General features: G+C 34.5%; 1 protein-coding gene across 1 annotated transcript; it reads right to left on the reverse strand.

The window, feature by feature from the left end:
• Window positions 1–1,861: 1,861 nt before the first annotated feature.
• Window positions 1,862–52,089, reverse strand: LOC121356700 (sodium channel protein type 2 subunit alpha-like). The gene is made up of 26 exons (XM_041473395.1): window positions 51,823–52,089; window positions 48,211–48,329; window positions 47,249–47,338; window positions 45,524–45,652; window positions 44,737–44,828; window positions 43,611–43,883; window positions 43,245–43,308; window positions 42,230–42,371; window positions 41,893–42,099; window positions 38,278–38,577; window positions 34,424–34,771; window positions 33,348–33,480; window positions 32,441–32,679; window positions 31,171–31,344; window positions 29,594–29,950; window positions 28,214–28,699; window positions 18,278–18,398; window positions 17,526–17,680; window positions 16,371–16,544; window positions 12,017–12,139; window positions 9,799–10,080; window positions 7,395–7,448; window positions 6,130–6,267; window positions 4,336–4,440; window positions 2,994–3,260; window positions 1,862–2,158 (listed from the first exon to the last, which is right to left on the reverse strand). The coding sequence occupies exons 1-26, from the start codon at window positions 52,087–52,089 to the stop codon at window positions 1,862–1,864; spliced, it is 5,136 nt and encodes a 1,711-aa protein (XP_041329329.1).
• Between the last annotated feature and the right edge of the window lie 20,000 nt (window positions 52,090–72,089).

The following is a 72,089-nucleotide window of genomic DNA, read 5'->3' on the forward strand; positions in this document are numbered from 1 at the left end:
ATATTTTATTTGTACAAGCCTAGTGAACTGTGATTCAAAAAAGAATAAGAGTAGACTATGTAAACAGACACTGCAAGATAGCAAGGATTTAAGCAGCTATGAGATTATCTTGGAACTTCTGATGCAAATACTGCTAGAAATTCGCACATTCCCCTAATGCTTTCCTTGCTATGTCCTGTAACTATTTGGAAACAAGCTGGGTTCCAGATTTACACAATTTACTTCACATTGGAATATATGCAAATATATTATTAAAACAAGATAGTCTACAAATACTCACTTTTTTTTCCCATAGTGTGATGATGCCAGTTTGGAATTAGTGTGGTTAGAAAATAAGCCAAGTGAATAAGGAAAGAAATATAAGAAACAGTGATCTAAACTTGAAGACACTTTTCTTATATACAGAACTGTTGCCAAGTGGTATTTCTTTACATTATTTATATATGCTAACCACATTGTCAACAGGTTTAACAGTTTGCAATATGGCCTGTACAGTCTGATTCTACATGACATAGCAGCCACTTCAAATTTAAAATGCAAAACTAAAAAAGCTCATAAATAGCTGCAAACTATTGCTTAATGATTTGAAAGAATGAGGTCTGGTTGGACAACTTGATTCACTTCATCACTGACACATGGCTTCCTATAGTGGAGACAGTGGACAGTGAAGGAGCAAGGTACAGCAGCAACAGCATTGACTTGCATCAGTGATACTCTCCTATCTATGACACAGAATACAACATATCCTGTTGAGCTCTTGCAAATTAACCATACTGTGGTACACATCTGATGCAATTCAATGCGGTAAAGCCATTTAATTCTCAAATATGCACAACAGTATACTGTTAATATTTACATGGAAAAGGGTATTTTATGGATTCACTGGATGTTGGAGATAATGAAAGACAGTAACCAAAGAATAGCCCAGGGGAAAAAAAAACTGAAAAAAAAACAAAACAAAAGAACTCCCAGATATATTTTGGTGAAGCTATTTTTCCAGTGCAGAAACTGCACAATATTTTTTGAACTGTAAATATTTTAACATAAACAATACCTTATTAATGTTTAGTCATTCACATAAAAATAAGTCATTGCAGATTCCTGTAAATTAGAGGAGACTCTCCAGGCACATTAATCTGGATGCACATAGTCTAGATGCAGCCATACAAGTAGTTAGAATACTTCAAATTTAAGAGCAACCCTGAAACATGGAAGTTCTTAAAATCTTCAGCTTTGTGCAACGTCATATTTTTATTTATGCATGATTGACAAGTGCAGCATGTCTATGCAAATCACTCCTATCTGTACATTATAGAGAATCTGAGAGTAGAATTCCTGGTCCTCATACCTCTTTCCCCAACATAAAACCTATTACAAAAATAGTCACATGTAATAGTAAACAACCTGTGAATTAAAAAATGATAAATACACTAATACAGTTTTTGTAAAAATATGACAAATGTGGCAGTTGCATTACAAACAGTGAAGAGAATTACTGTTCTACATGTTGTGGAAATAAAGTATATTTTTGCACTCATTTCATGCTCCCTCTTCTCTATGGAGCCACCTTTTACCTTGTTCTTAGCAGTGTCAGCTGTAGTGAAAACAGTAACCTCTTGTCAAGTTTTTTACCCTGATTAACAGAGTCACAGTCTCATGATGGAGGTTCACTGTTTTGTTATAGGCACTGACCTTAAGTATATATATAATGTATATATATGCACACACGCGCGCGCACACGCACACACACACATATGTGTAAAAACTGTCAGTTTGGCATAAATCTCCTGTAGGAGTCCAGTTGATGATTCATTCTCAAAGACTGTAAACAAGTTGTCCCATTAACAAAATTCTTAGATCATTATTTTTTATTTTCCCTGATGTCTTTACCTTTGTAGTTCTTTTCTGCTTTATCTCTTTCATATTTTTCTTTGTCTGGCTTTGTTACACTGTCATAAGAGGGTGGGGAAGTTGTAGAAGAACTCTCATCTGTTTTTTCTGGGGTGGAGTTTCCTTTTAGTTTATCAATAATTATCTCTTTCATAATGTGTCCATCTCCTTCTTTGTTTTTATTTCTACTATACATACTAGACACCTGTTTAACTTTTAGCCTTAAGAGGTGACGTCTGTAAGCACGCTGAATGATGACAGCAGACACCTCCAGTGAATAATTAAAATAAAATTTAAAATTAATTAATTACCTATAGAAAGATCGAGTTATTGCTATTTCAAATATAATCAGTGTAGGAATTCTATGCTACAGCAAAAAATTATACAAGTGATTACATTTTATTGAAAGCTGTTAATAAGGTGAAAGCATCTGTCCTTATGTTGAAATGCTATCCTAGAGAAGGTAAATAAGTAAAATAAAGACTGATTATAGCAAGTAGGTAGTCCCTGTCTAAGCTTTCAGTAGTTCTTAAAATGGTTGGGAAAGGGATGTTTATGTCTTAGATACAGCCAATTCTTGAAGCTGAGCCTATACGCACTTTCTTTATGAAGGATGATATTGGCTTAATTTCTACAAATCAGACATTTCTTTAACAGATCTAGGTTTTAGCAGCACAGTCTTTCTCAGATGTGTCACTCATTTGCACCTTGGACAGCCACTAGATTTTAATCGACAAATCTTAGCAAAAGTAAAAAAAATCTCACCCATTTCACATAATTTTCAGTTTTAGTACTGAAAGTAAATCTGTGGTTAGTTTGCATATATCACTAAACATTCCTCTTTATATTTGTACACATTAATCTAATGTGTCAAATAATTTCATTATGTCTTTTGATGTGGAAAATGACAATGAATTTAATGGGAGAGATAAAAATCTTATATACAACATTACATATATTGCATGCTAGATAATATGAAGATCTGAATCAGCATGTAATTCATACGAAAAAGGAAATTCTGTAATCAGTATTGACATACTTGAAACAAATGTTTCCTATTTCTTCCACTAGTTCTTTCTGGAAAGCGAGTTGCTCTTACCTACTATGGAAAGAATCACAACCACAAAATCAAAAATATTCCAGCCTATAGTGAAGTAGTAATGGCGAAGTGAAATTAATTTCAGGACAAATTCTCCAGTGAAAAGGACAATGAATACCAGGTTAATCCGGGATAAAATTGTTTCCATTTCTTTACTCTGATCATCTGTTTCTACCATCATTGTGACCATGTTAAGGCAGATGAGTATCATGATGCTGATGTCAAATACTTGTTTGGTTACAAAATCAAAGATCATGCCTTGGAATTTGTTCTGCAAACACAAAGATGGAATACAGTTTATACAGTGTAAATAATTTTATTTTAAAATGAGAAAACAACTCTCTTCAAGGCTTAGGAGTGCAAAGCAAGACTCATTCACAAGAGAGGCATTAAGCCCAACACATGCTGGTTTATATCTCATCTTGCTAGAGTGAATCAAGAAGTTCACCAGTATTGGCTGAAGAGACAAGAAGAGAAAGACTGCAATAATAAGAGTAATAACAATGACAGTTAATATTATTGGGGTAAATGGGTGGTGTAAATTGATAGCCAGCAAGAGTACCAGCTAAATAAAAGCTAATTTTCTTATCTTTATTCTCAGATGGTTTTAAAATGATAACCCTCTTTCTTCCTTAAACTAATTGTGCTTGGTGAGATCATTGGGCTGCTGAAGACACATGTCTCAAACACACCATGACTGTAATATCCTAGTTTTTCTTTAGTACTTAGCTCAGTGTTTTTTGCCATATGTCTCTGCTTAGAAAGTCTATTTTTAACCACTTGGTGCATAAGGTGCAACAAGTATTTTATTTTTTAAACAGTGTAGGAGTTCAGTAAATAACAAGAGTAGTGTCTTATCTTAGTGACAAATTTATCCTAGTCTATGCTTTACTCCCTAGGACATTATTTTATTCTGTAAGATTTTCTGCATCTGTCCTTCCCAATAGGTTACCAGTGCCCCTTTCTGTCTTCAGCAGCAAGGGCCAGTGCATCCCCATTTCCTACAAATTCTCTGTGAGGAGAAAAAACAGAAAATGAAGTTTATCCCTGGTAACAAGAACCAATAAATGATTCAAACAATTGTGGTTTTCCAGGACTTAGGCAGGGAATTTTGAAATTTATCATTATTAAATTTAACATTATTAAATAATTTTGTTCATACTTCAGTGTGTTGCTTTAAACAAAATATTAATGATCTAATCTGATGGATTCAAAAAGGGACAATTTACAAGAAAATAAATGGAAAAAATATTTTCTTTCCAGACCTATAATCTTATCCTGTGGACAAGACTATATTCCCAAATGAGTATTTAATATTCGGGGTGTAAAAATCAAATCACTCATACCACTGGCCTCGGTATAGGTTTCTGTGGCTTTTTGGATCCCAATTTTTTCATTGCATTGTAATATTTCTTCTGTTCTTCTGTCATAAATATATCCTGACCTCCAAAGTAAAGAAATAATATCAAAATTAATTAGTATCATGTCCGCATATAAAACATGTATCTACATTATGTCTCCCTGTAATATAATATTAAAATTATATTTAATTCATATAAAAAAGGAAGAGTTTTTTTTCAGGTGTTTACAGGGTGGATGCTCATATACATTCCTAACACACAGGAAAAACCCATTGCGGGTTGAGTAATGCGTTGAGTTTTTCCAATGTCTTCACGTTCACTTTTGCTGAAATGGCTAAAAGCATTCTTGCTATACTGATTCTGTTCAATAACTTGCTGATTAGGATATGTTTAGTGAATAGGAGCATGACTAGTGCCTTACATGGCCTATCTTCTGCAGAGATTTTTAGGATTACAGCTAGACAGATTTAAAAGAGGCATAACTTTGAGGCGAATGTTGTGTTAGGAGAGTGTATTAGTATCTATTCTGTGGGTTTTAACAGCAAAAAACCCCCTACCTTTGACGTAAAATTAAGAAAAGTAATTCATTTCATGGCATAGCAAATTAAAACACCACTGGAAGGAACCCTGAAAAACTCAAATCAGCCTTTGTTTGCAGATCCAAATGCTGCCAGTCAGATGTGCAACTGACTGACTGACTTCCAGTATAGGTAAATTGTGCTTATTGATGAATCTGCACTGAGTCAGATGGAAGCACAATGTCAATGTCACCGTCTGCTAAATTGGCTGCCACAGCCTGAAGCATCACAAAATTGATAGTAACCCCAGACATGTTTAGGAAGCTAAAGAATATTTGCACAAGGAAAAATTTCTGTAGTTCACAGTTTTCTTTTACCAGAGATTCTGTCTGGTATTGCTGTTTTTTAATTGGTAACTGAAAAAAACCAAATCATATGAAACTGCTTTTTCACAGCACACAAAAATTTAGAATGACCCTGGCATTTGAAAACTAAAAACTGTGAGGCTTCAAAATATTTTGAATGTGATTATTTGTATTTTTATATTTTTAAGTTCTTTAAAACTGACTGTATGCAATATCAATACAATTATTTTAAACATACTTGTATGACAAAAGCATACAAAAAGAAACCACTATTCCCTGTATATCTTTGCTTTACTACTGATAAGAAATTATAGATTGTATTTGTGTCTAATGAATTAATCTCATTCTCATGGAAGTGTTAGGGAAAAAAAAGCCCTTATGTACCCATTTTTACTTATATATAGAAGCCTATTCATACAAGGTCTATTTTACTTACTCTTAACTTATTGTTTAATCAGTTTGCAGATCCGTTATTCATTATACCAACACAATGCCATATTGTGTCTTCATTAAGTGTCGAGAGTTTGTAATAATAATTATAATGAATGAACCTTAATTTATCTTGATTCTTTAGAGTAAATTGAAAAAGAAATTATTTCATGCCAGATAATATTGCATCTAATCAACCAATAATTCATGTTCACTTTTCATGTCTTCATTGTAACTGTTTACTCAATTTGCAAATTATTATGGACTAACTTTTCACTTATCAGAATGCTAAAAATGCAAAGTTCAGAACCATATCCACAGATTTTAGTGCAGATTATTATTTAAAAAGAGACACTTTATTTAAGGTCTTGAAATTACTTTTGATTTTTATTAGCCTTACAGAAATAACTTTAAAATTCTTTATAGCTAGTAATTCATACCAATATGGAAATATTTTAAATACTTATCTTCTTTTTTTGTTGGTTGAAGTTGTCTATAATAACACCAATGAAAAGGTTCAAGGTAAAAAATGATCCAAATATGATAAAGATGACAAAATAGAGATACATATACAAGTTGTCCTCATACTTAGGTTGATCTTTTACCTACAAAATATAAAAAATATTACCTATGAGAATATTAGATGTAAAAATTTATAATTAGGTATATGCCATCTCAGACTGAAAAGCTATGAACAACACTAATTTATTAAAAAGAAAGATTGAACTTGTCCATTCCAATCAATATTTGGAGAACCGGAAGCTGACAGAATTATTTCTGATACAAAATTTTTAAGTAAATGTGTCCACAGATGTTTGTGTATGTACATATATAAAAAGTTCCTCATACAGAAGAAAGAAGCAATGTGGGATGCAGAGCAGTCATTAATATTTAAAATTTTATTAGCAGAAATCTAAATATTTTATATTGTGTTCAGTATATTATCATGCAACAGAAACAATAAATTTTACTATTACCTAAATCTCTTTGTAACTCTTTTGGTCTTGCATGAGTGATCTTACATCCAGCTAGGAACAGATGCTATCAACAAATATTTAGTGAATATATGTTTTGTGAAACCCATTAAATTGAGGAAGTTGTGAAGGAAGACTTTGTTATTGTCTCAGTTTTTCTGGATGCCACATCCCAGCATCTGCACCTCTACAGCACAATAAGCTTGAGTGTAGAAATGCTAAAGATAATGAAACAGGGTGTTTTACTCTGGGAGACAATATCATTAACATGACTATTTGTGTAAGTTAAACAGAGTATTAGTTTTGTAGCCAAAATAAAATTCTAATCCCCAGAAAGCTTAACAGGTGATCTTCAGCCTTAAAATTTAATTGCACTAAAATATCTAGGTAACATAGGTACTCAACCTAAGGAAAACAACAAAACGCACAGTTACAAATTATAAAACCTGATTAATATATTCCATATTTAATAACTGCATCATATAATCTTAAATTAATTAATACTTATGATTATCAAAAGAATTTGTCAAAAATCTCTTTGTTCTATTACACTAACTGTATCCTTTTAAAAAAATCCACTTAATTTAGCTTTTTTGGCTAGACAGAAGGAAGTGAAATTCTTTCCAGTAACAATTCTGAGATTCAAAAAATATGTATTGATGCTGATTATAATTCTTTTTTGTGTTTGTAGCTGTTTAAATTTTATACTCTTGATCAGAAAACAATCAACAGATGACCTCTGAAAGATTTACACTTACATCTCTTGAATCAACAGCAGCATACATAATATCCATCCATCCTTTGAAAGTAGCCTAGAAGTAAAACAAAGTTGTTTATCTTCCCCATAAAAATTAGTAAAACATACAAGAACTAAATTATTTATTTATCTGGACCTCCACTTTAAATAAAATCACTTCTAAATTTTTGAACCATACTTGACAACACAAGCATCATAAATGTTTTTTCTAGTACTTAGTAATTAACTAGTTTTTTTGACACTTTTCTTTTTAGTTATTCAAATAATATTAAAAACCAGCTCTGAAGATCTCAAGTTGACAGTATGTTTGGAGCTGCAGATGTTTACTTTGCAGATGAAGATTGATAGATTTAGACAGACATTAATGCTGGAGATACGTAGGTAAGATCTACTAGAACCACTCATGACCACAGCCAATTTTTAAGTTTACAACATGAATTGATGGAATCAGTAATATAACTTCTGGACAGAAACCAAAATGTGTCTGAATGGGGTTTTTTCTGTGTCTAAACTGACCTGGTATTTTTAGAAATGTTTTAATCCCACATAGCTAAAAGGAATAGACTGTTTGAAGTAAAAATACACTTTATTGCTTATATTTGTTGCTTTGTTGCTTATATTTGTTTTACAGAAGACCAAAAAGTGAACTGTGAAAGAGATGTAATTGACATCTTTAAAAATTTGGCTGAGCTTTGGCTCCTATAGAGACTTTTTTCAAGTAAAGAGTAAAAAGATCTGCCATCATTACTCTAAGAAGTTTATTTTAATGCATGCAGGATGTCCATTTTCTAAGGAACACCAAAGTTGATGAGACATGTTAGTTGAAAGTGTGAGTGTGCAACCATTAGCCAGGGTTTCCAAGCTTATTCACAATAAAGGAAAAAGAATTAAAAAGCCTGTGAAATGAACAAAGAGCATCACTTCTGAGGAGGTTCAGGAGAGGAACCATTCCAAGGAGTGTATTTCCATCTGTGCTTGGCAGAAGTGGCTTTGGTACTCTGGTACAGCTGCCAGTTTCCACAGCAGAAAACTTGCACTCTGAAAGCGTTCGTATCCTCCTGAATCTTGCAGTGCAATACCAGTTACTAAGAAGGTGTGCTTGAAGCCAGGCTTCACACTTCTTTCTGCCTCTGTTGGCAATTGCCAGCCATTTGGTGCACATTGCATAGCAATATTAGGAGAGGTTCAGAGTTAGGTAAGAGCAATATATACAGAAGAGTGGAAGAAAAATGTTAATGGAGGCAATCAAATGAAGATGTGACACAAAACATGCTCAAAGATCCCTTAATCTCTGTGGGGCAAGTAAAGGTCAGAAGGAATATTTAAAAAGGAAAATTATGAAAAATCAGGAAAAAAAATTTAAAAAAAGAGCGAGAAGAAGAAAGAAAGGTTCACAGTAGTGAAGTAGTTACTGAAGACCTAGACTGTCTGGATGTGTGACACAGATGACATTTATACACAGCTTCAAGAGAAGCAGCTTTCCTTACACATCTTCAGAGGCAATAGTGGCAATGAGATCTGAAGCCAGAGAATCAGTCATCATTCAGTACTACTTCTCAGCACATAAGAGTCGCATTGCCTTTACAGGCAAAACATTTTAATCTAGGTAGTTAATTTTGGAATTAAGGTCAGCTAGAAAGACTGACCTGCTCTGAGATAGAAGGGACAAGCATAGAATTCTTAGATAACTTTGAATATCAGAGCTGTAAAAATCTTTTCATTCAGTGAAGATGTATGTTGAGTTATAGACAAGTGATTCTACAGAGTTCAATCATCTAAATGTAATTACATGCTTTCTTGCTTGTGTTTTGAATCAGATCCTAGCTTTAGAAGCCTCATTCTCAGCAAGGAACCTGTAAAGAACTAAGGTCTTTATTTCCTTGACACAAATAAAATACGCTCAGTACCTAGAATAAAGGCAGTACTGAAGAGAGTGCATAAGATAAGGAATTGAAGGAGAAATGCAATTTACAGATTTTGTATAAGTAGTAGTAATTAATGGAATGAATATGCTATGCAGTAGCATCCAGTACTTCACAAGGATAATACTTATTTAAATTCATAAGTAATATAATACTTATTTAGTATACTATAATGGCTCTTTAATAAGCATTAAGGAACATGATAGTTCTATACTGTGCACCACTACAGAGTTTCTTTTATTTTCTACACTTTCTATTTTCACATTATTATTATCATCATCCTGAGACTGTATTCCCTAGTCTTGGAAAGGAAAATTACTCTACTATCATTAAAAAAAAATTACAAGAAACAATGTAATAGGGTTGCGTGAGCTGTACGTTATTGCTATGAAGAAATTATTCCTCTTCTTAACAGTCTTAACTTGCCCATTTTTCCTAGATATCTTTAAAAAGAGCAAAAAGAAAATATATACATTTACTTACTACTTGAAGCAGAGCAAGATATCCAGCTCCTACATTATCAAAGTTTACTTTCACATTCTTCCATCGAGCACTTTGATTGCTTTTTATGAGTTCCACACACTGAGTATAATTGTTGACATCACTGATATCAAACATCTCACCAGTTGTGGTGTTGACACAATGATAGAATTTTCCAGCAAAAAGATTTACTCCCATGATGCTGAAGATTAGCCAAAATATAAGACATACCAGCAATACATTCATGATAGATGGGATTGCTCCTACAAGGGCATTTACAACCACCTAGAGTACAAATCAGACAAAATAGCCACTTAGCTTATGGAAAGAAAATGAAAAATACTTGAAAATACTTTAAAAATGTGAAAACAGTATTATTATGGGATGGACAGTTAAAATATTGCAATAAAATTTGTGGGGGAAATTTTAATGAAGATTTAATAAAATGCTAATGAGATTGGAAAAGCAAGAAATAAAATGAGATGGAAACAAAGACAATGCAAAAGTCTGAAAAAAAAATCAAAAAGCAAAAGAAAACCTGTTAGTAGCAAGATGAATTCTTAGAATTTGTGTGCTCTAGAGAAAAAGAGAGAAATAAATGTTAAATTCCAGCAATATAAATTAAAATCTATAAATAGAAAATAAACCAGAAAAAGCTCAAAGAATGATGACGTGGAAGACTGAATAAAAATGTCTGCATGTAAAACTATCATTACTAATGATTTTATTCTTAGAAAAGTTATGTATATATTGACATCAGTGTATTTTATTATCCACACAGAATGCAACAAAATTAAGGATATCTTATTTAATCATTATTAACAGCATTTGCTGTAAGTCTTGGTTTTAAACTGCCTAGGTCACTATAGTTGCTCTTACATGTATCCTTCTTTTTCTTTTTAATTGGTTGCATTTAATTCCCTTGAGCTACTGTGTATGGGCAAGGGGCAATAAAAGACCAGATGAAATCCTTGGACGAAAGTTTTCTCTTAGGTATTGTAATTCAACTAAAAGAAAGTTGCAGATACTCAAACAATAATTTTCTAGCAAATCAGTAGAGACTGCAGTAGTCTTTTGTGTGTGGGTTTGAAAAAGGTAGTATTTTTCATTTCACTGAGTTGACCAAAAGTAATCTAGCATCAACAGAAGTTTTGCTTATTTATTAGATAGACACTTGACATGTTGCTTGTATTGCCAGTCATGTAAAACATAGTGGTGATGGTGATGTGCAAAGGACACACTTCCCTACACTGGCAGCTGTGGCCACCGCTAGGATATCGGCAGCCTTGCCCAGCCAGGAACCACATTATTCATTTGGCAAATGAAGACCTATGACTGAACTATAAATATGCATTGCAGCATGAGGGTATTTTGAGGTGAAAGATTAAAAGAAATAACATTTCTTTTCAAATTATTTATGTATAAATTTTTTCAATAAGTAGCATGGTCTGCTACAGTTCATAGTATGGTTTTTCCAGGAGGGTTTTTTTTTTTGGTTGGTTGGTTTGTTTTTGTCAGATTGGCAGAATATTAAAATGACAATCTCCTTAACAGGAGGGTTTTAGCTCTCTTTATGTTCATATGAAGGAAAAAGTCTCTAGCTGAGGAAATTATTTCCCATCTCTCTCCTTCTAAAACCTATCCTTATTTCAGGTCTTTTCAAAAAACCTTTCCCTAATACTACAGCATTTACTGTGGGATTTTTTTCCCCCAGGCATGTAGATAGGGAGACACAGTGAAGCTTTCATTTCTGGTGTGTCACTGTTGTCAGCTTTTCCACCTTTTGTTGGTTTGTTTTGTTTTCTGGCTAATTGTGTTCTATCCTGAACCACTGACAAACTAGCACAAAATTGAAGTTAGCTACAGAAATTGAGTCAAAAAAATTCCCAGATAAAATGCAGGAAAAAAACATCCAGCCCTCTACTATAAAATTTGTCATGTCCTTTTATTTTTCTAGGTCCACAAATCAATGGAAATTTTAAGTCAGGAGGCTGGGAAAACACAACTATGCAGCAGTGACCAGGCAAATTTAATGAGCTCAAGGTCTAATTCACAAATGTGAGTTGTACATTGGTCTTGTTTGTCAGGACATGTTGAAAGGCCTTTTTCCACACATTTTTGCATGCCTTGCCGTGTTGGAGTTCTTTGAAGAAAGGTGTAACCATTAACACATTAATTTTTGTATGCATACATTTGTTCAGACTCATTCATTTTATCTCACCCTCATTCCTTCAAATCGTGACAAGGCTCTTAAAGGTCTTAAAGCTCTTAATGTCCGTAGCGATTTAATGGCACCAAGTTCAGAATAGCCCAGAGCATTGGCTATTAAACTAACCAATGAGACCTATCAAATACAGAAAAAAAAAATTTAAAAATAGTTCTACACTGTTTATTTAAAAAGAATAGAAATTCAAGCAACAAATCAACAGCAACAAGTTATAGAATGCCAACATTTTCATACTTGCTGGAAAGGCAAGAGGTCTTATAAATGCGTGGTTGACAAAGGAATATATGCTGTTAAATGTCTATCTATTATGGTTGGATAGAGTTTAACAGTCATATGGAAGCATACTGTTGGTGAAAGATAAAATTTTCAGGAATCTTTAAGGACAAAATAGTCATACTTTCTGTAATTCATTAAGGTTCAACCTTTCAAACAATTTAAAATTCTGAATACACTAAATTATTTTATTAACACCTGTCAATATTGTGAATATCTGTAAACACTAATAATAACATATAAGCACTAATATAAATAATAACATCTACACATTAATAATATCTATAAACACTAATAATATACTAAATATTGTAGTAGCTAATTACAAATATTTGTTATAAATATTTCATCACTTCTAACTGAAACAGATCATAAAAACAATAACCAGGATATCTCAGAAATATATATTGAAAGCAGTGGTACTATCTCACTTGCCTGGCAAGTCTCTGGTGTTTTTGAAATCTTCTAAGTATAGAAAAATATTATGGGATAGATATTAACAGCTGCTCACCTTATAGCAGGAAGAGCTTTATTATCTACAACAGTGTTAAGCTCCTGATGCATGTTATTGGGATTTTGTTAAAAGACAATCCACTTAAGTAAGGAGCAATTAATTTGCTTCTGAAATGGAACTGAGCTTTAGACAGTGTTCATATGAAAGGAATTAATTTTCTTCAAGCAGTTTTGGAGACAGAAGTGGGGAAAAATCATGCCTTATTCATATTTTATTCATTTCTACCACCAAAAGCATAGATGACATGTAAATGAAATTAGGCATATTTTGGTCCTTAAGAAAATCCCTCAAATGTTAATTTCTGTACCTCAGCTTAAAGAACTCTTCAAAGACTCTACAGAAATAGGAATTCACTGATAATGGTGGTAAGATTTTGACCATTATATGAAAAGTTGGTTTCCTTTGTTACTTATATCCATAAAGAACAATTAGGTGACTCACAAACACAAGAGTTACAAGTTCATGTCTAAGAAGGCCAGTCCAAGAGCAAATACAAATAAATTATTCATTGCTATGTTTCTATGTATATTATCTAACAGAAAACAGTGTTTTAATGAATTCATATTGCTGGACATTTCAACTGGATTTCATGTCAGAATGTAATTCTTTTTAACAAAGGAAAGAATAATTTTATTGCTCTAATGGATAAATGGAACTTGCTGTGATTTATAAGCATATTAAGAAGAAAATCTTACTGATTTTCTTAGTCTGTAACTGAAGCCTTTTCACTTACTAGAGATAACATTATTTTTCAGCCATTATATTAACTATTGACATTAATTATTATTAATAATTATCATTAATACAATTTATTTTTCCTGTGATGCTACAGTGAGAGAAATCTTTTTATCCTTAGTCACCCATATGTTCCAGAGATAACAAGACATGGATTTTTTTGTATTTTTAATAGAATATTTGTTTATTCACTCAAATCAACAAGATACCCAGGCATAACAATAAACCTTAGTGTAAAGACAGCACATTTTATGAATTAAAAATAAACACTGAAACAAATATTTTAAAAATATCTCTTTCACTGGGAGAGGGAGGTGTCCTATGAAATTGAACTCATATTAATGGCTCCTTCATTTTATAATTTTGTCCCCAAATTTGCACTGTGCCTCACCTATCTTTCACAAACAAGACCCCTTCCAGACTGTTAGGTAGCATCAGCTGCTGAAAGCCTTCAGTGGCACTGTGTGTATAGGCAGTTCTTAGGTCCTGACTGTAAAATTCTTCAATCTTGTTTGTGCTGCCTATTTCAGATTATTGGCAGCTTTCTTACCATGGTGATAGTGCTCTTACACCATAAACATGAAGTTTTTTCCTCAAAAAAATACTTTATCTATTGGAAACAATGTGTTTTCCTCTGGGCAATTCATATGGGATGCAAAGTTTTGCTTGGAATTCTATTGGATATACAGCTGTTCTGTACTTCTCTGGTGATCTGAGTCCTGTAAACTTGGTCTTCTCTCATCTTTTCCACCTGTTTTGTTGCCAGTACTTGAGAAAGTAAATGTCTCGGTACACTGATAAATAGATTAGTGCATGCAGATGCAGTACTTTTAAGAAATGAAAATGAACTCAAAATGGTAGAAAGATATGTCTTCTAAAATAGAAGGATTGTATGTCCTCATTTGTGTTTTTCTTCTAATATAGACTAATTGTTGCAAAAAAAAAATTTACAAGCTTAGCAGTGACAGTCTTGCTCAAGATCTTTGGTCAGGCTGTACAGTAGGATGGCATGATAGAGTCTTAAACTGAAGTAGGCAGATGTACAAGAGTCATCTGTCACAGCTGTAAAGTGACAGAGCTGGAAATTACCATTCTTAGTGTAATTTTTAAAATCTAATTTAGTCACAACCAGTGAGAGCAACTGTGGCTACTTGTCACAGTGAGAGACTCAGGTATGTGAGATATTAAAGGTCAAAGCCCTAAAGGACTATCTGTGCTTAATCTTGAATTATTTTAGAGAATGAATTAAACAATCTGATTAACTTTAGTCACTTCTAATGAAGAAGGAGACATTGGTGTCCTCACTGGCAGAATGCTGCTGAATCACACCTCTTTAAACTGCCAGTTAAAGCAGTGCACAGCCTGCTTTTCTATAGGAAGATAACATGAGCTCATGTGTTTCTTTCACGCGCTGGTGGTGCTAAAGAAATTGCTGAGTTAGCCTTAAACACAGTAAGGCATTTTTTACATCTTGCTAGAAGATTGAAAATAATTCTTCAACAGTAGAAATTTCCAATCTTATTTATTCATGTTTTTGTTTATAAAATTACAAACTATGGTAAAAAGTTAGCAACATAAGCTGCTTTACTTATAATGATGTATTTTTAAGTTTGAAAGCCTGCTCAGATAACAGCATCTCTGAGGCTAAGCTAGGAAATCATGGAGTATGGATTAGAACAATCTGGTTAGGTTTAAGACACAAAAATTAAAACATGAGTTGTAGTTTATCTAAAAATTTTTAACACAATCCTGTAAGAGTGCATCTCTCTACTTCATTAACATGCTCTTAGGAAAACCATTCACACTGCTTCATTCTATTGCAGATTTTCAGGACAGAGCTAGAGATTAACTGTATAACAGAACTAACTCAGGCTGGTAAGAAAAAAGAGGTCATCCATTTTGAATTATGGGCCACTCCAGCTAGGGAAGTTTTTCCTGTGGGAGTTACAAATTAATACATTTTTATATACATATGAAATAAATATTGATGAGACCAGAATTTATGCAAATATCTCAAGAAATATGGTAACATGGGCAGAAATTACTGTAAGTGCACAATTGCCCTCAGATGCCATCTCTCAGTTCCACACTGAGGACAGGTATAGGCAATGAACTGGGTCAAATAATGTGTGAGGCAAGAGACCAAATATTCTGGGAGCAAAACCAGCTTTGATCCCTTCTGACAACATAAGCAAGGCCTTTGCACAGAAGTGTATCACAGCTGGGAAGGCAGCCAAGAAGACTTGTATTCTCCTCCATCATAAACCCTGCCAAGTCATAGCTGATTTAGCTATTGCAGATTGTCAATCCATTAAAACAAATTATTTTTTAGGTCAAATAGCCACTGTCTTTCTGGTTTTACTAGAAATGATTAAAGGATAGTTTTCAGTGAGAGAGTCCTGAGAACTTTGATAAAATCTGGACCAAATGAATTGTTTCACTTGAAAAGCTGAAGTGTTCAAAGAAGAAACTTGAACAAAGAACTGTCTTATTTTCTAAGGAATAAGGTAGCATGGTCAGAGTCCATTCATGATAGCATGCTTAAAAACCAGGCTTTTTCCTCATAAAATCTCAAGTTTGATACATCATTTGTATGAAAATGTTAACCATAAAGAATGGACAAACTGATAGGCAGCCATGCTTTTCCTTATGGCATATGAATGGACTATAAATAACCCCTCCAAATCAGTGCAGACCATTACTAATGCAGTGTAACTATAAAATGGGAATTATTTTTGCACATTTATAATATTAATCTAGTACTAAGGAATTTTACAAAACAGAAACTTTACTATAGGGAATTTTATAATATTAATTTGTACTTACATCAACAATCAGGAAGTCCAGCCAGCACCAGGCATTAGTAAAATATATTTGAAAACCATATGCTACCCATTTTAAAAGCATTTCCAAAATGAAAATATATGTAAAAACTTTGTCAGCATATTCCAGCATGGTCTTGATAGTTTTGCGTTGTTCAATATATATATCTTCAAAAGCCTATAAAAATATATTGAGGTATTACTACTATTTCACAGAATATACATGATAAAATTAAGGAATAAAGAATGAAAAATAATTAGAGAATAACTAATATTTCCCCTTCATTCCCTTATTTTATATGTTTTCCATCATTAACTATACTACTAATTGGAACAACAGGAGACCTGTCTGGAGTTGAAAAAAAATTTTTAAAAATTCTATTTTACCAATGAATGAAGAAAGAAACTCACAGCATGTTTTTTTTATCCTCTGTAGTATTTAAGAAACTTTCACATAGACACAAACCCCCCCTATTCTTATATATCTGATACAGATATTTATATTGCTTTCTAGAAAGCAGTTAGATAAAACTTATGTCTAAAAAAATCAAATTAAAAAGCAATGTATTTGCTAGAATATACAACTATGCACATTGATATTGTAGTAAATGTTCAGCTTGAGTGAAGCTGGAAAGTTGTGTAATGCAAATCTTTTTGGATAGTGGTTGTTATGTTTAATTTGCTGCTGCACTTTTCCATATCTCCTGCCTTCAAAACAGGAACAGAATATTCCTAAAAAATATTCAATTTTTTAGTATGGACTTTCACAAGCAAAATTCAAAAAGTAGATCAGACTAGGAGGAATTAAAGACTTAAACCCATATATTTAGCTATATATTCACAGTTAACAATAGCCCTTTGTACTCAAATCTCTTGACAAACATGCTGAAAATTAGCAGGGAATTTAAACTTTGAGGAGCTATGCTGTCTTAAAGGAAATGGCACCATTTCATAGTGGCAAGACAAAAATTATTAAAAAAATGCATATGAAATGTATCAAACTTTCCAGGTTTGGGTCAAGTTTCATTCCATTCTGCAATGATGAAATGTAGGGGGTTTTATACAGTTACATGCAAATCAAGTCTTTCTGAAGCAAATTTAAGTTTTGCTCCTAAGAGATTTCAAAATACTTCAGCATCTGCAATTTTGTTGTACTTACTAGTGCTCCACTGCTGAGGAGAATCATGAATACAATGAAAGTCTCAAACCAGTTGTGCTCAACTATGCTGTAGCAGGTTTTTCTAAGATTCCACCAAGTTTTTCCTTTGCCATCTTCTATACTTACTTGACAACATGGAAATTTCTGTACACAACCTGCATTAGATTAAGAGATGTTAGTATCTAAAAGCCAATTACTTCAAAGTCAGTATTTACTGTAGTATATATTGTTAGCGGCCTTTAGTAATTTTACATGATTTTTAAAAAGTAATCACTGGAATGCTGAATAGGCTATCACATCACACAGGATGGTGAATATCTGAATTAAGAAAGCTAATCTGAAGAGAAACTAGACAGTGGTATACTTAATTATGAAATAAGTCAATTAAAAAAATCAATATTTTTGATTGTTGGCATGTAACTGTTCTATTTGTTGATGGAGTCACACAAAATTTTATTTCTTCCAAATTTCAAAGGCCCATTCAAATAGCTGAAAAGCATTTTACCAATAGAAAAGTTAAGGAAGTTTCTTAGTTACAAGTTGTATGCAGTGGCCAGATACATGAAGTTACTCAAAGCCTAGGGAAACCTTGTTTTTTCACCTGATTTCCAGCATTCTGGGCTAAAAATATTTTCTTTTGATTTTTGAGGACATGAAGGTAACACCATATTTGAAACCCTCAAGAACATAAATGTGCATAGTAACAATGTCATTTTAGTAATACATCTCCAAGTCAATAGTTATTGTACAACCTTCAGTAAAACAGGCTTCTGGTTCAAGAGCTTCTTCACTTTCAATTTCTGCTTGCTCGCCCTCTCCAGGAGGAGCAATATCAACAGTGCTGCCTTCTGATGAGCTTGATGCATTTAGTTTCTGTAAGTAAAGTTCCACAGAACAATTTTTTCTCATTAGATACATATTCTGTAAAAAATGGTACTGAATCAAATCATGCCAGTCTAACTTTTAAAGAATGACAGATTTATAAATATGCATTATTAAAAGAAAAACCACAGTAATGACATGTAAATGTTAGAATTCTGTTTCCCTATCTTCTCATAGGGAACAATTAAATATAATTTGGCTACTAACCTGATCCATAAATATAACTGGTGAAGTATTTTGAGTAGTATTAATACTGGAGAGCTTGCATGCATCACACTCTGAGGTTATTTCATTTTCTTTACTATAATGCTGGATTACATTGGAAATGTGTCTTAGTTTTCCTAGCAAAATGAACTAACACAAATCTGCACATATACCTTCTTGTCCACTCTGTATGGTACTTTCACAAAAATACATGTTATCTGGATTAAAAAGTTGTAAATTTAATGACATTTAATGGCAAATTTCTGCACCATTTAATTTTTGCAGAAAACACAAATTACCAGAGCTGAAACATCTTCTTTGCATTCCGGTCTCCTGTGCTTTTTGAGAGGCCTCCTGATGTACTTTCCATCCCAAATTTTTCTATCATTCTACTGCTTTTTTGTACATTGGAATACTATAGTCCTTACTACAGTAAAAACACTTCTAGATCTGAAAACTGCAAGAACTGGAGAGTGATAAAAATAACTCAAATGAAGAAAATTTTACCAACTACATTAAAAATCTGATCAGGTCATACAGTTTATCAGTCACACAAGACTGCCCATAATTTTGCCCTTTTAAGATAGCATACTTTGAAAGGAATATACTGCTAAAGATGCAAACAACAAATGCAATTATCAGACATAGTGCTTGTAAATTGTTTTCAGTTGGCAGTACTGTTGTACTGTTGTAATTTTTTCATCCAAAATACACTCTTTGACTGTGAAATAAGACTTGTAATCAGAAAGCAACATTAAAGAAATTGTGGCAGTGAAATCTGTCTGATTTATCACATGTAGCAGTTGTAAACTGAAATTTCACAAGGTATGTGGAATGCACCTCTCACTTAATACTTTAAATTGTGCAGGTACAGACGTAACAAAAGGGCACTCCAGCACTGAGTAGATTTGTGCTTTTAGCTGAGCAGAATTGATCATGTTCTTTGACCTTTGGAGGAAGGTCATGGTTTGAAAGTATGGTGACCTTTCCATTCAATTTTGTTGAGAGTGCTTAATATCAACTACTTTTCATTTAGTTTTCAAGACAGTGGTATTTTTAGAATAGAAAAATCCCCTACTGTTTAAATTTTGCAACAAATAATAAACAGTAACTTGTTTCTTGAAAGAGGCACTTCCATGTATTCTCTTCTTCTTCAGAGACACTGCTGCAAATTAAAACTAGTTATTTAATTCTTCAATTGAAACCCAGTCTCTTCAGGAAAATGTATTGGCAGCTAAGGGCTTTTTCTACCAGAAATTAAGTGGCACATATATCTTAATACAGCTTTGTAAGGAATTATTTCCACATATTTAACTTTTACATTATGTGAATGAAGTTTTAAACAAAAAACCTGTTGAATGATGGATAATTTCAGGGACAAATTTCAAGAAGCTGCCTTTTGTACACACAATATGTAGTCAATGTAGGGTCTCTCAGACCTCAGGTCCCATGGTTGTTACTGCATTGTGACCAAAAATATTGTGTTTCACTTCTCATACTGCACTTCCTCTATGATTTCCGAAATTTATATATGTAAAATAGTTCCAGCCATGTTGCCTCTAAATGGAATAATTTTATTACTGGTCACATAAATCTGTGAGTCTGAATTAAAATACTGTGTATCTCATTGTGAGAATATTTTAAATTTCACTTTCTCTGTTACATTTACAACAAAAATACCCAGTAATGTACACTATATTAAACATTATTAGCACACCAACTTATTATCCACACATAAAGCTGTCTCTCTTTTAGAAATAATACTTGTGAATTAACTCTCTTATTGTATATTATGGAAATACCAAGAAATAAGAAACCTTCCATTGAAATGATAGGCAGTTTCTTCATTAAATAAAACTGAAACATTGTAAAAATAATTTTCTGTCACATTCAACTTAATAAAAGTAAAATTCATGTCCTGATCCATCATCATTAAATAAATTGCTGACTTAATAATAGCAAGATAAAGGTTCATAGTAAGCATCCATTATAAATCTAGGAGTGCAAATTAAAAGGCAGTCAAATTTTTAACTGCATCTTCCCATGTAAACTCTGCTGCAGATAGTTCTGTCAGCATTGTTGCTAAACCAAATGACAGAAGTGCAATTTATAACTAGTACAAACAAAAACTACTATAATTCTTTTCAGTAATTTTCACATAAAGCATTCTCCATTATTTTTCATATAATCTCAAACAACTGCATTTTTAAGAGAAAAACCTCATTACTTAAAAAAACTCCTCTTCTTTGCTTCAAGACCCTAAATTAGGAAAGAACCAATACATTTTAAATAAGGTGACGTTAATGATATTCTTTCTAGCAATAAAGCTAATAAAACTAATAGGAAGCTCAAGATACATGATGGATTAGCACAATCTTCTTATCAGCTCATAAATGTGATTATCAGCCTCCAGAACACACCATGCCCTGTAAATATTTATTTGCATCTTCAATGATATCACATTTTCCTTTATAAGGAAACATTTGAAAGCAATTGCTTATGATGCAGCATTCTCAAGGCCTGAATCAGCAAAACAACATGCTTGACTAGAGCAGAAGCCTGAGCAATACTGTGGAAATCACACACAAAAATAAAAGAAACAATCAGACTACCTCAGTGGGATTATATTTTTCTGAAAACAGTATTACAAATATTATTGTGTAGGATATAAAAGAAAAAAATACTTCATCACCCACCCAAATACTTGGTTAATGTATGTATAATCAGCCTCCATAATGTTCTTTCAGAGCAGTGCATCTCTTATCAACAGCTTCGATCATTAAAACAAGCTTTGACCAACAGCGTGTTAATGTGCCCATTTACGAGGAAATGCATTCACTTAAGACCCAGTCTTGCTCTCATTTAATTCTAGTCTAAATTTCAATAAGAGCAAGAGCAGGCTACTGAAGTTTTAAGCTTTACAAACGGCTTCATGATTCAAGTGACAATAAGATAAAAGGATTCAGCCATTACAAATTGCCTTTGATAATTCAGCCATGTGGTTTTATCCTTTCAGTCTTGAAAGCTGCACTGTAATTGAGTGAAAAAATATAAAATAATGGAGATTGATGATTCCAAAGTGATTCTAAACTGACTTTAAATATCAGATCTGATAAAACCTTTGACTTTTATATAATGTTAAGAATGTAATTTTAAAATCTCTTTCCTTAGAGTTTTATTTGGTGTTTGAAGCATATCTTGGTTTAAAATTTGTTCATTAAAATCTGAGAATTTTCAGAATACCCACCAATATTAATTTTTTTGGCATCTCTGGGCAATTTAGACCACAATAAGTAGATCATGCCACACTATAATCAAGAGTATAAAATTAACTACTTGGTGATCCTTTTGAAGCCAGTGAAACTCTGCCTGAAGGAAACAGCTTTCAATCCTAATACAGGACTGAAATCTCAACCCCCTCCAAATTATGATGCCTTGTTTTACTAGAATAATTTAACCTTCTTAGTTCATGTAACTTTGGCTCCTGTGTTATAACAGCTGTTGCTATTCCTGAAAGCTCTGCCAATCACTCATCAGTGGCATGTTTTCCTATAATGAAAAAAATCCCTAGGATAAATAGATATACATGCAATTTTATTAAAATGATGTTGACTACTCTGTAGACTTTTTAATTTACACAAACAAGTCCCCCAACTCATTTATGGAATGCCATCGTGAAACACATTCCAAACACCACTATTTATAAAGGGGTTTAAGAAAAGAGAAGTAGTAAAATGTTTACCTTTTGTAGTTCTTTAGGGAGAGTTATTTGCTAGGTATAATTTTAGCAATTATGAAACTGTTTGCTTTGCTTCCATTTTATAAAACTCAAGATATGCACTGTCCAAATTAATATAGCATATAGTTTGTAGCATCTTGAAGATCTGCATTACAATGCATTGTAGATTTAAAAGAATAACTGTAATTTTTACATCAGTAGCTATTGCAATATTTCAAATGTTATTCATTAAGGAGTTGAACTCATGGCAGTAATTATTTCAAAATCACTTAAAACATTTCTTTAAATATTTACATTTATAAGGGCTGAATCAAAAAGGGTTGTTTTTATTTTTTAAAAACTATGCATGCTCCCTTTTTCTTTGGCTTCTTTAGCATAAAACATTCCAGTACTTTTATGATCCATACTTCAAAACCTGAAGAGCATGCAGTTATTGCTAAATACTGTATTTAAATATTCAGAAAAACTATTAGCAGAGTTAAAAAATGTATGTTGGGTTTGCCAATCCCACCTGACCATGCTGTGATGTGAGTCCCATGACTCAGCAGAGAGCAGCTGTGCATGTTTCTACTCTTGCAATGGATAGGGAAGGTACATAGCTGAATAGCATGCAGGCCAATCAAAATCCATTAAAAAGTGATTATATATATATATACATATATATGTATAACTTGCTTAGGTAACCTGTGTGAAAGTGGTGACACGTTGCTCTACCTGGTTAAAAAGCACCAGAGCTGCATTCTTGATTGCTCCAGCTTGGTTTTACCCCTGTGAGAAGTAAGAATGGTAGGTAGTGAAGTTCAATACACAGGATCACTAGTTTTTCTCTTTTTGGAATCTCTAATTCAAACATGGCTTTAACACAATTAAAACATAATTATTAAATACTTTATTATTAGCTGGAAAAAGGGAAATACATACCACCTGAAATGTTCAACAAACTTTTCTACAGAACTTGTTAGTTTATTTTATAAAAATTACAAATATAGAAGCTAGAACTACAAATCGGCACACAAAAATTGTGATTCATAAATAAAAGTGGAATGAATAAAATTAACAAGACATGGTTAGCAGGTCTGGAACTATTCCTATATTTATATAGTCCTTAATGCTTATTAATGAAAGTTTTAAGGGTTTTGTTTATTTCATGTCCTAGTCTTTGTTTAACTGACTACATGACTACCTCTTTTATTTGAAAAATATGTACATACAGGAAGCAAAATACTTTGAAGATGTATGCCTTCCCATTCCTCCTTCACTCTCTAACAATAGTAGAGCTCCTAGATCTTGATGAAAATAAACATCTTTAATTTCTCTTCAACTCAAATGTGATGAATTATCAGATTGCGTAAAGTTTCTAGTTCAGATTTAGTATACTATACACTTCTGAATCTATAATCTTTATCTCATTGTTTCAAAAGAGGATTCTATCAGTGCCTGGACAGTGGAGCATCAGTGTATCCAGAAATATGGTTTAAATCATTAACCACAGCTAGTCTATAACTTAAATAATTTGTCACTTCTGAAGATACTGTCCCAGAACTAGTCAGTTTAGGAAAAAAAAAGTTATATTGCTGGACATTTTAAACACAATAAAAAAAAATCCAACAAATTGGTGAAATCCTGCTGAGTCTCTTTTGGCTAAGAAATTTATTGAAGCCCAATAAAAATGCTTCTATTTTGAGAATGCAATAACTCTGTTCTTGTCTTTTTCATGTCATCTAGACACAAAATCCCTGATGAAGCCAATCAGAAAACTGAACTTCTTAATTGTTTTCAAAATTCAGTAGAATCTATGATGAAGGATATTTTTAATTGTATCAAAATCATCTGTTGTGATCTTCAGAAGTCTATTGAGTACCCTTATTTCTCCAATCTGAATTTGTATTTACTGTACATATACTGTAGATAGAAAGGTTTTTGGAATTGTGAATGATTGAGGCTGTAGGTATATGTTTTTCTTTAGTTGTAAAATAAGTTTTCCATAACTGAGAAATATATTTGAAATTATTTTTCCATGTTGAAATGCAAAACTATATTTATAAAGTTGTCAATCAGCTCTAACAAACAGTTGTTAAATGGTATACAATATACAATAGTTATGAGTCTTATGTTTGGTAAGATTAATACAGTTACTCATTTCACAATAAAAACAGCATCCACATGCTCATGTTAAAACCCACCAAATTATCCCCTTCAGCTATTTCTAATTTTTTGATCTTCAAAGCTAATGATCTTGAGTATCTTTTCTTCAGAGCAGAAATCTGTTTCTTTTCTGTTGATATCTCATTGGGTATTGCACTTCTCTTTTCTGATAATTAAAAAAATCCTCCTTCAAGTATGAATGAAATGTTCAGTTCTTGCAGGTACTTTCAGCCAATTATTATTCTAAAGCAGTGAGTATCTTTATAATCTAATAAATGTTATCATTCATCCAAAAAGAGATGTCCTCAAATTTCTAGTGATATGTATTAGAAAGTTCTTGTTTAGGTCTGGAATTTGCAACCAGGTTCCAGAATAGGTTCTGGCAGATTTTGGAAGTTATTAACTAGCAAATTAATTAGAATGGATTTCCATGAAAGCATGAAAAGGGGGGGGAAAAAAAAGAAAAAGAAAAGAGCTAGCCTTGCAAGTGAAGTTCGATAGCTAGAGTTATTTTCTACTATAGTGTATATGATAAAAAAATAGGAAATATTACAATTTGTTCCTCACTCGCCCACAATTACAATGTCTATAGTAATTACTTGCTCCTGGTATATTCTTCAGGAAAACACAGGCTATGCCCCACTTCTAGTATAACAGACTTCAAATAATCATTCTGCTCCTAACATCAGCAACAGTCAGTAAGAGACCAGAGGAAAAAATATTAATTTTACAGTTCCTGTGCAGATCTAGCTTTCCACAGCTCTGTGGTTAAATAAAATGTTATTATAGTGGATATGCCCTCAGGGTATTTTAAGTGCTAAGTACTGCCACAGTTAAGGCAGGGAAAGTTCTGCCCCATCTCTTACCCCTCCTTTTGCAGACCAGGCCTTCTAGCAGGAATGTTTTCCCAGTGGGACCCCTTGGAAGGCAAAACAAAGCAAGTGATGGTGTACTGTTCTAGAGAGGTAACTTAAACACTGCACCAATGTACTCTTTATCTTCCTTAAAAGACAATCAGAAGGCAGCAAAATATTCAGCAGTACTGTTGACTTGGTAGGAGAAGATTGGGAAACTTCACAAATTCCTGTCATACGCCAAAACTTCTGTTCATATATTCCAAATCCAGTGGATTTTTATACACACAATAAAATAATCCCACTATATTCTTTCCACAGAAATCATCCAGAAGGAATGGAATAAGGAATCCAGAGCAAAAAGTGAAATTAATACAGAATTCACAATTTTCAGGATACTGTCTGATTAGATACTGTTCACAATATGCACACTTGCACTGTATGAATACATGTCAGGCAGTTAAACAATGGAGAATTGTGTGTGAGCAGAACTTGATGGAAGTATTATTGCTTCAGTTTCCCAATGGTATTGACTACTACAGTCTACAAGAATACTGAAGCAGCATAGAAGTCCTAAACCTATCTTAACCCTATTGAAAATTTCTCCACAATTTCTTAATAAAAATACCATCCATCATTTACTGCTGGATTTCCCACAACCACCTGAAATTTTCACTGTCAAATTACTTATTAATTGGTTTCTCTTCCTGAAGACAGATATAGATACCAGTCCATTAAAAACAAGGGCAAAATCCTTTTTGATTTATTATTGTCCAGAAACTTCAGGATGGCCTTAGAATATAAAGGTATGATGCCTGAACCAGGCAAAGCTGGGGTTGAACAGAGCAATTGACTTGTGAAAGTCACCTTGAAATTGGCATTCAGAAGTTGTCAGCACATCAAGAAGGGCTTTTACTCCATTTTCTTGGAGTGTACATACATCACATATTCACCTGGAAAGCAGAGGAGTTTCTGCCTTTGCATTGCATTTAGTTTTTTCCTCAGCTGTTCTGATAGAATATACGGCAGTGCATTGTAAACCCAGCCATTCAATCTACCTTACAGAAGAAATAAACCAATAATACCCATGGCACAACCAGTGTCCTGACTTCTCTGAGGCAAAGTAGCAAAGACTAGCCAGGTGTGGATAGGAACTTCCCAAGTTCCTTCAGTGAAGAGGCTAACATGTCATGTAACCACAAATTCAGTATCTGCACAGCCCCCACAATGTCCTGATACATACTACAAACCTTTTAAAAAGTAACATATTCAGGAAATTTTTAGGCTTGTAACTTGATGGAGTTAATAGGAAGGCACTCATTATTGTATTTATCACATAATTGTATTTAGCCACAATGACAGAAGAAAATATATAGTGTAATGTCATTTTAAAAAACATCAGAATATATGAAAGGAGAGAAAACTTTGCTAAAGGTTCATTGGAAATGAAAACCAGATTTTATTACATCAGCTCATATGAAAAACACTTAACTCTGAAACCCAGAATCACTCTGAATGTTTTGGGGTTTTTTTAATACTAGTTGATCTCTTAATTTACACTGCTTTATACTTCCTGTATCTGTTACATTCTAAATTTACCATGGATAAGCACTACTGCTGTACTGTCTTCTACATCTGCATTGAAACTGTTTGTCTCATAACTGAACAACTCAGATGATAGAATATCTTGCTCTCCATCTTACAGTTGTTACACAGAGCAGCATTTTTTGCAGCTGCAAATAAACACACACTCTTGATGTTCTTTAGCAAAAGCCCCATACCATGATTAACAGGCTCATGGCTATGCATTAATGTAATGTGGTGAAGTTTGATATTGCAAGTATGCCAGATATACAGCTATGATAAAGTCATGAATGCAGCGTTTCTTTATTGGAGAGCTTTCTGCATGGTAAACAAACCCTTTTGGACGAGTTATTACATAACATCACAGCTTCTAATCTAATTGAAAGCAAATTTATCCATGGTTCCTGATCCCTTAAACCTCAAAGTTCCTAAATTTCTAATGGCACTGAATATAATTAGATTCTGCTAATGCATTTATTAGTTTGTCGTTGATCGCTACCCCAATACAAAGTTTTCCTTGAATACTATCAGCACCTGTTCATGATCACTTCTGGTATTTGAGCCACTTAGATTTTGAAACACATGGCATTGGTTTTTTAGACCACCTTCTGTAACTTTGCACAATATTAACATCATAAAGACTTCACGTAAGCTGTTTCTGCATGCCTCTATATTACAAGGTCATTCTGCTCTCCAGGATAACTTGAGCTGCTGCTTTACATGACATTCATCGGTACCTAGATTACTTCATTTCAGCCAGCCATAGTCTCGGAACCCAAAGTCTGTGCAAATATTACTCACAAAACTTTTAGATAATCTAGAATTATTACTGATTTGTGATGTTTCAGGGCTAATTTTTAGAACTACCCTAAATATTGAAAGTAATATTTTTTCTCCACTTATGTTTGCTTTGGTATGCATAGATCCTTAATTGTCCCTTCTACCCTTATTCTATATATTCTTTTCACATGTAGGAACTGCATAAAGAATGCTTTATCAAGTGTTTACTAGTCCTAAAACCTCATAAAACTGTGAAAGAAATATTAATATTTAAATAAAATATCTTCCAAATTTTAATAAACAAAACACTAAAAATGTAAACTCTAAGGATCCTCTACCATACCATTATATATTTTTTCTTGAATGGTAATACGTAAAATTCTAAAACATAAAACATATTTACATGAGATATTAGAGTTTTAAAAATATTCTAAATATGTAATTAAAACATGCAAACGTATGACTACAATTTAATACTTTTAAGATATGAAAAATCCTACCTGTTTGCTTTCTTCCATGTCAGATTCGCTGCTAAATTCTTCTGTATTTAAATTTTCAAAATCTGATTCTCCAAGTGCAATGGGCACTGTCACAGTGAGGCCTGGGTTGTTTATGAATGACATGTAATCATTTTCATCAATTACATATTTTTCCACACTGCTGCCTGTGCCTACACCACTGGTGGTTCCATTCCCGTCTTTGAGATAATTCAGATCTTTGCTTATTTCAACGGCGGTATGATTGGAAATGCAGCTGTCTTTCTTGTTGTTTAGCTCTTCAAGCGCTTTGATCTCCTCTAAAGATTTCTGCTTTCTAACGAAGGCTTTTCGGATGAACTCCCGTATCTTTTTTTTAACATAATCTATGCCTTTCTGAATTCTTGCCACAGCAATCTGGAGATTGTTCATTTCATTATCGTCGTCTGTAGCAGCAAGGTTGTCTGAACTAAATGAGCTCAGCAGCAAGGCCAGAAATAGGTTCAATACCTAAAGATGAGAGAATACAGCTATGTAGTAAATACAATCATATCAGAAGTGTTAAATTTGGCAGTGCTAGGTTAACAGTTGTACTTGATAATCTCAAAGGCCTTTTCCAATGTAAATGATTCTATGATTCTAAAAAAATCAGTAGAGCAGGTTGCGGATCATAAATAACTTTGGGGCTCTCACATTTTTTGCTGGTAAAATGTCAAGATTGCAAGGTCAGGTAAATGACTAAGATACAAACATTTTGAATTCTATTTTATAAAAATTTAAATCATGTTTAAAATATCATTAAAGGAAGAGAATTTAGACAGGAAATTTTGACTGCAAATTTTAACAGGAGAAGAAACTTAAAAATAAAGTAGAAGTGTAAATGGTGCATCCCTTTTATAACACTTACTTCTAGGAAGTTCTGATCAATTCAATATTTTCCAATTGAAATTTTGCATTTTATGTTGTCAGCTTGAATTTAAACTTTTTTTATAAAGGTTTCTTGTAGAATCTTGAGTTAGAAGCTTTTTAAAGCCTTTTTAAACTGGATGACAAATCACTCTGGGTTTCATTTTTGTTTTTTATACGCAGACAACCCCGAAAGTTCAGTACTAAAAATTAAACATCATCTCTAAATTAGCTGCAGCACTCCCATGATAGGATGTTGGAGTTGACATTTTGGTTTCCTTCTAAATGCTTGTACCCATAGTAAGAGTACTTCAGTGTACATACATAGAAATGTATGAAAAAGAGGAAAAGGGACTCTTCAAATGTTTTTACCCAAAATTAGCACATTCAGATTAATTTTTAAATTCTAAACAGAAGGATGACAAACATTTTCATTGCCTAGCTAAGTCCTGCACATCTGCATTAGAGTTAATGTTAAAAAAAATGTTAGTCACATACCACTAGGTTTCCAATCACCATGACTAGCATGAAAACAATAAGGCACATGGTTTGGCCTGCAACCTCCATGCAGTCCCACATGGTTTCTATCCATTCTCCACACAGCACTCGGAATACAATCAGGAAAGAGTGGAAAAAGTCGTGCATGTGCCAGCGAGGAAGTTCACAGTCACTGGAGATCTTGCAGACACATTCCTTGTAGCTCTTCCCAAAGAGCTGCATCCCAACCACAGCGAAAATGAACACGATGATGGCCAGCACCAGGGTCAGATTCCCCAGAGCCCCCACTGAGTTGCCAATAATCTTAATCAGCATATTTAGAGTTGGCCAAGATTTTGCCAATTTGAAAACTCGAAGCTGCAAAACAAAAACGCAGATGAACCTTTAGTGTTAGTTACAAAATAGAAGCTAGGTCCAAGATGTTTAACAGAGCATACCAATTTCTGTAGATTAATTTGTTCTTCAGTAGTACCGCATTATCATTTTAATATAGAGCAGGGAACATGGAGTATTTGGCAAAAATGCGTTATCATTTCATTTCAGTGGTGCACATAGTAAAAAAAAGTAATAATTTGTGTTTGTATTTTTAAACGTCCACTTACAGGTGATTCTTGAGCTATTCTTAAAGACATTTTAGAAGACTTTTCACCACTGTCACTATACCTTTGCTGACTTAGTTCCAAATTGCCTCAGCACCACATTAGGCCTTCCATGCTTAGATAGAGACCAATTTTTTAAGCAAAACCTTGATGCAGAGATTGCATGTCCATTCAAATCATAAACATTAACTTAAAAGTAATATTCATTACCCAAACTATTAGGTTATGTGAAGCTGGGTACCATTGCAATTAGTGCTAAGTAAGTCAGTTCTTCCTGGTCTGTGTATCAGGAGATAAAATTTTCAAGTAATGTGGTAACTATTGGCAATAAAGGCTTTTAAATCATTAATCTTGTACCTCTACTAAATATATTTATAAACTAGTTTGTGCACAATACTAGTTGCTATTAAAAAAATACATTTCTAGTAGAAGCTCAATAATATTTCAATTTAAATATTATCTTAAAGTCAGCTTGTTATGATTCTGTTACATGTAATGGAATGACTAAAGGTTTATTGTTGGTGCCCATTAAAATAAATGTGAAGAGAGGATCTGCTTAAGTTCCTTACAAGTACCACAAAGTAATGTTCACAATATAAAGACTAAAAATGTTATGATTATTTGTGCTGTGTATTTGTGATATGTATGTTTTCACAGATATTCAGCTTTTATTATTCTTAATTAAATCAGTGTAAAAATTCACAAAATTCTTAGAAAGGTAGCAATTAGTGTTATATTGGCAAAGGATATCAGTTGGATAGAAGATCAATAGGACAATTTAATACTAAAAGGTATCAAGCACCTTAAATTTGTACTTATCAAACATGGCTTGCAAATTAGGCACATATGAAAAAAAAATGTGAGTCACTGAAGGATGTAATACATATTTACAAAATATGGCAATTATTGCAGGCACCATCACTTTTATTTTTTAAGTGAGATAATTGCATGCAAATATTTAATTATCAAGGTATTTACCAATCTGAATGACCGAAGAACAGATAATCCTTCAACATTTGCAAGACCAAGCTCCATTAAACTAAGGCTAACGATAATACCATCAAAAATATTCCAGCCTTCTTGGAAATAATAATAAGGGTCCATGGCAATAATCTTTAGTACCATTTCTGCTGTAAATATCCCAGTGAATACCTAAGACAAAATGTAATGAATTGTTATGAGAAATTTATATACCTGAGGAATTTTTTAAAAAATCCAGTGAGTTCTCTTACCTGTTACTATAAAAAACAGCTGATTGCTATCTCCAAATGGCATTTAAGTATTTCGAAACACTGAAAACAAGTAACTAAATCAGCATTTATAGTGGGACAAAGATTAAATAAACATATAAAAACCTATTGACCAGTCAGCAGTTCAGCTCCCTGGTATGTGCTGGACTATCTACCCAGCAGATGATGTGATGTGACCTGGTGTTTTAAGTCCTGTTTGATGAGGACTTCCAGTAAGAAGACTTGACAGCAAATATTTTCCTAGCTTACAGTCTAAAGAGATGACAGTCTCTAATGTCAGTCTGCCTAAGCTCAGACTCTCTAAAGTCAGTCTTGTAGACAGGGGAAGCTGGAGTTTCTTGTCCCATGTTTTTTGTAAGAATATGGAGGTTTCACACATAGTTACCATGTTGTATGATGGATATTTCCTTTTAGGAAATGAACTTCAGGGTGATAATGTTATTTGAAATATCTCCAAGTGCCAAATGTGAAATTATCAATGCATCTTAGTGTTTTTAAGTCCAGAATTTAACTCAACACTTTCTTGCAATGCGTAGTGATCAGTGGTTTGTGCAGCAAAACAAAAAGGTTGGGAGCATATATTTTTTGTAAAAGTATTTTCACTGTAGTGTAATTGAAAAAAATTCCAAGAGAAATTCTGTACTGAAGAAAAGTATTTTCTGTGATGTTATATCAGTACCATGGTAAAAATGGCATGATCTACCTTAACGTTTAAAAGAAAAAACCCAAGGCAGATATCAAGAAATCTGGCATTCCAGTGAAGACTGCACTTCCACACATATTCAGTTATTCCATTATAGTAGGTAAAAACATCTATTCATAAAAGATAAAGGCTCCAGTAAAAAAATCATTTTACCTGTGAAAATCATGAATACCATTTCTAAACTGATTGTAAAAAGACATTCTGGAATAGATCTAAACAAATACAATACACTTATAATTTTCTTCTTTTAGAAAAGGGTATTTTTACATCAAGTAGTGCATGACAAACTACTTACCAGGTTCCCCACAGAAAGGACACTGCTAAACTGTTCTGTCATTGGGTAATGTTCCATGGCCATAAACAAGGTATTTAAAACAATGCAAATAGTTATAGCAAGGTCAACAAATGGATCCATCACAACTAAATTGACGACATGCTTTACTTTTAACCACGGACTCCAGCAATCCCAGATCAAGAAAGTATTTGCAAATCTGTACCAGCATGGTGGGCATTTCTGTCTGGATTCTTCAAGCTCTGAAAAAAAATAGAAAAAATGAATATTACAAATGTATCTTCTGGATGTTCTTGTTTAAAATATGGGAGAAGATTATATCAATCAAATAAACTGCTCTTACTAACATGAGATTTCCCTCACCCATGTTTATCTACCTTAAAATAAATCATTTAATTTATTTAAGATATATATAGGTATACTCTACCACCAGTGGACAGTGAAGTCCATTCACTAAAGAGTAAATCATCTGAGACAAATGTCTAAAGGGAGAAATGTGTTTGTCTTTCCCAGGACAGTAGGGAGAATCTAGACATTTTGTTTAGGTTACTTAACTTGCTTACAACAGATATCTTAATTTCAGATATTAAAAGTCAACATGAATCCTTTATGAAGCTTATACCAATCCCTATATTTTCTGTTTGAGGCTGTGGCAATCCCCTAGATACCATTATTTTATCTCTATTAGTCCATTCAGTAGCGTAATATTTTGGAAGGTGTAATGAAACATGGTTAAGCATTCAGATTGTGTAAATGACCTTAGAAATGCTCAAAAGCCTTTTATATCTGATGTTCAGAGACTCCACATGTCAGTTTTACATTTACAAAGAAAATTATGTAAATAATTTCTCTGTACATGTAGCTAGCAGAACTTCACTGAACTGCCTGTCAGATAAAATGCACTAAATACCTTCCATTGTATTTGTAAGTATGCTGGCTATGCTCATTGCTCTTTGTCTTGCAGCAGATTCTTCCAGCATTTCCATAGAAATTTGGTATGAACTCAGTCTTCTTTTCCTTATTTCTGTTTCTGTAGTGGTGCCCTGTAAATTAAATACTGAGGAATTACACCATCCTTTTCAACATCCAATTAACAGTATTTACTGCATAAATATTGTAGTGATAATCACATCAGCTTTGTGCAATGTACTATGTTTTTCACTGAATGTTTCTGTTCTTGTCAGGATTTCTTTTTTTTTCATTGAGGGACTCAGTGGGAATTTTGTACAGTGGTACAAATAATCAACTGCAGGACCGAATACCAACACAGTGTGGGGCCAAAGGTGGTTCACATTTAAATGACTGGCTGAACAAAATTTTTGCTTGGTACCTCCTTGGTAGTGATAATAGTAATAGTAATAACAGTAATGATAACAATAGTAATAATGATGATGATAATAATAATAATAATTTAATTTTTTTTAAATTACTGTAGATGAAAAAGGCTTGCTTATTTGGATGTTTGAAAGAACATCTTAGTTTGCAAAAGTCTGAAACTGAGAGTAAAATGTTAAGTAATTTCAAATGTACATAGGAACTGTACATATTTTTCTCATGAAAGTTATGAGAAAAAAGTTCTTGAGAGGAATTCAGAAAGGGGTATTTCTAATAACTATCATGAGAGTAATAGCCAACTTTTGTTTCATTTTATAGGAGTTTTCCTATACATATTTCCAAGCTATAGCCTTATTTATATATTGAATATCTACTTTGTTGAAGTGAAACTATATACAAACTATATACAAAGTCAAATTCAATTAATCTTTTTTCCTATGTGTAGATCTCTTGCTGAAAACAAGAAGAATATCACACGTTACGAAGGCTTAGACATAGGAGGTTAAGGATTTTTTTTCCTTTATGTTCTATTATTTAGAAACTATTGCAAATTATTTCTTTAAGAAATAATAAGGAAGGCAGAGACGAGGAATAAGAGAAAATTCTGTGGCAGACCCAAACTGTAATAAATACTGGCTTACTTACAATTACCTCTGGTATAAGCTGACCAGTAGGTGAAGTTAGAGTTGAAGGTCCTCCAACCAAGGAAACCACTCCATTGCAGTCCACACTGCTGTGCATCTTCCCATTCATTGGAAGGGCTGGTATAATTCTGGATGACACACTGGCCTGGCTAATGTTACTGTTGCGTCTTTCTCCATGTCGATTTGGAACAAAGAGAGAATCTCTTCTGCTCTCATTGTCTTCAAGAGTGCTGTGTTCATCATCAGCAAAGTCATTTTCAGATCCTATATCCTTCGCATGACCTCTGAAACTGAAAATGCTGGTTTTGCTGTTGCGTCTTGGTGAGAACAGAGAACCACGAATGCTTAACAAAGACTGTAAAAGATTTAAAACAAACCAAACAAAACAGCATTAGAACTAAAGTTGTACGTTTTTGGCTTTTCAAATAGTTACAGTGCTGGAGGAAAGATAGTCACTTTTTTCTTCCATAGTATAATTTGTCCACTAGGGGTATATGTTCACCAGGGGACCTGAAGCAGAGGGGAAAAATTCTTTTAAGGTAATGTAGCAGGACTGAGGAAAAGTTGTGCAGAAGACATAAGCAAGGTTGAACAGTCCTGAGTGAAGAAGACACATTGAACTGGCATGGAGTGTGCTGGAGACAGTTTTCACTATCAGGATTTTGAAGGTACTTGTCTTTTATTCCTTCAATTACAGTAGAGAGCTAAAAGTCTTTTACTTCTCTTCTTCATCGCCTGGATTCCTAGTGATAACAACTGATAATGCTCACCAATCACTCTATTCTGTTTTATTTGGTAGATGCAGAAGGGATCTTAAGTTTGCCATTGAAATCCTTCTGAACTGATGTAAGGAACTTGCCTCTTCCCAATAGGCTCAGTAGTGGGGAAACAGTATCTAGAAGACAGAGAGCGCAGCTTGGGGAAGCTTTGGAGGTACAGCAGCAGCACTCTTAGGCATAGCTCTCTGGGGGCCATAGCAGGTTGCACACACCTGCCAGAAAGTATCACTTTGCTATCAGGCAGCTCAAAGAAAGTATTCACCAGGGCCACCATTACCTAAAGATATTCTGTTACAAGTGAGAAAAATAAATCAGTGGTTGTTGGTAATTCATCTTTTAATTACAGTAAAAGCCTGTTAATGAAGTGTTCTTCTCTCTTGCTACATATTTTATTAACAGCATTCATGAATAAATAAAATGAGTACTAATTGTGGAGAAAAGTAAACTGGCATTCAGCCTTCTTCAGTTCTGCATTTTTGCAAATCTTCACATCTTGGTTCATCAAAAACCTGGTTTGAGACTATTGTCACTTTTTCACTATTTCTGCAGGGGGAAAGTCCTCATATGTAATAGCAATCCTGGGTTTGATCTCAGGATAATTAAAGTGAAAGTGAAAACTGTCCTGTATTATACAAACCTATGTTAATATTTCAAAAATCAAACACTGCATTTATACATATATCAGCCCATATATATCTCTGTATATGCACAGTCAGATGTATAAATTCACATATTATGTGTGTGCTGCACTGGTAGAACTGCCTGTTATAAGGTCTGGCAGGTGTTTACCATTACAAGATGTATTTTTTCCTGCTCTTACAGCTACACCAAATAATAGTTTGGGCTGAAATTTTCTATGCTGGCTGTCAGCCTCAGGCTGAGTTACTTGAAAAATACCAGTCAAATTATTTTGCTAACCCATTTATGTAAACTTGGCTGGAAAAAAAAGTGCTGTTTTGCTTATACTGAAAGATAATTTTATCAAGTAAAACCCTTAGCTTCTATAGAACATGACAATGAATTTTGACAAAGCAGTAAACTAATTACTACGCCCTTTTTACATTTCCTTATAAAAATACCTGGGCAACACACAGTCCTTCAAAAAAATGACATGTTCACCAGGGTTTCTACCTACCAGTGATAGCCTTGTTCTTTTAGAGAACGTTCCCATGGCTGCTATGTTTTATTTGCAGGCCAATCTTTCCAATATTTGTTGCCACATTTTGAGTACAGCTAATTGGATCAGCCCCCTCAGGGATTTGGGAGAAGTAATGTCTATTCTGCAAGTCCCTGCTACATTAATACAAAAGATATAAGCCAAAATGGCTGCAATTCTAACACATACAGAGGCATGTCTACATGCTATCAGAAAGTAAGGACTGAAAGGAAGGTTTGACTTTTCCAGCAAACTGCATCATTCATCTGCATATGGAATGTGGTATCAAAGGACAAAACCTCTTACAGGGCCCAACTGAGCAGATTATCTCCCCTTACCATTCTGCCTCGCTGTTTCATGCTCTGGACCCTGTCTCACCAGGGAGATTCTCCACGGCTAACAAAACAAATGAGCTCTTCCTTTACCATTTCTACTGTTTGCAATTCTTTCGCTCTTGGGGCACCTAAGTTTTAGCTGTATGCTGTCAACTTTTGCCCCAAAGCTTTGTTACAACTGCCAAAAAAAACCAAAAAACAAAAAACCCAACAACCTGTAAAGAGCATCTTTAATGAAGAAGTTATTCCTAACCTGGGTAGTATTCATAGGTAAAAGTCATCTATTGGCTCAGACCATACATTATCATTCTAAAGAGATGCTTTTTGAGTGATTTTTTCTAAAAATGTCATAACTGTGTGTAGCCTTGAAATAAGCAAAGGTAGCACAGAATCATTTTGGCTGGAAAAGACCTCCAAGATCATCAAGCCCAACCTTTTGACTGATCATCACCTTGTCAACTAAACCGTGGCACTGAATGCTATGTCCAGTCATTTCTTGAACACTTCAAAGGACACTGACTCCACCACCTCCCTGAGTAGTCCATTCCGATTTTTTACAATCCTTTCCATGAAGGAATTCCTCCTGATATCCAGCCTCAAATTCCCCTGGACATCTTGAGGCTATTTCCTCTTATCCTGTCACCAGTTGCCTGGGAGAAGAGGCTGACCTCCACCCCAGTCACAATCTTTCATGGAGTTGTAGAGTGATAAGGCACCCTGAGACTCTTCTTTTCCAGGTTAAACACCCTCAACTTCCTCAGCTTCTCCTCATGTAACTCACTCTCTAGACCTTCACCAGCCCTTCTCTGGATCTGCTCCAGCAGCTCCATGACTGTCTTATACTGAGGGACCCAGGACTGGACACAGGATTCAAGGTGTGGCGTCACCAGTGCCAAGTACAGAGGGCATATACTTGGGTGACAGAAGTGACCCTTTGATTTATGCAAGTAGAGCTTAGAACTTTGTATTAAATGATTTCCAGAGGTCCTTCATAAATTACTTGTTTTCCTGTGATGGAAATGATTCTTCATCATGATTTCTAATGAAAAAGAACAGTATGACTAAATTGCTATACATACAGGCCCAAAGATCCCTGTCTAGTTTGTCCTTATTGTGCAGTACTAGTGCTAGTTTTCTCATTATCTTCACATTAAAGAAGCTAATTAATGAAAATAATAGAAATTAATGGTAATGTGGAATTTCCTGTGCAGAGTATTTTGATGTTGCAGTCTGCTAAAAACCCTACATTTGTATAGTTTTGAAATGGATCCAGAACAGAAAATGTATGGTTCATTAATGCATATATATGAATACTAATCTTTCTTTCTGCAGTCTACTAGACACATCCTCAGAAATACATTTTCAGAAATGTGTTAATTAAGTTTATCAGTATTCTTGGTACGTTGTTTTTATCCCTTTGCTAACAGAATGGGTCAAACCATCTCAAACTTACACTGTGAATGGTCCTACCACTCATTTTTCCTTCCCTTACTTACCATTTACATAACTTCCAATATGTAAACTTGCTGTAATATCATTGAAAATAAAAGTGGAGAGGACACACATGATTTAGTAAAATAGAGCAATGTACCTGGTGAGGAGAAGTGAGCCTTTTTTCATATGTCAGTTGACTTCCTTCTGTGGAGAAGCGGAAACTTTTCCTTCTGATACTGTCTTCTGACTCAGACTTGGGGAACTTATCAACATCTCCTTTGTCCTCTGCTTCAGACATTTCTTTCTGCCTTCTTTTCTTTCTTCTGTTTCTTCTTTCTTTAGCACTCTTTGAGCTCAACTTTGATGCTTCTGAAGAGCTTTCCAGGAGTTCTCCTAATCCCCCTACACCACTGAAATCTCTTGATGCAACTGATGCCGCTGCTACTGCTGCTGTTGTCTGTCAGGTTATAAAGCAAGGTATTCTTAGTAGGCCAAAAAACAATAATTTTATAGTCTTTTATCAACTGGTTTTTATTATCACTGTGATAATAATGCTCTTCATACACGCTTCGGTGTGTAAATATACCCAAACAAATTGTACTGAAGATAAACTATTGAGTTGTACTGATCCTAACTGTTTTGCAGCATGAGTTATTTGAAGCACAAACTTCAGCAGAACAATAGCTGCACTATTTGTTAAAGAATTGCTGCACAAGACACTTATCTGAAATAAAAGGAGTCAGAGAAGTGTTGCCATAGTGCTTTTTCATGTATTTCGGACCTGTTATTCCATTTTCTCTTGAGAAAAGCCCCACATCATGGTCTAATTCAGCTGATCCCTTCTGAGCTCTTACAGAGAAAACTAATGCCTAACATTCATCCTGTGAGTTAATGTATCAAATCCAGCTAGCACCCGGAAAGCAGTTGAATCCAGCCTTTCCTCACTATCTTCACAGCAAGAACACTCTTACTTTCCTTCTACCTTTGCTGGTACAAGGCACAACCTCTAGACACATCTTCAAGTCCTTCCTCCTGTTCATGTTTTCCCTCCACATGTCCCACTGTATCTGCACTCTAGGTCTTTCTTACAGATATGCAAAGATACATTTATTTCCTGTTGGTGCTACAGCCTGAGAGAAGAAAATAATTTTAGATTTCTTCTCTGTGGAAAGGGGTGAGATGACTTACTAGAGCAGAGTCATCCCAAAACTCAGGACTAGTATCTTTAACTACAGTGGTCAGTCTACTTGCTTTGGTTCGCTAGAGAAAGGTTCTTTTAGTCATGGAGAAAAGAAGAATTGAGAGTATGTCCAGTGCTGTTCCTCAGAAGAACTTCGGGAGATTGCGATGAAATTCTGTAGTAGAAAGATCTTTAGGGAGATGATAGACTGCTCATAGCGTACAAAAATGGGTGGTGTGATAAATGGCAAGAGACGAGGCTTATATAACAAAGATGACTAGTAATTATCCAGCAAAACATACTCTATTCAATGCCAAATATTTCAGGAATGATGACATATCTCTTTACAGCAGGAAAGGATAGTTTGAAAGCTCATAGTATGAATTAATGTCTTTCTTTGCCACAATATACAACCCATGCTATACAAGTTGACTTGATACAGACTTTTTGTGCTAAATGGAGTATTGAAAGGGTTCTGAAGTGTTTATAAAATAAAAAAGCAATACTCAAAATTTTGTCACACTGGTTCCAGAATATCATCCTTCAAAGACTCTAAAAGAAACAAAGGCAGCAGATGCTGAGTCATCACCCATCTACTTCATAGTACTAGCAGTAAAGTTCAAATAAGTGGAGCAAAGACCACTGTGATGACTTAAGTTGTGTATGAATAAGTTCAGTGTCAAGGGGGTGAAGAGATGGGTCCCAAACTAATTTCTGCCTTAGCAACTAATTCAACACTTCAGTGATCCACTTACACTGCCTACTTTCTGCTCATGTTTTCACAAACAAAAAAGATCCTGACTGTAATAGTGCTTTACTTATAATGAATGTAGTGGTTGCTCATTTAAAAAAAATATGACTTTCAGGGTCTTTATTCAACCTTACTTATAGTCTCTGTTTCTTATTCTATTCTTTCTAAGTCTGGATGAGCTTCATTTTCCTCCACTCTCAGATACACAAACATCTAGATGAGCCCGCTGATATCTTTTAGTATAATGTGATTTAGTGTCTTTAAAGCATTAAAACACCACATTTAAGAAAAACCCAGCAATATACACTTTGCTATACACTTTGCTGACATTTAACCTTTCTAAATTTGATTTTTGCAGGATTCTACTCTTTTTTTAGTAATTTGGAAGGGATAAAGTTTAATGACTAAAATAAAGATATGCTAATGAGATTTCACAAGTCATACATAAGGGTTTCTTTTCAAGCAAAAGACAGAGAGTTTGTCTTTTTGTTAGCACTTTATGGAGTCATTCTAACTCAGTGAAAGTACCTGTAAAGTAGTACCAAAAATAGAGTTGCATAGGAGTTTCAAATTTGCTACCATTTTATAAACACTGTCCTGTTGAAAACGACTAAATGCCATTTGAAAAGCAGTGGAAAATCAGCCCAGAAATTAGACAGATGGCTGACTCACAGACCTGGACTCCTGCATATATTGTACTTTCAGATAAGAAAAGCTTTCACAAAAGCATCTATTAAAATGCCTTTTCTCATACAACTTTAAATAATTTTATTCTCTTTTCAAAGGAAAAAAAGATTACTTTAAAAGAATTCTGAAGGAATATCTTTGTTATGGATATTGCTCATCTAGTTTTGAATATTGCTTGTCTGTTCTAAGAATACATAAACTTCTGATTTACTACAGTATCATTTAGGGATATTTTAAATTATTTTGCTGGATGGAAACCTAGAAGAACACTGATTACAATTCTTCTCTCTATTTGATGAATATTTGGGGAGAATTATTAAGTACAACAAGCTTGGCAATTTTAACTCAGATGTAAACCAGAAGTAACATCACTAGATTTTTTCATGCTATTTATAAGATCTGTAACATAAAAGGACCATTATTTATGACTACTTAAATCAGATTTCTGGAGCCCTCTTATGAAAAACATTTTACTTTTACAATCTTTTGGCGAATGAAGTAAAATTCTTTTCTGTACCATTAGCTTGCTTTTTTGCTATTTGGATAGTTCCTGGTTTTCATTGGCTATGTCCACTTTTATAACTTGCATGGTAAATAAGACTTTTTATTTTCTGAAATTCATTGCACAATTTGTTTGTGTTCTTATTCATAAAACATTTTTTTCCTTGCCTTAAGAACAAGTTTGTTCAGAAAGTACAATTTCCAATATTACCTGAGCTTCTTCTTGTTGCTTCTTCAGTTGTTCCAGCATCTGCTGAAATTCTGCCTCCTTCTGCTCCGCTTCTTCCATTGTTGCTTGGTTCTGTTCTTCATAGGCCATGGCGACCACAGCCAGGATCAGGTTGATCAGATAGAAAGAGCCCAGAAAAATCACCAGAACAAAAAATATCATGTATGTCTTCCCAGCAGCACGCAGTGTCTAGGGAGTAGAAAGCATATTTATATATTATCCCACAACTTATCTTTTTCAGCTCATGCAAAGATAAACCTATTCATGTACTTTTGGACATCACCAACAGTGTACTATTTATGTCATAATAATTTCTTACCAGCTGATAGAGGTTTTCCCAGAAGGTTTGTGTTCTTATTCATAAAACATTTTTTTCCTTGCCTTAAGAACAAGTTTGTTCAGAAAGTACAATTTCCAATATTACCTGAGCTTCTTCTTGTTGCTTCTTCAGTTGTTCCAGCATCTGCTGAAATTCTGCCTCCTTCTGCTCCGCTTCTTCCATTGTTGCTTGGTTCTGTTCTTCATAGGCCATGGCGACCACAGCCAGGATCAGGTTGATCAGATAGAAAGAGCCCAGAAAAATCACCAGAACAAAAAATATCATGTATGTCTTCCCAGCAGCACGCAGCGTCTAGGGAGTAGAAAGCATATTTATATATTATCCCACAACTTATCTTTTTCAGCTCATGCAAAGATAAACCTATTCATGTACTTTTGGACATCACCAACAGTGTACTATTTATGTCATAATAATTTCTTACCAGCTGATAGAGGTTTTCCCAGAAGTCCTGAGTCATTAGCCGAAACAGGGACAAAAAAGCCCAGCTGAAGGTGTCAAAACTTGTGTAGCCATAGTTGGGATTTCTGCCAGCTTTCACACATATATATCCTTCTGGGCATTGCCTATGTGAAAATCAAACATGAGGACTTAGTCAAAACTTTGATTCCTTCTAGAAAATATGTTTTATCTTTTGGAAGAATATGCATTATTTTTCAACAGAAAATCCATTAATTATAATTAAATTAATTCAGAAAAAAATTCCCAAGAATTTAACTAATAACATAGTAAATGAAAGATATCCTTTACATCCACTCACTGGCTGAAATTACCTAAATATTAAAATTCTCCTCAATTACATTTTGCAAATAGGATCTTTATTCCAAATGAATTATTTCCTGGCAGAAATAATTGCTAAAATGTTGTTAAGGTTACAGACAGATTAAAAAATATTATTAGCTAAATCCAATCGTAGTATTAGGGATTTCCCTTATAATGCTGATAAATATGTTTTTAGTAAACCTCTTCACTGCTGCCAGTCAGGCATCCAAGTTGAGCTAACAATTCTAGGCTTATAATTTGGCACATGTAAATGGCAGAATTTGCCAGAAGTGAAAGAGTTTGACTTGAAAAAACAGATTCAGTCTTGAACTGTGAAGTTACTGCTGTGCTTTCTTAATATTTTCCATGTTCTCTTTCTCGCTTTTAATTTTTGTTTCCTCCTACTTTCTTCAATCAGTAAATCATTAAAGGAGACTTAAAAGAATTTCAGATCCTATTAATGAAACCAAATTCATTTTCCAATCAAGCAGGGAAAAGGCTGTTAATTGCTGTTTCGTTTAGCCAGATTGTAAGACATTTTGACTTCAGTAAGAAACTCTCACTTAGCTGCAAAACTCCGTAAGTTCTGTAACCCTGCTAAATATGGAGTTGCACCTAGATCTCATGTTACTTCTTTTTCTACAGAGCATAAAATAGAATGTTTGAAAGGGTCTTACCCTGCATCAGAGCTATTACCACAAAGTAGGGCATCTCTTTGTCCTTCCAAAATGTAAAAATGAGCTGTGTAGAAAGCATTAGAAATATATATGAATAGATCAAATAAACCTGAAAGCAATACAAAGTAAAATAAAAATAAATTGTGTTAAATCATAGTGGCTAGCTACTGATCCCTTTGTAGCTTGTTTAGGAACCTTTCTGGTTGTTGTATTTTTATTGTATGTATTTTATCTCTGTAAATCAGGGACTGTAAGCGGTTCTACATAAGTCAGAAATATAAACCCCTCAATGTTCTTTACTTAGTCATAAATAATTACATATTTTTGCCACAAACATATTAAAATAGTTATATCAGACATTCTTACTTTCATCTTCAATGTAATCCTTCCAGTTAAACGTGCTCACTGTCATGTTAACAAAAGTACCGTTTTCATTCATTGTGCTGTTAAAGTAGGAAATAATGTTTATCTCAAAAGTAGAATTATCTGGAGGCCACTGCAGGCATTTATTCCTCAGGTTGCCCATGAACAGCTGCAGCCCTATCAGTGCAAATACACTCAGACAAAACACAGTCAGGATCATCACATCCGAGAGCTTCTTCACAGACTGAATCAGGGCTCCTACAATAGTCTTCAGGCCTGCAAAGAGAAAAGATCGATAAAATTATCAAAGAGTATCTTTGCCCTTCCCATACAATTAAGAGGCCATGCAGACACTTAAAAAGAAATTATTTTTTATTTCTCAAAAGGTAGAGCTTCATGAGCAGCCTCAGAGCTTGTGAAGATGAATGAAAGAAAAAGATTCCTTTTTATGATTATGCAATATACATATATTCCAATAAATTGAATATATAACATTCTCAAGCAGGAAATTTTATCAATCATGCTTTCCTAGTACAGATTTGATTGCATATACTAATTTTTCTCTGCATTAAATTTTCTCCCAATAATTCAGTTCCCAGTTAATTCTAAACATGACTTCACAACAATGCAAAGCAGCATGAGACAGAATTGCTAGTAATTTTTGAATGAAAAAATAGTTTGCATTTGATAAATTTTCCTGTGCATAATTTATTTCCTTTTTGGTATCTTCTTTTGTTGTTACTTGTTTGTTTTTAAGACAAATGTCAATTTTAAGTGGTAAAAAAAAGGAAAAATTTCAAAACCAAGAATGCCATAGCACTAAGCTGTTGTAATGTAGAGGCAATTTGTCACAATAAAATGCAGAAAAACAAAGCAAAATAACCCATAGGCCTCATATTTTGTGTTTCATGCAAGACTGTTAAACTCAAAGGCTGATTTTGCAAAATAAAAGAAGCTAATGCAGAAAAGGCAAAGAATCATAAACTAGGTTAATGATCTATGCCTTTTTAATTTCTTTTCTTTTTTTTTTTTTTTTTTGGCAACATGAGCAACAAACAGCAAGATTATGCTCAAAGGAAGTGAATTTAATGGAACGAAAGTCAGCCTCGGTGTTTAACCTCGCTCTCACCTGGAATGACTGATATTGTTTTCAAAGCTCGGAGAACTCTGAATGTTCTCAACGCTGAGACATTGCCCAGGTCCACAAACTCTGTCACATATCTGTAATAGGGGAGTTCACACACAAACACAATGACAGCACACAAATAACAGTTGGAGATACGAGGGGCCTAACACCTGACACCAACTACTTCTTACCTGGAATTACAGAAATAGTTTTCAAAGCTCTCAATACTCTGAAAGTTCGAAGAGCTGAAACATTGCCTAGGTTTACAAATTCTGTTACATACCTGTAGGATTAAATCACAGTTATTCAGAATTTAGGCAGAGCTTATACTAATTATGTGGGTCTTCAAAACCTCTGTGGCAATACTAGCAATCTTATTTCAAAATTTACCTGTCTCTTCAGTACATTTCACTTTAATAATTGTTTTCATCAATTCTGCTTAAATGTCACTGGAGTGAAACTTACTGATTTGTATTTGAACATCTAGTTAAACTAATTAGCTTGTAATGGGACGGTAACATGAAGTCAAAGGGATGGCTTCCTTTCTGGTGAACAGAAAAATGTAGGCCATGAAATTAGTGTCCCTCAGCAGTAATTACACTAGTGGCTGACACTCCATTTCGGCTTCTGCCATATTTTACTTTGATTTATGAATACTGAAAAGTGTTATACAGTGTCTAAGCTTCAAAGGTTGCAAAAATTAAATATGTTTAAGTAAATACATTTATTACAATAATATTTACCACTAATTTCATGCCCTAAAAGCTTAAAAAGTTGTTGAACCACTTACGCCATTAAAATGACACTGAAGTCAAGCCAGTTCCATGGATCTCGCAGAAACGTAAAACCTTCTAAGCAGAAGCCCCTTGCAAGAATTTTGATAAGTGATTCAAAGGTATAAATTCCAGTGAAAGTGTACCTGAAAATCATCAGAGCAGGAATAATGGATTTTTGCATACTTACAGACAGTGTCATTCTTTAACAAAGATGACTTTAAAAAGAAGAAAAAGTATTTAGAAGTGAAAGGAGCAAATTATTAACTTCACTTGCCCTATATATTGTAGTTGCTGTTCAGTCTTTGTTGAAATTTGAACCTGATACATATGCTACTCATTTCCTAAAAGGTTGGTTTAATCTCAGTTCTTGTACTTACAAATAATTTCTGATTCTAGTACGTATGGAAACATTTCAGACTTTGATATTTACATGTACATTCTTTAGCACTCACAGGGTTGCCTCTTTGCTTGCATTCATAAACCAGGTAGATGTCTAAGTGTTACAAAAATGAAAGAATTTTTTTTATGTCTAAATTAGAGAGTTTTGTAAAAATCAGTTCTGGATAAAAACTATACTAATGCCTGTATTACATGTTTATTTCATAAATAATCATCAAATATAAGCAAGCATGCCCAGACTGTTATTCTCAAAGATAGGGAGCATGATTACCAGCTTACCTGGTGTGGGAACAGCTATTCATTTAACAACATAGAATAGTCAGCTATAACCAGCATAATGCAAGCACTTCCTGAGACCCACATGGATCTCTGGACCTCCAGAATAAAGGAACTCTACCTACAGACCCTACTGCTCTCCTTTCAGACTGCAACTCTCACAAGCCATCATCACTGTTGACTGGGAATGGGTTAATGGCAGTGATTTCTAAACAGGGTTCAGTGTAAGGTTCATTAGTGCAGAGAAATAAATAAATAAATAAATAACAGTAATGGCTCTTTGAGAAAAGGAGGGATTGAAAGAAGCAACAAGTGATTAGAAGCAGGTTTTTCATGAGTAGTATTATTTCAAATAAAAACATAAAGGGCTTTGAGGAACATGACCAAGTGGAAGGTGTCCCTGCAAGCCAGGGGCTTGGAACTGTATGATCTCTAAGATCCCTTCCAACCCAAACCATTCTATGATTCTACAGTACTCCAAAGGAAAACATATCTGTGTTTTGTTAAGGAATAAGCATGTCTTTATAACCATGAACAAGAAAGATAAATATTCCTTATTTAGGTCAGCTCTTTGTTACTCTTTCATAGGTACAGCCCTTTCCTCGGCAATTTGAGTTTCTTGTGGTTTGTGGGTTGTGTGTCCTTGCTGTGGCAGGCACTTAAGAGGTCAAACCAGTAAGGCATGATAAAAGTCCCACTGTGATGACATCATGGATACTCAAGCAAGGTATGGCAACAATTTTACATGCACAATTTTACATGCACATCTGTAGCTCCCTGTCTGATTTACAGCTCAGAATATCCAAGGACAAGAGCTTCTGTTTTTACCACACAGCAGAAGTTCAGATATACCTCAGGCATAATTTTAACAAACATGGTGTTACTCTTAAACCATTTAAATTGTTCAGGAGGAAACGGGAAAGATATTGATGATCTCATGGACTCTGATTCTTCCTGACTCTGGACAAGCCCATTCTGGCATTTGCATTTTAATAAATGCTTCTTGTTTGGAGTCACACAAAAACAAAGACATTAAAATAAAGAACAAAAAATGTTTAACTTACTCTACATTCTTTGTCCAGTCTGGAGGGTTACTCATGGTCATAAATACGCAGTTGGTCAAAATAGTGCACATGATAAGCATGCTGAATAATGTAGGTTATAGTTAAGGCACATAAGTCAAAAAAATAGAACAGCTTTATAACACTGAAATAACTTTAAAATATTAAGTGTTTACAAATGTGTACAAATAACATGACATACTAATTAAAGCCTAAAAACAAAGCTTTGCACATAATTTTATGTATTTTAAATGGCATGTCATCTGGCATATTATGGTGCGCTTCCATTAAAAAAAATGCAATACTTTTGTAATTTTAGCAGGTTTTAAAGGAAGTTTAAACATGTCTTTAACTCTGTAAATCATGAAATGACTACCCAAATGTACTCAGTTAATACAGGTGGATCATTCTAAAAGATCTTTAGTCAGAGGTTGGTTGTTTAGGCCTGAATTTTTCTTTGAAATGATGAAGTATATTTGAAAATACTCTGCCTTTATCCCAAATCTTTTATAGGACACCTATCCCAATGCTGAAAACACAATGCTGAAAAAGCAGCTCTTTACCCATGCTCTTTTGTCCTTGCTAAGTGAGTCTAGTTCATGAATAGTACTACTGGTCTTGCTAAAAGTGTGACCTTAGATATGTTCAAGTGCAATGGTTTGTTACTAATGTGGCCTTAGCTGCAGGGCTTAGTAAGGGATTAGGTCTCCTTTTAGATATAAAGCCTGATATTTAAACTCTGACAGATTTAGGTGGTTCAGTAGAGAATTCTCTCGGCAGGGATGAAGATCATACTGCAATCCACATGTGATATTGCTCTTTTTTTAAAATGTGAGCAACATATATATTTTTAGCATAGTTCACTCCCATGGACACAATTTGCACATCCACATGAAAAGTATTATTTCAGTCATTAAGTATTTTTAAATAGCAACACTTAAATCAACATTAAGAAAAAAGGATATGAATGTACCAAAATCTTGATAGCAATTTTTCTGATGGGATTAAAAGGAGTTAGAATATACAAGGCAGATGTGGCACTGAATCGGAAAATTGCTTTTCCCTTATTCAATACTATGAAAGTCTGCAAAAAAAGAAATGCAAAATTAAAATACAGTGTTGGCTACATATATATCTTCACCTCCTACTAAAAGTTTCCATTCTCCACTTGAGAGGTACAAGTTCCATTCTACTGTCTACCCGTGGTACAAAAATAACTGATTTCTATTAATACAAAAGAGTAAGTCTTCAACAGCCAATTCTCAAATTTGCAAGATTTTCCAGCATGTGGACTGAATTATGATGTAATTGAAATTGGTGGGAATTACAAAAAACAGTAGCAGTTTATCAATAAAAGCAATATGCAGGATTTTGCCACTAAAATATTTAAATTTTATTTCTTATGAAGTCTTTGATTAAAATGATTCAAATTTATCAAATGTATTCCACCTTGTAAGCAAACACAAACAAAACCAAAATAGCAAAAGGACAATTCTAAATGCCAGTTTGTATTTGGAACAAATACTTGACAGAATTATATACACACATATGTACAGTGACAAGGAGAAATTGTCATTACAAAATCAACCACTATTTTAAAATAATTTTACTTTCATTTTCTGTTTTAAATACTACCAATATCAATTATATGAATCTTATATATATATGTGAAAAAATTAAAATTATTAATATATTGCCAGCTAACATAGTTCTGAGCAATGTGAGACAAACAGATGCCAGGATTTGGCATCCTATCACAACAAATTTTTTTAATTGCTGGTTTTATTGTTAACAATGTGCTCTTACTTTCCCTATATGTGAGCAGAAAATTTAGCTAGTGATTATCTTTTAAAACTTGGTGCAATAAACCTATGGTTTGTATTCAGTTTATTCTGTTTCTGTGGGCAGTCGTTGCCTAAGTGTATTTGTCTGTGAATGAGGTTTACTTGCATCTTTGGTGCTGCTTGAAATTTCTTCAGGACATAACTATTTTTCATTCCTTTTGCTCTTTGTCGATGGTAATGGCTCTGCTTTGTGTTAACATAATACAGTCTTTGTTACACTCTCAGCAGAGTTATAAAGTATCACTGTTCTCCATGTTGATTTCCATTCTCTGTAAAAACTTGGCTGTGATCAGAAAAATTCTGCCCTCTCTGTGGCCTTTACTGCCCACTTGGACAGTAATCTCAGGGAAGGAAAGCAAACCACTCCACGGCAGGGAAGAAAATAAGTAAAGGAGTGTTGCTGGTGCCTGCTCACAGAAAAACATCAAGCTAACATTGAGGGTGGCAGAGAAGGGACACACACTCCTTGGCATTTCTCCCTGCCCTACAGTCCTTCACCCAGCTGGAAATGCTAGAAAGATGTTGCCTGTCCCAAGGTCACTGCTGCAGCTGAGCCTGAAGACAGGCCAAATTCACATATGATTTCCTCTGCACTGACAAGTCAATGATTAAGGGTAGTTTCTACTATACACCAGAGGAGGGATGACTAATTCTAGTCCATGGTTTAAGATGTCCATTTGTTTTCTGTTGAGCATAATTATACTGCCAGGTAATATAAACACAGATGTCATCTGTGACTAAAGATCCTACAGTTCACTAATCATTCTCAGATACTAAGAAATCCATCATTAGTGTGAGCTTTTACACCTTTGTTCGAAAAAATCTGACTACTTTTTCTGATCAATGGAGGTTAGAAACTATACTTCAGAACTTCTCAAGCTTTGTGAAACTTCACTTGTTCAGACAACATTATCCCTGAACTTACTTATGCAACTTTATTCTGAAAGTTTTGCAGCTAGTCAAGAAAGAGGTTTAGTACTGACATTATATTGTAAGAATTTCCATGGAACTGTTGTCATAACCCAAACCATACAAATTTAAATAACCCTTGACAATGCTACTTCTTTGAACTTTAATTTCTTTACATTTCCTTAATAATGTATATACTTGTATTATCTACAGCATTGTTTATTTAACTTGGCCAACTGTTAGGTTATGCAGTTACATACAGATTCTGCTTTCTTTTCTGTTCCTATCAGAGAAGCCATAACTTCTAAACCTGTTTTACAAACCAAAGGCAACCACAAATTCAGCCACAAAAGTGAGAGTATTATTTGCATGATTTTTATCTAGCAAACAAAGTTTCTTTGCAGTTTAAAGTATTTTATGCCTTGACTTTTTATAGTGGCTCAAGATCAAATTTCGTATCTTGATGACAGCCTGGAATGCTTCAAGCCATCAATAGAGCAACTGGGTCCCATTCTTTCTGGTTCAGAGAGATAGGAAAAGATAGTCCCAAGTACTCCTCCATAAAACACCTTCTTCATTTTTTAATTTAGGGGTGTTATCCATCTTCATTCATTCTCCTGACCCACAACACTTTGCAGTCTTTCAGAAACTGAGAGAACATCTTGATGCTGCTAAAAGAGCATTCAGAAGTAAAGAAGAGCATAGAGGACAACTGGCTCTTACTGCCACCTGTACTTTCACTAATCAGTGTAGGACCTAAGGTACTTTTACTTGTTCCCGTGTTGGACTATTTCAGACCCTGGAGGATTTTAAAACAGTCTACAACTAATCCCAGCTATAGAAATATACTTGGTTTTTTCCTTGTCTTTCTCGTAACTCAAATAACACCCTTGCATTTCCAACTGTATGCATCATTGCTGCAAGACCAAAAAAAATACACTCTACTGCAGATACTGACTTGTAAAAAGTCAAACTTTTTACTTGAATGGATCTGCTTGAACTACCTTTTCTACCTCCTAGTCCCTGATTTGGGGATCATATGAAAAGGAAGACTATGTATGGCTGTGCAAATTGGAAGGGAAAATGCACCTCTTTTAGGAGTTTGCATGTGTTGCATTCACATATGTAATTTAGATACATTGCTTTTATTTCGGACCTCTTTGCTTTGGTCTTTCTGTATGAAAACTCTTCAGAACACCAAAAATATCTTTTTTCAATTCCTTCCTCAAAAACAAGCTTTTCCATGGTCTTCCAGAGACTTCTAATTGACAGCTCTGCAGTAGAGATCTATCATAGCAAACCCAAGCACCTCAAGCAATAGTTTGCATTGTGGTAGTTTCATATGAGCCAACATTTACAGAGTCTCTATATGCTACACATATAGAGATAAATATATTTCATATGTATGTTTGCCTGTGTTAATATAGCTATCCAGAAACAAAGAATATGGATACAGTCCTCTGTTTCACTATCTTGAGTGGATGGTATCTTGTTATCTACAACTATTTCCCTTGCAAAACCATGCTTAGAACATCTCTTTTGTCATAACCAGTCTTACTATTACATTGAAATAAAGAAAATTCATTCTGTTCTCAAGTTCAGGCAAGATCAAGGAAGACACATCTTCCTTACAATGAAGTAAATAGCAAGTAACTCAACAGAATTAAAGTAGTTACAATATGGAAGAGCATAAATCAGTTCTGTTAAATAAAAGGATGGTTGTGGATATGTAGCAGATTGATAGTTCTAGCCATCATATTTTGTGATTAACTTTTCTAGTGTATAAAGTTATATTCTATTTTGTGAAAAAGATAATTCACTCACTTTTTTATTGATATAATATGGGTCCAGGTCTTCCAAAGGTTCAGATACCATTCCTGGAGGTATGTCACCATAAATAAATGGCAGTGTCTTTCCTGCCTCCAAGTCACTGTTTGGTTTTGGACCATTTTCATCATCATCATCTGCATGTTCTTGCTTGGGCTTTTTAGCTTTTTCTTCTGCAGAACGCTTTTCAATAGCTGCGAGTGAATCTCTAGTAAAATAGCGGAAGCTTTCAGGTCCAGGTGGTACCAGCAGTGCCTGTGCCATGTTTTCATCCTGCAAATTTAATTACTTTTAGCTTCTTGCATAAGAATGACCTATAAAAGAAAATTAAATAATTTAGGCAAGCTAGATTGTACCAATAGGAAAAACCCCAACATTTGGTCAGGAACTCTTTCCAGGCTTAAATAGAAATAGAAGCAGTATATTTCAAGGCTGAATGGCAGTTAAAAGCAAATGCTCAGAATTTGTTTTGATATTTTATAAATTATTTTTCAGCTTTTTCCCGCTAATCCAGAAAAAGACATTTATTTTTCTGCCCACAGATACTGCTTTGCTTGTGTCCTTGGACACTCCCAGATAGAGCAAATTGCTGATAAAAGTGTTTTAACAGTATAGCTGCTTTTTTTTTTTTTTTAACAGCAAGTATAAATGCATATTCTGTGAGGTACTGCTGAAAATTGTAAACCTACATTCTACAACTTAATAGATTTTATCTTTCCATATTTTTTTAAGTATCAGTAATACAACTTTACAAACATCAATATTTTCATTAAAGTAAAAGATTTGCACAACTGGTGCTGTTTAAATGACAGCAACTGAATTATAGGAGGAACAACCATAATTATTTCTTACTGACACTTAACTGTGGTGAAGGCTAATATTAGATCCCAGAGCAGCTTAGGCTGCATTTATTGACTGTTAGCTGTGAATCAAAACCACAGGCCTTTTAAGTAAAAGTAAACAGCATGTTTAATCAAGCCTATATGGGAAAAGATGCTGCTTCTGATTCTTTGCAAGGCAAGTGTCATAGTATCATTTCAGACTGAAACGAGTCCAAAACCTAAGACTCTGGTTCGCTGTGAATGGCTTTAGTACCAGTGGTGGAAGATGCTGCTTTTTCCTGCTCTCTGCATTGAACTCTGTACTGTACAGCAGGTCTCTTTACGAAGTCCTGCAGTGCATCAACTGAAAGCAGTGTTATTTTTCTCTCTTCCAAGTCCTTCTGCAGCAAGATCAGTTATTTAAAGTGATGTACTGTACAGCACAGTTGAGAGATTTGAATAGCTGGAGGGAGAGAATGGCAAAATGAAGGCAGATATGGTTAAATAATGCTGCCACCAGGGAATAAATTAAAGCCTTACTTGGTGTCTACTTTGTAACAGTTTACAGCATACTGTTGTAAAAATGTTAGTTATGAGAACCAATTTTAAGAGTGGGTTTCAATGCTTAACTAAGGAGCTTGAATTATGTATTCTCTTACATGAAGCCATATAGTCTTTGCTGCATTACTTCATGAATGTGCAACATATGTATCCTGGAGATGGCACATGTAAATTTGAGGTATAATATTCTGCTTATTTGCACTCATTCAGTAGTATTTCTCCTACAGCTTCTTGCCTGTCTGAAGCAGTTTGTAGAAATCCACACACATAGAGACACACAAAGTGCTATGATAATGATTTAATATGAAATAAGATATGTGAAGGCTGAAGGGCATGTTAAAAAGTGCTAGAAAAACCTAGAGTAAGGAACCAGAGGAAAGAAATGAAACAGCATACTCCTAAATCTGAATTACCAATCCCATGACATGGTAAGGACTCATGTTCGTATGCCACCTCAAGTCATAATCTCTGGAGTGGGTTCACAACACAGCATCCATCAGTGTGTATGATCAGCACTGAGGTCACTGAAATAATTTAGTTAGTAGATTACAGCACCAAGCAGACTTGACCACAAGACCAGAACCAAGATACTTGACCACAAATTCAGAATTAAAATACTCTGTACTGTAGACATGAAGAAGAAAATTTCTCTCAAGGAATATCCTGGAGAACTATGAGTTAATGTAATGTGCAGAATGACAGAGACCTTGGAGTGGCTGGAGATACAGATGCAGTATAAAAGGAAAAAGTAAATTATAATGCCAGCCAGAGTCTCCAGCATGCAACCTTATCACAGGTTTCTATGCTGAAATTTCTGCTACTATTTTTTCCTTTGTACAAGATGAATGCCTTTGCTAATCCCTTTTTAAAATTAATGTAACTTCCAATTATAAGGATGCTAAACTCAAGGTTGTCCCTTCTTTTTAGAATTAAAAGTACACTCATTTTCTGGATACAGTCCTTTGATTACTACTTTTCCTCATGCAGGATTAATGAACTATGATGATGTCTGAGGTTTCTCCTTGGTCTTTCTGAATAATTCATTTATTTATTCCCCATTTTACAGGTCTGTGATTCAACTTGTCACTCTAGGTGCCTTTTCTATGAAACTAGTCTCAAAAGATGCATCCAAATCAAGTCATTAATGTGTATTTCTTGTCTTTATAATTCAGTGCATTTGTTTAGGCTACTTTTCATCCATTAACTGTTACAGCTATGTATGCTGTAACAAAATGCATTGTTACAGCACTTAAAGGATATGTATTTGTATTTCTAGAAATCCACAAAGGAGCCAATGACTGACTGGAGAAAGTATTGGCAGACTTAGGGATTCACTGTATTTTACAGGGAAAAAAACATGCCCTAAAAAAAGTTTTCCTGACGAGTTGAAAACATTGCCTTGAAAACTTGAGACCTGCCTCCACTACTGTCTAGTGCAATTATATCTTTTCTTTGCTGTTGCTATTACACAAGAAGGTTTTTCCTTTACTAAATATGCCCCAAGCATTTTCATTTAGCTTACAAAGCTTAACAGAACAACATGTATCTGATTACGGTTTCTATACATGCATTAATTTAATAGAACTATGAAACAGAAGTTGTGCTGTTGCCTGTACTGAGCCCTAAACAAGCTCCTTGCAATCCTTGATTCATGAACTGCTCATCTGTTAGTGATAGCTTCCCTCTCCTTCCTTCACTGGTTTTAAAACTGCTTGTTATCTGGTAACTAAACTGCCAGGACACGAATGATATTAGGCAGAATTCAGATATTCTGTATATCTAATAATTCAGAAAAACTGTCAATAAAAAACAATCTTTAAAGAAAGAGTCTCAAAACTACATGTGGTCCAGGCTCCTCAGTACCATCTGCTGCTCAGCAAAGAGAGTTCCAAGTATTTGAAATACAATTCTGGTTTATATATCATATATGTAATGCTTTATAATTGAATACATTTCATTAGAAAAATGAAGTTCCCATTTCTTAAAGACATGCTTTTGCCATTTATTTGTAAATGAGCATTGCATTCTGTAAGTCCTTCTCCAGTTTGCCTTCAGTCCCTACCTTTAAATAATAAGACTGAGCAATAAACACTATCTATATGTTTTTAATTTTATACATATTTCAGCTAGTTATGTTATGTCCACAGATAACTTGTTAAATTTTATTTTTAATATAATTAATCTTATAATTTTAATCTTATAATTTACAGTAGGTGAGTCAGAAAGTAAGTAAAATATCTTAGGTAACAATGTCAAATTAATTTTTCTGTATCTCTGAAAAAGCCAGAAGAAGTGGCCTGAAGGTATCTATTTTTATGATACCTTAAATAGGGCAAATGGTAAAAGTGAAAGTACCAGTATAAGTACCAGGTAGATACCATTGACTGCTTATTCAAATCTTCAGGTTATCTAACAGGTTATCTTCATTTTGCATGAAACTGCACACATCCCCTTCAAAATTTTCAGGGTGGAGAAACAGCAAACCTTGCTGGGTTTTTTTCCCTTTAAAGTACTGCCTACTAAAACCCTGAAAAAGCTGACTACTGAGATTTTCATTCCATTAAAACTGTAACAGTTGATTTGGCTTGGAGTAAGTGCAAGGATGGCAAATGGAATCTGTAAAATGACCACCTATCCTAATTTTCTTATGCTAATCTTTTATTTGAGAAACTGTAATTTGGAACTAGTGCCTTCCCCTGTGCCAAGCCTTGCAGCAACCTCTCAGATGCTAAAGCCTGGATTAAAAACTTTTCTCTAAATCACTAGTGTTAATAAGACCAGCTCTCTCAATGGAAGTAAAGCTATTTGTCCAAATCAAAGGGAGGGTCTCCTACGGTGGGACAGACAGAAACAGCAGGACTAGTGGCACAACCTCAGCATCAGCTGGAGAGTGCTTTCTGCTGTTTACAAATAAAAAGTGTAGCTCTTGTGTGCTGATACCAGAAAAATACCTCAACCAAAGCTCTTACTGTCCCAAGGAGGGAAGAGAGCATATGCTGGGACAGTCTGAAAAAATGAGTCATCTTAGCTCCCTCTCTTAGTGTTTGGGAAGTTGCTTTGCAAAATTCAGGTATTGGTTTTCTGGAAGTGAAGGTAAATTTCAGTCAAATTACTGTTCTCTGATCAAATTCCAAATCAGGAAATGCTGCCTTCAGTTTGTTCTAGAAAGAAAAGGATAGATAAATATTAGTTTCCTGTGAGAAGAACTAAAATTAAATATTTTTATTGAAATTTCTCATGGCTTTTATACAGAGAATAATTTCATGAAGAAAAAATGTGATCTGAAATATATTTTTAAGTTACAGATCATTTTCATAACTGACATTTACCATCGTTTACCATTTATCCTGGCATATTTACCCTATTTTTTACTGCTTGAAAATATTCTAGTAAAAAATGGAATTACAAAAAGATCAAAAGAGACTCAAAATGTCACTGCTGTAGTTCACAGTGGTAAATGCAATGCAATGCAGATTTCTTTGAGATATCTAAAGAGACATTTAGTTAAAATTAGCTGTGGGTCCTAAGGCAAGGAATACATGAAAGTTGGCTTCATAAAAATAGGTATTTCAAGGAAATGAGTGATTTCCTCAAAGGTGAAAACAGCCTCCAGAACTTAGCACCTGGTCAGAACCTGCCTCTTTAAACTCTAATCTAGTAATTTAAACTTTGACAATTTGTTTTTATAGGTCCTCCCTGACTAATACATAGGATTTATTTTCCTTATTTCCATTAAGTTCAACATTTACTATTGATCCATTGTGTAATTTTTTTTTAGATTATAATTTATCTGTAGCAATGACCGTATTTTTACAGTCAGCCTTAGTAGCCTATAGGCATTAGTGTTACATAACTATTCAAAATAAAAATAAAAATAATGAAATAACCACCAGGTGTTTATTAATAAAATTAATAAATATCAGAAGACAAAAATACTTGTTATGAGAATGTGAAATCAACCAGTAAGGGTATGTCATAGAAATAATATTCCTTCATAAAAACTTGCTTTAAAATTATTTAGAAGGGGGTGATTTAAAACCTGGCCAAATAATAGTAAATGTAGTAAAAGCTTCAGTTGCTTCAGGGGTAGTACATGCAATCTTCTTTCATGTTCTCAGTAATGACTTAAAATTAGGTGTGAAAGTACATTAACTAAAGCTTAAGAACCCCAACCTCAGCAAAAGAAAACACTGTAAGACTTTGGAAATCTGTGTAGAGTATATTACATGAGGTTCAGTGTGATTGGTGAAAGACCAGGCAGTGGGAAAACACTCAAAACAGATTAGATTACAGACTGGAAGCGATTTCAGACCTGTCTGAAAGATCCAGAAGCTGCTTCTTGAGAAAATATTGTTGGACACTACTCCCTCTCAGCAGACATCGCTGTGGATAGCCTTTCCCCCACTTATTTGTCTGTGGCCATTGCCATTCCAGTCACCCCTTCCTGTCCTTCAACCTCTCTCCAACATTTACTTTCAAATTAATTAGTTCTTATTTCTTATCTTAGCTCTTAATAGTCAAAAATTGATAGGCTATGTAAAGGAATAAACCTGAATTTCTTTAGCTACCTACCTGCAAGTTGTAAAACTCCCAAAATAAATTATTGGACCCATTTATCTTATAGATAAAATTGACCAAAATCTCTAGGAATTCTTTAAATGTAAGCCTGCCTTGTATTTTCTTTAACACCATGAGTTTCCTCTGAGAATGTGTGAAAAGAGATCAAGTGTCAATACCTGAAGTATTGGAGAAACCTGAAGGAGGACAAATGAAAACCATATGCAATTTAAGAGGAAGAGAAAGGGTCTCTTTCTTAGTCCATCAGCCTAATTGGAATACTGTACTCTAATCAACATTTTGCAAATACTTCCAACATTAGAGATCCTTGCATTCAAAACAAAAAATAGCTACAATATATGCAACACAAATTTCTATAGCTGAACCTCATAAAAGTATTAATTTCATTTTTCCACTGCTATTTTAGTGAAGATATGTAGCAGAATATCAACTAGCCGTTTTTTGCAATGAAACATTATTTCTGGCTGAGAAGAAAAGACTGTCTTACCTTTATTTTTCTAAGAAATGCCAAATCTCAGAATTTATTCTCTGCATCTTTTGCTAATGTGATAAGAAAAAGGCTGCATTTCTGGCAGAAAATGAATTGGCAAGGAAGGATTCTCCTTGGGACCTGAAGCTTCTTCAAGACTGCAGTTCCTTCAAGATTTTCTCATTTTTTGTTCCTGTGTCCAAAGCTTCTCAAAAATTAATTACAGTAGACAAGGCTAAGTCTACATATTCACATAGACATATTTTTCCAACCTAAGAGCACCGAGAAGTAAGAAAAACAGGAATGAAAATTAGTTCTTTCACAAAACCTAATACAGAATGAAAGTACTTCAAGAATATTCTTTAAGTGTGCATTTCAAAGACTTCCTCTCATCTTTTACCTGCATGCTTTCACTAAAAGGGAAAAATAGTCACTAGTAGTCTTTGGTAGACATGGGATAAGACATGGCAGATGGTAGTTCCCGGACTAATGGGAGTGTTCTCACCTGTCATTTTGGGAACTGAACAGTGTATCCTTACTCCCAATGGATTTACTGTCTTTAAGCAGGCCTGGAAGTTAATTAACTCTATATTTGCATGAACATATGGGTACTTCTTCAAATTATCTATCATTGAGATTGTTGGTACGAATGCTTTTCTTTGTGCAACAAAATTTTTCTTCCTTGCCAAGTAATATAATGTCAGAAAAACATAGTATCTTCAGGTTCTTCAGTATAAATTACTTGCATCATTACAAGAGTTGGCAAAAGGTTGGCCATGTGTTCCTCAGTCTAATAATCTGGGTATCCAGCTGATTAAATTTAAATAGTCTACTTACATCTTATACATATCAGTCTTCAGCCATTGAGAGTCAGATGAGCTGTCTTTAAGACATTTATTCTCATTTGCATATCTCATCTAGATATACTTCTGGGGTTTTTTTACTGTATTATGTTGTTGTTTTGCTTTTACTTCTTGAGAAGAGAAGAAGAAGACATCCCTCTCTTTTAGGTCTCTGCTCTTGCGAAAGCAGCTCTTAATAATACTTTTCTCCAAATACAGTGAGCATGAACAGCCACAGTAGAAACTCTGTAGATAAAATAAAGAAAATCTGAGTAGACACAGATCAGGTCAGAGAGAACACAAAAGGTGGGAAAACAAAAAGTGAAAGCTTTCTCTTAGTTTTTTCTTACTCTTAAAGACAGAGGATCTCCATGTACTTCAAGTACAGAGAATATGTTTCAAAAGCTAACTTAGAATTTGCCTGGTACTATTTCCTATCAATCTAGAATTGCATTTTCCCAAATATACAATAAGTGTTAACATAATTAGAGCTTCCATTGTTTAATAATGTAACATAAACTCATCCCAATGATGGCTAAGAGCAAATTCTTTCGATGCTTTTGCTCATTTTGAGTGAAGCACTGATCAGCACATTTTGCTGTGGTGAGTCACTACTGGAGAGGCTCCACTGAAGACATCTGAAAGCTGTGTCTCCACAACTGACCTCAGGGAATCATGACTCTGCCACCATTGATACTTATCCACCAATGCATATTTTACACTGATGCAGCTTTCCCTGGGGGTACAGACGGGACTTCCCAATCCCTTTGACTATTGGGTGCATCTGGATTCTGCCTCTCAAGCAGCACTGTGGCTGAAATTTGATCTCATGGTCAGATACAACAAAATGTTTAAGTGCTTCTGCTCCCAAGTTTCAAAATAATATGTAAGGGATTCTAGAGGTTTCTAATAAAAGAACAATCACTCATGCTAAACATTCATATGACATTTGTTTTCAAAAAAGGGAGTGTAACTTCTCTCCAGTTGTAAAATATCTGCTAGTTCACAAAATGCTGAGGAATTAATTTTTAATGTGAGAATTATTAATAACACTAGAAGAACAGGTAAATTCAACAAATCTGTATTTTGAATTAAAGCACAAGGCAGAGAACCCTTTTTCACATGTAACCCCAACCTTGTCTCTATCTGTATGCATCCTGGTAGTATAAGTTGTAGTTACAGCAAAACTTGAAGGAAGCAGGTTGGCTGAATTTGTGTACTTTGTCCAGAATTTATAGTAGACCGAGGCCATGTCAGTGTAATTTCATTACAGGATTTCAACTAATATCTCATCTCATATAGTTTTTTAACTTTTTTTTTTCTGTGTAATTTTCAATACAGTAAAAACAACAACAACAACCAACAACAAACCAAACAAAAAAATAAACAAAGAAAACCTACCCAAGAAAACAAACAAACCCACCCCCCACCCACCCCAAACAAAAACCAAACCCCAAACCTCTAAGGTTTTTTTCTTGATCTAATATCTTTCGTTCTCACTCCAATACCATAAATTTTCATAGATGAGTCCAGACTACACAATTTTACTGTAGCTGAAAGTGAGGATAGAAAATTATTTTGGCTGATAATTTGTTGACCAAAATATTTTTATTTAGGGTAGCTTATCTTAATTCATCTCCCAAGAATGAATCATGGGTAAAATCTCAGGCCTAGTCAGAGGTGATTCCTGATGGACAAATTACATCTATTCTTTCATGCAGGGCTCTTTCCTGAAGTCTTCTGCATATATAGCATAAGCATTTGATCTGAAACTGGTTACAATATGTTTCAAATTATGAGATATGACATTGCTTCAAAGAATGCTTCAAACTATGTCCTCATGCTCTTTAGCTCCCTTTCAATGTAATGATAAACTGGAAAGGAAAAAAATGGGGTTATTCAAAATGAGATTTTCTTATAAAGACCATTATAGGACAATATGCTAGTGATGGTGCCACAATAAAACTTCAGTGAGCAATACCTAAATACATCACAATATCGATTTTGCTGTATAAAAGAAATAGAAAGCTCTTTTTATAAATTTTTCTAGGGAAACTTACAAAAATGCACTTGCAACAGAAAACATTGTTTATGAATTTCAGAAAAAAGAAACAAACTAAACTTGGAAAATTAATTGAATCAGTAAGAACCATGCAGCTGAAACACTTACTTTCCTAGTCTTACTATGCTGCAGAAACTAGTCAATACACAATATTAAAGAATAAACTTCTTATAACACAAGATTAATGGACTGTATTTGGAATTTGACAGTTGTCTAGGAAACCAAAGGGGAAAAATTGGAACTTCTGTTAGAGAGGCTCACACAGAGTCCTTGGCTGAATGTGATCATTACTACACAAGGAAGAAAATGCCCATAAAGTCAACATGAAAATAGAGTGCTTTATACCCAAGGTTTAACCCACCATTGGAATGATGTGCATAGATTTCTCCAAGGCATTTTTTCAGGTGTCATGGAACTGCCTAATAAAATATAATCAAGCCTTAATTCTTAATCAAGCCTTAATTTACAAATGGAGTATGGAATACATCTAGTCTCTACCTGCATGTAATAAATCTAAAGGTACAAAGCCTGTAAGTTACAACTTCCACCATTTCTCTAAAAGTTATCTCTTATAATGTTGAAATTTCGGTATATTAACAAAATATTGTACTAATTAGAGACCTGTATCTCTAAGTGATATGTGCTACGGAATGATAGCTAGTGCAGTAGTAGCTACTAGAATTCTAGTATTCTACCTATCATAATACTAACTAAAGCAAATTGATATGTAGGAAACACATGGCAAGTAACTTAAAATGGTGTTAGCAAAATCCTTTCAGGGAGACTCCTTTAATGCTCAGTTACAGCTTCACTTAGTAGGTAAGAATTTCCTTCATAATACAGGTTGAATTTTATTTATATTGATTTTGGTCAGAACTGTTGTCTCAGGTCAGATTTCTTCATGTGAGCATTTTGGCTTTAAATATCAGTGACAGGCTTTTCTTTAGACATTTCATTTAAATGACAGTAAACATGAGGATTGCCCTCCTTCAGTTCAATCTGACCTTGGACTCTTGGGCCCTTTTGAAATAGCCAACTTATTTCTGTCATCAAGTTTACACCATTCAGACATAAAAATAACATTACTGATTGCCTTTCTAACTGTAAAGCCTAGTACTTTTGCTTTCATCTGTCATAAACAAGTTTTGAAAATTATTGGGCTATTAAGTAAGAATAAACTTAATTTTTTTTTTTAAATATTCAAAGCTGTTTGTGATGAGGAGAATTTATTTTGCTCCTTGATAAGGTGCAAGATTGTCAGTTAGGTGTTTACTCATCATTTAGAAGTGCCCTCTATGAAATTTAAAAGTTATCACGCAACTTAGATTTAGAGCATTATTCTTCTTTAAAGAGTGCTTTTCAATGGAAAACTCACTCATATATCTGCTGAAAATAAGAATAATTTTCTATCTGTCTGTCCCTGAGTGCCACTGTGGAGTTAGGATTCTTATTTCCTGTGACTTAATATTCTAATTTTGTAGTCTACCAGTTTTATCTTGACTATTTAGCCACTGCACAAGAACATAAAAAAAAAGTAAATGTTATTGATAGTAATGACTGTGGAGAAATTTCTGTGCTCAAGGAAATCAAGTTGGTATCATGTTAATTGCATCTGAGAAAAAACCCCTGTGTTTTTAGGTGGGACACAGACGAATACACATTCAGGTTTCCAAGACGGTCACACATATATTTCAAATATTTATAAAAAGGGATTAAAATATTCTTGTTTCAGTGTCTTGATACAGTTACACAGTTTGTCCTCTGTGACTGGTTTTTGAGAAGGCAATGAGGATTGTTTGTCTGTCAAGAAATCACCTTCATTTAACATCTGAAAACTTTGTGTTTGGACATATTTAAAACTGGACCAAGAAATTTAGGTTCCTACGAGTATGTTTTTTAACCAACGCAAATTTGGAATTCCTTGGTGTGTCCAAACATTAAAAGATAGTACAATAATGCCTAAGAAAGGAAAGAGTTTTCAGGATATGCAAATCTAGGCAGGCAAGAAATTGGGGCATGTGGCCCCAAATTCAGACTACATGGACAAAAAAAAAAAAATTCTGCTTCTATTTCAGGACTACCAGGCAGTGAAAGGACATAATTTATGAGAAATGGTGACAGACTTTCCCTCAATTAATACAGTAGCCAGGCCACATAGTGCTATGCTGCCCTACATAAAAGAAACTATTTTTCCTGTGAACATTTCATTTCCTCGTGTACTTCTTCATCTGCATTTCTGTAGTGATTTGAACACAAACTTGCAACTTCCTAGAATCCTATATAATCATACATAATAATATTTTATGGTTAAGCAGATAAAGGGAGTTTCTTGCTTCACATTGTTCTTAAAATAAATTATGCTAAAAGACCATGAATAGTGATCCTCTCCACACTGAAAATGAAGGCCTTAAAATTTAATAAGCAACATATAATTTACGTGTAAATAATCTATAAATGGGAATTGCCTGCAGTGTATACTTATCCCAAGATCTTTCTGTTGTGCAGTTATAATGGGTATGTATGGTAAAGGGGATCACAGAAGCAATAGTGCTGATGCTCATTCCAACCATTTTCCTAACTGGAATCTGTGATATCCTCTCAGATTTACCAGTGTGCCTCATTACTTTCATTTGGGAAATCTTGTAAATAAATGTGAGGATGTGCCTGATGCACCTCACAGACAGGGAGTCAGCTGTATGTGCTCCTCAGCTGATCTGTGCACACACAGTAACTTCAGCACCTGTGAAACTGCAGCCCTGCTGAGCAGGTAAATCATCTCTGCAATTGATATATCTGCCATGTGCCAGACCCATGCATATGGACTATACACTCAATATAGGCATATTCAAAATGGGACCATTTGATAAGGGTATATGACATCCAGAATGCTGACCCAAAGAAGTAGCAGGAAAAATAATTCCAGCTTGAAAAAGGGAAAGTGCACATGGTACCTCCATGATTGTACTTACCTAAGTAAAACTACTCAGTCAAAAAAAGACCAATAGCAATAAAGAATTATTAACTATACAAATAATTAATCTGATCATAAATAACCTTTTCCTTAAGCTTTTACATGTGAAAAAGCCTCATAACCTCTTTAATTAAAGATTAACTTTTTTAGTTGCATTTTTTACTGTAAAATATATTCCGTGATCTTAGTTGTGAAGAGCAATTTTTTGTAAGAAGATGTTACCAAGACGGGGACCACATTAAAGTTTAGCAACAATTTGAAATCACTGTTTTGGTGTGGATTATCTGGTCCTTTTTGTTTGAGATTTGGATCTTCAGGGGGGTTTTTGCTGTTGTTAGTTGGTTGGTTGTGTTTGTTTGTTTGTACTGTGAAGAAATAATTTGAGGTTGGGTAATGAAAAAAAGAGGAACTGGATACTTTTGTGACCTAGAATTTAACTTGCTTATTCCTATTTAGGATTACAGTGGTAGTACATTAGTAGTACACATTATGGTTACTCAAGAGCATATGCTGTACCCACTCTGTATTTATATTTTCAAGTATCACAGTCCCTGCCTGAGCTGCTCTTATCCCTATTCCCTCTGCCTTACCTCATCATAAGGCAAGGAAAGTCAAGCAATAACACTATCACTGTAATATACTGGAGATTCCAGCTCTTCACAAAGAACATTTTGATGAAAGCAGATGAGCAGGTTGTATGATGCCAGCTCCAGTGTCAAGATCCTATGGGAGTCCTATTGGTAAATATCAAACTTAGACATGCCATTGCAAGGTGCTTCACAGCTTTCAATCAGGAGTAGATGCAATGCATAATATCAGGTTTCCAGTTAAGAGGATGCCTTTTTCATACAGGTGGTTTTTAGGGTGGTTGCCAGCTGTTTTGATGGACTGATTGACACCACAGCTCAGACTGTGTACTTGTGTTCTGTAAGCAGCCTGAACTAGTGGGCATCAATTTTACTGTGATGCTTTAAACCATTTATTTATTCAAGTGAGGATGAAAAAACCAATATATCTTGCAAATGGCAATAGTATATATTACTGATTAACAGCTGTAAGGTAAAAAACCAAAACAATAGTTATACTGAGTGGAAAACAAGCTAACTAGAATTTTGTAAGTTAAATTTTTAACTTCTAAATATAATTTTGTGATAAAGAACAGAGTAAATGCAACTTTTTGAAACTTACTTTCAATTATCACTGTCAGAATTCAGAAAATATACAAATAAAGTGTACCAAATATCAGAAACTTGCATTTATTCTCATTAGGTTTAAATGAAGCAGAGTTCAAGCAATTATTTTCCTTTATCACCTTATGGCAAAAGGAGCATATAGATAAAAGGGGCCAAGATTTGTATGTCAGAGAACAAGGTCACAACTTGCTTGCCTTGTACATAGCTCTCTTTTACTATGTGCTATTCACTGATTCATCAAAAGTTGTGGGACTCCAGTAATGTCATTAGTACATAGCATACACACAACAAATTACATCAGGCTGAGATGGGAGCAGCAGAAGTAAATGGATATCATCAGTCAGAAAGTTCCATCTTACATTCCACTATTCTTTTTTTCTTCAAAAAATCCTTGCTCTTTTGAGGGCAAATAAATTTCTCTCCATGCCTAATCTTCATAAGGTAAAAGTTAACTCATCTAATGCCATCTGTGAAGAAAAAGAGGTGAAAGCACAAAAGGTGTCACCAGTATATTGATTAAACACACCCTACTTTTTATGCTTTTTTCTTTCCCTTGATATTTCCCACTCCAGGTTACCTGATAATATAAAATGACCAAACTACCACTCTGACAACCTTATAGGGCACAGGGGAATTGTTTCATGTTCTTCACTGAAAATGTGAAATTTTCTTTCTTTGCTAACATCTAGGATTACCTATACAGAATTTTGCAATACTGACCTTAATTGGCAGAGCTGAGAAAATCAGTAGAGGGACCTAATGTCTGCTCATGGAGGGAAAAATTGCAAACTGACGACACAAGCATGATTTCTGTAAATATCACAGCCTAATAAACAACATGTCTGTTTAACAGGTGCTATGAAGCTTCAAATCACTGCAGCAACTCACATTCTTCTCTTTAACAACCTACCATTCCAAAATGGAGATGTGCAAGAGAGCAAATATTAAACTGTTAGAGTTAAAAGTCCCTTCTGAAACAGTTTTTGTGACAAGTCAATTATGAAAGCACAAACGTGATATGTTTCTAAAACAAGCATCATTATTACTGATCATTTATCTTGGAGTTAAACAAGGATACCCCAAGCACCATAACGAATACAAATTAAAAACTTCTTTCACATCATTACTTCAGGTACAGGCCTTGCTTGCTAATCTGAATATCACCTGAGAGCAAATCCTGCTTTGAGTCATTATCAAAATACACATATATGCATTGAGGAGGTGATTTATAAACTGTGGGCTCCTTATTCTGCTGTATGGGCTTTTTTTTAAGGCATTTTTTCCACTGTTTTCTTTTGGAATAATTTCCAAATCAATACTAATATAACATATGTATCTCTAATGTCTATGTGTGTCTGTAAAACCACTACTGAAAACAAGAATTCACGTATCAAAGTGATCTTCAGTAGATATTTTCCTGTTACCTTTAATAACTGACAGCTTTAATTATTATGGTAACAATGAATGACACAACAGATGAATGGACAATGAAATGAAGAAATATAATAATTCTTGTGTTGATATCTCCAAATAGTCCTATTAAGAAGCATATATTACCTTGACAGTAATAATACAGGCAAAATACGAACCACACATTTGGTGTGGACCTCTGGTTAATAAACAGTCAGTGAGTCCATTCTCCCCTACACACAACCATGAAAAAAATTGCACAGAAAGAAAATATTTCTTTATTTTTTTTTTTACAAAATTTAGCTAACAAGGGAATTTCTTCAATTCAAGGGAATTTATTTACATATATGTATATATATACATACATATATATATAAACCAGCGTAGATTTTTATCCCTGAATCATCAGAATCCTGAGTCTGAATATCACCAGATTTTTCTTCCTAGGAAACAAGGTCACTTCTATAAAATGCTTGGAATTAATGCTGAATACTTTGATTATAAAATGATCTGATTTTGTGAGGAAGACTACTGCATTACAACATGACATCAAGAGAACAGACATCAGATTTAACGGGGTTAAAAAGAAAAAAAATCACACCATCATCACAATCAGTCAGTACAAAATGGCTTTGAATTCCCCATTCCATCTTTGACTCTACCTTAACAGCAAACCAGAGGGAAAAATCCAATTCCAAAATGTGGGAAAGATCATGTTGCCACGATTGATTATGGGTAAAATGAAACGTTTTGCCAGCTTACCTGATTGAAAGAGGATGAAAAATCACTGCAAAGCCCAGCATCCAAAAATAATGTAATCTATGTCTCCTCCTGAGACAGTCCAGATTTCCATCCACAAAGCCTTACTAATTGATCACAATTTCTGTATTCTCGGTGGAAAACACAGAGACCTTTCCAGAATCCTCTCTGCTTCTGCCTCCGCTTCCTGTCCTCAGTCACTCCACGGTACCCAGCACAGAGAGCAGCTCGCTGTGCGGCGGGGCCGGGCAGGGCTGCGGGGCTGCGGGGGCAGTGCCGAGCCCCAGCACCTGACGTGGCAGCTCCACCTACTGGTGGCGGTGGCGAGCGCGCAGCCGCCCGGCCTGCAGCCCCCGCTCCGCTCCGCTCCGCTCCGCCGCATTCCCTCGCTCCGAGCGGCGCTGCCGGCGCCTCCGGGAGTCACTCACCGCGGGCAGGGAGCAGAAGAGGCACACGCAACCACACTGATTACTGAATAACCCTTCCGATTACGTTTTTCTTAAAATAATTTAATTTGGAAGCCGTTTTCCATATACGATGAACAGAGCATTTGGTTTTAAATGTGCTGTTTCCTTTAAAATGCATGGGAACGGAGGAATGTGTAAATAACAGACTCCCTAACTGCCTCCCTAACTGGTGTATGCAGAACTTGCTAATTATCTTGATGCTTTCTTGTTCATTAAATACTATCATGTATTTTTGGCACCATGTTCATGTCTTTCAAGTGTGTAAAATGTACTATGCTTATGTAAAAAGCAAAGCTCGAAGTCTTTCCCTTAGACAGGCTTCCTGGGCACATGCAGATTTACATCTGCTTATCTAGAATTCCTCTGGCCATCCTGGGAAGAATTATTAGAGCAATGGCTCGAGCACCATCCCCTCCATGGGCAGCAGTGCTGAGTGAATAATGTCCTTTGGGCAGCATATTGTTTTGCCCTGCCTGGCAGCTTGAGGAGTGTTGTGTCTGTGGAAAGTGAAGTGTAGAAATGCTGAGCAGTGTCAGCAAGTGTGTGCAATATAATGACTCAAAGCCTTGGGGTAGAGGCTGCTACAGATCCCACCTAATTGAAAATCAAGCTACCAGCTTTCATGTTCAGTCATGTGGGATTTAATAAACAAACATGATTCCACAAAACAAGAATAAATGAGTATAACAAGCAATTAATATCTTGCTTTCTTGTAGCTCCTGTAGTTCCCTTGAATGCCTCTTCTGCAGAGCTTAGAAACAGCCCCATTCTCTGTCCCCTGGCCCCACAGTTTGTTTTGGAAGCAAGGACCCCAGGGCAGCCGGCACCAGTATCCACCCTGATGGCCCCTACCAAGTCACAACTGCACAAAGCAGTAGGAGTAGTGATAACTGCCTTCAACTCATGTCCCACATCCCTCATATCAACAGACATCCCCTTTGCAGTTAGCATTTATCCTAAAACATTTTGTGTCAGTTTGGGAGTAGTCCTTTTGGTTTTAGTTACACTTGCTGTGTGCTTGACAAAGATAAACATCAAATTCCTGAATCTGGTGGTAGGAAACAGAAATACATTTTCAGGGGATGTATGTATTCTGTATGCACAGAATAATTTCTGCATACAAAGTGAAAGAGATGTACCCTCACCTTCAAAATGTTTGGGTTTTGTAAAGCTGGGGCATACAGGGACACTCCTGATCATACTTCTCACACAAATCCCCCTGTTTGCTTTAAAGAGTCTTTGTGAGTGTGAACAGTCCATAGTCCTACTGAAAAAAACAAAAAAAGTCAAAAGAATTTTATTCTTTTTATTTGAATATTATAAACTTCCAGAAGTTAAGAAGGAATATATTTTTAATTAAAAAATGTTCATTGTCTATGCATAGCATAGATTTTGCCTTCATGGGATTATGTTAATTTAGCAAACCCATGAATGAGAAGCTGGTGTCTGCATTTTAAATTGCTTAGGAACATTTCTTAGCAAACACATCATGTTTTGCAAATCAAACCAGTCCTTGAATAGGACTTTCATTTGCTTAAATTTCTTTAATTTTAAAATTTTAGTCTTAAAAAAAAAGTTCCTGGGGGTCTTTGGAAGTTTTCTTTAGAAAGTCTTTATGTCATCATCCAAAGGTAATCATCATCTAGTAACATCAGAGAGTTAAAGGGGAATAATACATGTTGGATCTGTTTCTCCTGGAAAAATAAAGAAATGTGAATCTAAATAATAAACCATTTCAACTTTGTTAAAAAATAAAAAGCACAGTCCTTAATACTAGCTGTGTAATTCCAACAGAAACAGGTCTATGAAAAACAGTTTTGAACCTGAGCTCCTTCAGAGGTTTGATTCTCTGTTAAGTTTTATAAGAGTTTAGTCTTAGAATAGCTAATTTTTGTGAACTAATGTTCCACAAGATGGTTACATTAATGTCAAATTACTAGAGAATCCCCAATCCTGCTTTTTTTGTGGCAGTGTCCTTATATTTATTGCAATCTGTGATATGCCAGTTGGCACAATGACTATACCTAATGTATTTGTCTATCCCAAGACAGCCTTCTCATAGGTGTAGGTGTGCTATTAGAGAAATGTTATGTCACTAATATAAACAGTTCAATTATCAATCTTCACACTAGAAGAATTATTCAGAAAATCTATGTTTTGTTTGTATAAGTGCTCATGCTTCACAAAGTCATGGTAAATGCTCATTTACAGAATCACAGAATGGTTGTGTTGGAAGGGACCTCTGGAAATCCTGTAAGCCAGCCTCTCTGCTGAAGCAGGCTCACCTCGAGCAAGCTGCAGGATCACATTCAGCTGGGTTTTGAGTATCTCCAGGCAAGGAGACTCCGCAGCCTCTCTAGGCAGTCTGTTCCAGAGCTCTGTCACACTCAAACTAAAAAAGTTCCTCCTCATGTTCAGATGGAGCTTCCTGTGTTTCAGTTTGTGTCCACTGTCTCTTGTTTCGTCGCTGGGCACCATCTGGTCTCATCTTCTTGACATTTGCCCTTAAGATATTGTATGCATTGATAAGATCCCCTCTTGGCCATCTCTTCTCCAGGCTAACCAGGCCCAGGTTATGTTATATGTATAGCTCATGTACAGCCTATATTCTTCTTTATTCATGTACAGACTTTGAATAACGTTTTTAAGAACTTTGAAATCTATCAGTGGAACAGCAGGGCACAAACAAATAGCTATATAAAATTATAATATAAATGCATCAAACCATCTATATGGAACAACTCCCCCCAAACCCCAGAATTTTTAAATATGAAAATTTCATTTAAAAACCCTCTAATAAAATGTATATATGTGATAAATAATACATATACAAAATCTCTCTCCTCCCTTTCTTCTGCCTCACTAGATCTCACTGCCAGATCTGAAAATCAGAAGTGACCATTCAAAAGACAACAACAAATACGCTGCTTTGACAAAAGTAATTTATAACAATTCCAGCCTGACACTTGTTTCAATTTAAATTATGATTACAACTTTTAATGAATCATCACTGAAAGTTCAACTCAGAAATTACATTTGAAAATGTAACTTGAAAAGCCCTGACATTTCTAGATAATCTTTCTGGGAATCCTGCCCCAGGTGCAGTTTTGCTCCCAGTAAAGACTGAATAAATGCAAAGCTATCCAGTCACTTTTAACTAAACAGCTGAAATACAAATGTTGAAATATCTTAGTTCCAAAATGAAAAATAATTTTGAAGAATTAAATATGAATGAATACAGGCCCCTGTATGGGGTTTCATAAGGGCAATCCCTGTACATAGCTCACATGTAAGTTTTCAGCAATTAAGTCATCAACTTGTTTTAACATTAAATATTTTATTTGATGAATACAATTATTTTTGTCAGCAATTCTCCTTAGTAATTCTCAGGCACTGTTGTGAACTAGTGTACTTAAAGGCACCAAAATATAAACCATGATAGTATGACTATTCCTTCAACTACTTACCAACATTACCTTTTGAAAGAAATCAAAATTGCAGTATTTAGCCAAGTGTAATAAACATGACTTTAATTCAAGTTCAACACTGGCTAACATAAGTGCATAAATCTCTTCAGTTTCTCTCTTTTATTTTTTTCTCCTTTTATCCGTAGTGTGCCAAATCAAAAGAACCCTACTTTTAATAAATGCTGTACCAGCTACTAATATTTACAAGCCATGGACCTGACATAGTAGCTTTTCAACTAATAATCTGCATTTTTACTTGAGAATCTATTTTAACAGGCCATAGAGCATACTATCTGAAAAATTAGCTGCTTTAAATTATTCCTATAATTGCAATAAAGATATATGATTAACAATCTGTACTTTAATAGTTATAGATTTTAATAATAAAATATTATTTTAACATTATGTTATTAAATAATAGTTAAACCCCTCCAACTCCTGTAGAAGAACCAATAAGAAGGCCATATGCAAGTGGACTCTGTTGTGATAATTCCATTCATTCAGTAAAAATGAACTAAAAATAAGTCACAGAGCATAAAACACCCCACCCACCTTTCATATAGGCCTAAGTGCTTCCAAAATATTGATCTTAGGTTACAAGTTTCCTGTCATTCAGATGAACTACAATCACAAGGTTATCATGAGCTGAACAAAATGTGCACAG

Source organism: Pyrgilauda ruficollis, unplaced genomic scaffold (genome assembly GCF_017590135.1).
Source record: "Pyrgilauda ruficollis isolate IOZ18807 unplaced genomic scaffold, ASM1759013v1 scaffold3, whole genome shotgun sequence".
Classification (NCBI taxonomy): domain Eukaryota; kingdom Metazoa; phylum Chordata; class Aves; order Passeriformes; family Passeridae; genus Pyrgilauda; species Pyrgilauda ruficollis.

Bases quoted from the DNA above. Each gene is read 5' to 3' on its own strand.
- LOC121356700 (XM_041473395.1), bottom strand. From the start codon at position 52,089: ATGGCACAGGCACTGCTGGTACCACCTGGACCTGAAAGCTTCCGCTAT. The intron at 45,653-47,248 runs GTAAGTTAAACA...GATGATTTTCAG, and splicing joins GACTGGACAAAGAATGTAGA to GTACACTTTCACTGGAATTT. The intron at 44,829-45,523 runs GTAAGTGGTTCA...CCCCTATTACAG, and splicing joins TTCAGTGTCATTTTAATGGC to ATATGTGACAGAGTTTGTGG.